This window comes from Periophthalmus magnuspinnatus, chromosome 4 (assembly GCF_009829125.3).
Source record: "Periophthalmus magnuspinnatus isolate fPerMag1 chromosome 4, fPerMag1.2.pri, whole genome shotgun sequence".
NCBI lineage: Eukaryota > Metazoa > Chordata > Actinopteri > Gobiiformes > Gobiidae > Periophthalmus > Periophthalmus magnuspinnatus.
In genome coordinates this window covers 32,198,723-32,270,811 of record NC_047129.1, presented here as the reverse complement: position 1 = coordinate 32,270,811, position 72,089 = coordinate 32,198,723, and the positions used below count along the sequence as shown (strand labels likewise).

At 42.2% G+C, this 72,089-nt stretch overlaps 2 protein-coding genes across 5 annotated transcripts in view; both read left to right on the top strand.

The window, feature by feature from the left end:
- Positions 1-15,394: 15,394 nt before the first annotated feature.
- On the top strand, positions 15,395-28,524 carry lhx9 (LIM homeobox 9). Of its 4 annotated transcripts, none has more exons than XM_055221073.1 (5): positions 15,395-15,964; positions 16,690-16,892; positions 17,864-18,219; positions 24,763-24,962; positions 28,256-28,524. In XM_055221073.1, exons 1-5 carry the CDS (start codon positions 15,782-15,784, stop codon positions 28,313-28,315), a joined length of 1,002 nt encoding a protein of 333 aa, XP_055077048.1. In that variant the 5' UTR covers positions 15,395-15,781; the 3' UTR covers positions 28,316-28,524. The 4 variants fall into 4 exon arrangements, with proteins under 4 accessions (XP_055077048.1, XP_033821471.1, XP_033821468.1 ...); XM_033965580.2 differs by having other exon boundaries at positions 17,861-18,219; XM_033965577.2 differs by lacking the exon at positions 28,256-28,524 and adding an exon at positions 25,782-26,112 and having other exon boundaries at positions 15,606-15,964; positions 17,861-18,219.
- A 22,937-nt stretch (positions 28,525-51,461) lies between these two features.
- nek7 (NIMA-related kinase 7) overlaps positions 51,462-72,089 on the top strand; it is a 189,574-nt gene continuing 168,946 nt past the window's right edge. Inside the window, exon 1 of the mRNA XM_033965147.2 lies at positions 51,462-51,844. The gene's annotated coding sequence lies outside the window, so the exon portion shown is untranslated. The remainder of the gene's footprint in view (positions 51,845-72,089) is intronic.

Below are 72,089 nucleotides of genomic sequence, written 5' to 3'. Positions count from 1 at the left end.
ACAACCCCAAACACAAGAAAATACAAGTAAACACGACCAAACACAACCCCAAACACAAGAAAATACAAGTAAACACGACCAAACACAACCCCAAACACAAGAAAATACAAGTAAACACGACCAAACACAACCCCAAACACAAGCAAAAACGACCAAACACAACCCCAAACACAACAAAATACAACCAAACACGACCAGACACAACCCAAAACACAATCAAACACAAGCAAACATGGCTAAACATGATTAAACACAACCCAAAACACAACCAAAAACAACCAAATACAAGCAAACACAACCAAACACAACCAAACTGAACCAAACACAACCCCAAACACAACCCCAAACACGACCAAACACAACAAAACATGACCAAATATGACCTAACACAACCCCAAACACTGGCAAACATGACCAAACACAACAAAGCACAAGCAAACACAACCCCAAACACAAGCAAACACAAAAAAACACGATGAAACACAACCCCAAACACAAGAAAATACAAGTAAACACGACCAAACACAAACCAAAACACAAGAAAACATGACCAAACACAACCCCAAACACAAGCAAACACAACCCCAACATACTTTTTTACTCTTACTTGGATCATTTCTTGGATCACTTCTTCGTACTTCTACTTGAGTAACATTATTTTGAAGTAAAGTTACTCTTAAGTATAATTTTTGGCTTCTTTACCTCTGCTCTGACACTCACCCAGTACCAGCCCAGCCCACTGACCGCACAAACTGCAACCACACGACACATGAACCACACACAACACGGCTGAACGATTAATCATAATTGAATCGAAATCACAATTTGAACGGACGGAATAGACAAAACGCAAAGGCTGCAGTTTTTGAAGTACCATCATTTCAAAATCTCTCGTGTTTTTCTGTATAAAAGCTGCTAAACCTGTTGCTTAAATCTGCACAAACATGTTCTAAAATGTCCCTGTGTCAGATGCCCTCCCCGTGTCTCCATCAAATCTTATAGTACGTAAAAGCTGCCGACCTTGTAGCTTAAATCTGTAAAAACATGTTAATCTGTCAGTTCATGTTTCAGTCTTTTGTCAATTCATCTGGGCGTGTTTAAAATATGAACTTTGAACAAATCATTCAGCCCTAACACACAACCGCACACACACAACCAGACCCACCAACCCGACCCACCCCGCGGCACTGCCTTCTGCGCGGCCACTTACCCAGCTCCGCCGCAGCCAAACCCTGACACCGGCTGGCACTGGCACAGAGTGAAAATAAACCCAAGTGTCAGGACTACAATGGCCCAAAGGAACGACAGTCCTCCTTTGTACATTTGTGTGTGCGTGTGTGTGTGTGCGGGGGGATTTATCACACTGTGGGGACCGGACGCAAACACAGGTTCATGTGATTTAAGTCGTTTATTATCAAGTCTGTGGTATTTAAAGTGGGAATAAAAACAAAAACTCCACCCACAACTGTGTTTCAAACAGAGATGGTGAAGTGGGCGGGGTCTGGAGGAGTAAAGAGGAGAGGGAGGGGGGAGGAGGAGAAGAGGTCTGGAGGAGTAAAGAGGAGAGGGAGGGGGGAGGAGGCGAAGAGGCAGGGTCTGGAGGAGTAAAAGGGAGAGTGAGGAGAGGAGGAGAAGAGGCGGGGTCTGGAGGAGTAAAAGGGAGAGAGTGAGGAGAGGAGGAGAAGAGGCGGGGTCTGGAGGAGTAAAGAGGAGAGGGAGGGGGGAGGAGGAGAAGAGGCGGGGTCTGGAGGAGTAAAGAGGAGATCGAGGGGGGAGGAGGAGAAGAGGCGGAGTCTGGAGGAGTAAAAGGGAGAGTGAAGTGGGAAGGAGGAGGAGCGGAGTCTGGAGGACTAAAGGAAAGAGGGAATGGGGGAGGAGGACAAGGGGCGAGGTCTGGAGGACTATAGGAGAGAGGGAAGGGGGGGAAAGAAGAACAAGGGTCTGGAGGAATAAAGGGGAGAGTGAGGAGGAGGAGGAGGGGCGGGGCGTGGAGGACTAAAGGGGAGCGTAAGGAGGAGGGAGGAGGAGGACCGGGTCTGGATGAATAAAGGGGAGGATGACAAGGGAGGAGGAGGGGCGGGGTCTGGAGGACTAAAAGGGAGAGTGAGGAGGAGGAGGAAGGGGCGGGGTCTGGCTCACAAATGTTTAACCTATTTCTATTATTTATTTATTTATTCATTTATTTATTTATTCATTTATTCAGGGGAACCCAATAAAAGCACTTTCTCTTTTTCATGGGCCTGTTTAAGATACAACACAAACACAAACACAAACACAAACAAAACAAACAGTAAACAACTCCATATAAACATTAAAAACAGGAGCAGGTGTGTAAAAGTTTGTCATCAGATTATTAAATTCTGATTGCGTCACAAACGACTCCACTTCTGCTTTTCATTGAAGTGTTTTCCATTTTTTTTTATCAAATCAGCTAAAAGCCTCTTTCTCGTCTCAGTTCTCGTCTTTAGACTTTTACCGTCGTGTGATTAAATGTTCCAGTATCAGTGATTTACAAACAGATTCTTACAGATTTTGAAGTTGTCCTTTGTAAATAAACTTCACACAGGCCCGTTCTCTTCTAATGAACACACTTTTTCACCGAGAAACAGGGATGACTTTCAAATCCATCACATTTTCTGTGTTTTATTGAGATACTATTTTTTTTTTTCTGTAATAATATGATCATTTAGATTTTAAACTATTACATAATTCTGAGATACGTTTAGTGACGAGACCCAAGAACTCACTGTATTAGAACAAAACTCTGCATTTAAATATTAATTTTAGCTGCTCGCATTTGCATTAAAAGCCTATAAAACGTTAGCAAAGGACGAAGTTTAAATCTGTCAACCGGACAAATCTTCGCAGGAGTGAAGACGTTTAAGGAAATATTGTCTTTCCTAACAAAAAATCTCTTCTTTAACTCCTCTGTCAAACCATTTCCTTTTTTCTCTGGCTCAGATCTGAACGTCTCTCCGTTTAAAGGTGTTTTTTTTGTGTTTGAACATCAGACTGTGGTCCTGAGCTGCTCTTGTGACGTGTCGGTTTGTTCTTTTACGTTTCTCCAGTTTAAAACGCTCACTGCACTGAATGGAGGAGACACTTTACTTTATTTATGGCTCAAAAACATCCTGTGGGTGAAGCCGGTTTTGTCTTAAAGTGTTTGTAGGTTTGAAAAAGACAGGAATCTCATTTTTTTTTAGCTCTCTTAGTTCCACCGAAGGCCCATTTTGGATATCCACAAGTCGAGAACAGCACAGTGTGGCCCAAAAGTCATTGACACTTTTAAATCTTCAGTCGCTCCGATAATTCTTAGTAGATAAACTGAACCTTCTGAGATTTTTGGCGATTTATACGGTTATAATTGTCACTTACACTTGAACTTATCACGACTTTAACAAGAGGAAGTAACATTTTTAGCATTTCCGGGTTCATGTCTCTTATTTGATCCTCGATTTTACGTTTTAAGTCATGTATTAAGTCGTCTGAGGTTTATTCACAAACACTTTTTCTTTAAGATCAACCCCACAGGAAGGAATCGGGACTAGTCAGGTCTGTGGAGATCACACACTGCCCCCTGTCTTTGAAAAACACTTATTATTCCTTTAATGTCGACGTTAACAGCGCTGGGTTTGTGAATTTGACCCGCGTGACTCAAAGTCCCACTGTACACTGAGGGTTCGTTCCTCGGTGCTGTATTTGCTCAGGTTAATGTCGGAAAGGTCGTTCTAAATGCTCTGGAAAAATAAACGAGAAATATTTAGAAACGAAAGAGTTACGCATTTTGTTGTGACGTCATCTGAAAAAAACAAAAATATGGAGGTCAATACAGTCAGAGCACGGACGATGCACTGTCTCTTTAAAGTTCTGCTCTGAAAATGACAGAAAAGTCTCGACACAGTCCCCGCGCGACGCACAAACCCGGCGTGCGTTTGTGCAGCAGCGTCTGAGCAGCTCGTCCATCACTGTCTCCTCCGCCTGTCCGTTGGCCTCGGGCGGCGGCTGCGCTGTGGTCATATGGACAACACCTCCCTGTGGTGAAATTAGCCCGAACACACCGTGAGTGACAAGAACCCGCTCCGTCGCTTCAGACAGGGCCGGAAATAAACCGCGGCCTCTTCGTCCTCCTTTCGTCGCGACTGGTGGTCCGCCCCATGCCACGCGGTGCAGATGTGAGCGGACGGAGAGGGAGGGGGCAGGCGGGCAGTGCGGTCAGCAGCAGCAGCAGCGGCGGCGGCGGAAGTGCAGTGATGTACATATCGTGGCGGTTTAACCTTTGACTTTGTGTTGGGTTTGATCTCAGACAACGAGAGAACGGGAGAGAGTAAAAACAGGAAAAAGACACCTGCTGATGCTGCTGAGAGAATATATTTATATCATTTCTCTAAAATATAAGCGGAGAAATGTTTAGGCTACGGCGGGAAGGTGATATAGGGTTTAAAGGTTTTATATGATGCAAAATTGACTCCTGTGAGCTTTAAGACGTGTTAAAATGCTGTTACGTCTTCAAAAACAGACCTGGAGTTGTGTTTTGTTTCCTTTATTATTAGTCTGCGACATCTCCAAAGCTCCAAACGCTCCGTTCCACCTTGTGATGTCATCAAGTGGTAGTTTTCAAGTTAATCGCTACGTTTTACCTTTAGTTCAGCAGAAATCGGTAATTCCAGGGCTGAAATCATCCAAATGATTCAAGAAATGAAGGTGCGTGGAGTTTAAAAACACAGCGGAGCACTTCCTGTATCACCACACGATGACATCACAAGGTGGGACAGAGTGTTTTCAGTTTGAGAGAAGAGCTCAGCCTAAATCTACAGGTGTTTGACACTTCTGCAGAGTCAAACTGAGAATTCTCACAGTGCCCACCTCATTTTATACACGTAGATTCTCTAGAACGTTAAGACATGACAAGAAAACAACCTATCCATGGGTTTCAGAATGAATAGGAACGTCGCCATGGTGATTAACAACTTAAAACAAAATACACTATCTTTTAAATGGTGGAAAGTCTTCAAAATGTTGCCTACTGATGGGCTGCAGGTTTCTGTTACGTGCAACATTTTGAGGACTTTTTCCTGCTCAAAAGACATGGGCCTATTTTGTTGAGTTTAAAAACACAGTGGAGCACTTCCTGTATCACCACTTGATGACATCACGAGGTGGAACAGAGTGTTTTCAGTTTGAGAGAAGAGCTCAGAAGCCTAAATATGCAGCGTTTGTGTGTTAAACATGTGTGAATGAAACAAAAAAACACAATTCCAGGTCTGTTTGTGACGAGGAAACGACATTAGAACAAAGAAAACAGCGTAATATGTCCTCTTTAAGGTGAAATCAGTGAGGTTAAAGGTTAAAGGTTGAATAAGTAATAGGATAGTGAAGCATGTTTGGATGTACGTCTAAGTCTGTTGCGTCTCAAGCCCGGCCAAGCGTGATCGTCCAATGAGATTTGTTTATTTCAGCGACGAAGTGAAACAAAGGAGAAGGAGCTCATCATTTACAAACAAAATTCTTCCCACCTCAGATTAACGTATGATATTTTTTCATTTTCTTTTTGTTCTGGAATGCCGCCATCTTTGTTCCTGACCTTGCATGTCCCTGATTGGTCCACCCACCTGCCTTCCCTCGACACCGAGCTTCACAAAACCATAGACTGAAACCCACCTGTATCTAATCGTGCTTTAGTACAGCGGACATTTATCAGGAGGTACGAGTTCTCTGGGTTGCGCCGTTTCGCGTATCCCACTTCTGACACCAATCGCAATCGCCCGGTTAGCAACTTTAACGGTTTAATAAGAAACAGAACAGAGCTGAGACTGTTTGTCCAGTGCAGACGCAAGTGCATTTATTCTCTGACACCAAAAATATTCACAAAAACAGAACATTTTAAAGGATCTTCAAGAACAGCACCCTCACTTTGGCAGATTGAGGGTTTGCGCCTTTTATGGAGCACTTCCCTGATTGGTTGAGCCCACTTTGCAGCACAGGTACGTTTACACAAATCCAATAATCTTGTTAAAAATCAGCTCGAATAAAACAGTGTAAATATTTACTCAATCAAATTTGTTGTTATAAGTAGAGCTCTACATTAAATTTATCTGTTTTAACTGTGAACATGAATTAAATACACAAAAAGCTAAAATACCTGACCCCTCCTTATGAGCACACACTGCCCTGGAACTTTCTTAACCTCCTGAGACCCGGCGTCCTCATCTGTGGACAACACATTTTGGGTTGTTTAGGCCACAGTGCAAATTTTTAGAAGAACAGCAACAAGAACATGTTCAGTTTTGAATATTTCTAAGAGTTTAGAATATTTATTTATTTTTTTTTTATTTAATTTATTATTATTGTATTTTAATTAATTAATTTTATTTATTTATTTATTTATTTTTTATTCAATTTTTATTTTTATTTAAAGGCATATGTCTTCCTGCACCTGTCAGCAGCACAAATGAGACACATTGTTCCTAGAGGCACGATTGTTTCTCTATACAAATAAAGTTTAATTGATTTTGTTTTTTTTGCACAAAGTGTATGTGTTCAAGCGCTTAATAGTTTTTGCAAATGAAGTCCTGCAAGGGCTCGGGTCTCAGGAGGTTATGGTGCTCTGGCTCTCCGTGGACTCATTTAGCTGAAACTTGTAAGATGGACAACATGGATAAGCTGATACACAACCACTTTAATCAATAAAACATTTAAAATTTCATTGTGTATTGTCATTTTTTTTCCTGTTAGCTTCAAGGACTAGCGACATTACACACTCCCATCTGAGCTCACCGGTGACCAGACTCTCATCTCTGTAAAGCGTCGGAGTGTTCAGTGTGTGTTTTGGATCCCAGGCAAGAAAAACCGGAGAACCCAGATCCAGCCACACACACGGGGAGAACACGCAGACTGGGGTTTTACTCACAAACGCCCTGAAACCCCAGACCGGCCGTGTCCAAACAGCCCCGCGTTATAAAACTTATTTTGAGCCGAGGACCACAGAGCAGTTAATGCAGTGAGTCAGACGTTCACACAGTCGCTGGATCTTTAATATGGAACAGGGGACATTATTTCGAGGCTTGTGTCGTACGGTTTTTATAAGTGATGAGTTTAAAGACGTGGAGTTACACATTTGTAGTAAAAAAGTGTTGGTTGTGATCGTTTGGGACAGTTTAGAAATACGTCTCCTCCTCTTTTTGTCCGTCTTTTTATCAGTTTGACCTCTCAGGAGCCCAGAATTATCAGTTCTGATACTGATTTTGATACTGTAACTTTAAATATCTGATACCTGATTCAACCGATACAAGTGAAAAGACTGAAAACAGCATTTATTTCCTTAAAACTAAAAGAAAAATAGGATAAAACTGATCCAAATGTGTTATATAGCTGCAGCTGTTCGTTATAACGCTGTTTCCTCCTCAAAAACACACCTGGAGTTGCGTTTTGTCGACATCTCCAAACCTCAAAAACGCTCCGTTACACCTTGTGATGTCATCAAGTGGTAGTTTTCAAGTCAACAGCTCCTTTTTACCGTTTAATTCAGAAGAGATCGGCAATTCCAGAGCGGAAATGATCCGAACGATTCTATAAATGGTGGGAAAAGGTGTGCGGGGTTTAAAAACGCAGCGGAGCACTTCCTGTATCACCACATGATGACATCACAAGGTGGAACAGAGCGTTTTCAGTTTGAGAGAAGAACTCAGAACTCAAATATGCAGGTTTGTTTGTGCGTTAAACGTGTGCGAATGAACCAAAAAACACAACTCCGTGTTTGTTTGTGACGAGAAAACAACATTAATAAACTGTATTTCCAATGAAGAAATGAAGAAATGTCCCAGAATGAAGCGCGCCAAGGCAACACATGTGCTACTACAACCAATTTTTATCCAATTTCTGTGTTCGAAAACTTTAATAACTCTACTCCAATCTTTTTTTTTTTCATTTTCCACTGTGCTAAAATCAGTAGTGAACTTTTTATTCTTCAAATTTCCAAACCGCGCTCCTCGTTCCTCCCCTTTCCACGTTTATCTTGTCGCGTTTTTATCTGCCTCTGATTGAAGCTTCCTTTTTCGTTTGACAGCTCTGACACCGGCCCATGTAAACCAAACCTCCCCCCCACGCTCCCACCCCACCTCCTCCTCCTCCTCCTCCTCCACCACCCAAATCCTGCTACACCATCTCACCTCCATCTATTATGTTTTCCCTTGTCCCTTCTCTCTACCGCGGCCAGATTTGGACAAATATTCATTCCCCTAGAGGGTGCGCGGGTCCCTGGTGGAGGTGTGGAAGGGGAGGGAAGAGGGGGGGGGGGGGGGGGGGGGGGGTTAAGGGGAAGAAGAAGAAGGAGGAGGAGGAGGAGGAGGAGGGGGGAGCGGCAGCAGCAGTTGGCGTGCACGGAGCAGAGGCGCAGGCTGGCTAGTTAAGGACTCCTCTCTCCTATCCTCCATCTGCCAGGGAGCGGGGCTGTGATTTGGGCTCCAGCAGAGCAGCAGAGCAGGGAGGAGACGGAGGGAGGGAGGAGGGATGGGGGTGGTGGGAGGAGGAGGAGGAGGAGGGGAAGACTGGAAAGAGAGAAAGCGTGGATAGAAATATTGCTGGGTCTAGGCACAAGTCGTATTAAAGGTGCGTAATGTGCTCTCTCCATGAGTCTACAGTTTATCCATAAGGTTTGCAATATCAGATACGAATCGATGCCAGGACTAGTATCGAAACTAGATATCGAAACTCAATTGAACAAGTATCGATGCAAAAAAAACAACAAAAAACCCAGGCCTACTTAAACAGAACAAGTGATCTTTTACCAGCCTTATCTAAACTATACTAAGACCACGTTGTAACTACTATTTTGTGTTAAAAACGCCATTTTATTGTCTAAAAAAAAGAGGTTTAATATTATTATGGTATCGAAATCTAGTTTGAAATATTAGTATCGACAGCTCTAAGTATTTACAACCAAAACTCATCGATATTCCCAATGTCAAATCTCATAATCTCCATCTATAGCACATGTGTCAAACTCAAGGCCTGTGGGCCAAATGCGGCCCGCCATGTCATTTTATGTGGCCCGCGACAAAGTGAATTAAAAGGTATGACTGTTTTAAAATAGCATTTTATCAGGAGATACACAGTTACACAGCCATTTTTTATATCTATGCAAATCCATATGCAATATTTGTAACTTGAATAAGTAACAAAAATATAGAAACGGAAAATATAGATTAAAAAGTATTTGCATTTACTTTACATTTGGTTACATTTATCTTACATCTGGACTTTTGAGAGTAACTATTTTGTGACAATGAGTTTGACACCCCTGATCTATAGCATCAAAAAGCATTTTTATTAAAGCTATAACATGTAAAGTTCCTGAAGAAGGGTCCACCATCTGCTCGTCTCCATGGAGATTTACTGCTTTGCTTGAGACACTGCACAGTTTGGGATTAAAACTGATCAATCTTGCATTTATTTTAGTTATTTAGGTGTTGGTTTTTTTTGTGGTACCTTAAAAACATATGTTCTTAGTGCGTGCGGGCTCGCCTCTCCACAGTTCTGACCTGTAACTTGACCTGATGGTGTGACTCTTTTCTTTAATTAGTAACGTAACACTTTATAATCACAAAACATGAACAGACACTTAACTCTTAATGAACAAACGGTTTATTAAAAAAGTGTCTGACTCAGATACTCTTTATTTAACACTCAAACTCTAATCCCAATCCTTTAATTACAGAGTTTCTAACCTTGAACCTTTATTATCAAGACATTTGCTCATTAATAATTAACCGTTTGTGCTTTATTAACATTACGGAACATTACATTACGGACGCAGCAGTGACACAGTGAAGCGAGCTCAGTTTAGACTAAAATATCTTCACCTTTTTGAATCAAACGACAGCTAAAATAAACCAAACGTTACATCATTTTACTCTTTTTTATCACGTGTCTCGTCTTGTTTTGAGGCGTTTCCCAAAACCACACCCTCTTTGACGACTATTTATTTAAATGTCGTGTTATTTTACCTCCTGTTTCTCACTACTGCCCCTGCAGGACGGGAGGACTTCCATCAGTCACTCCTTAAACACTTTTAATCCAGCGCGTGAGCTCAAACGTCCGCGCTCTCCGCTTCACAGATCCGTTTGGTGACACCGGTGGAGTATTTGCGTCGCACCGATCCGAAGGTTTGCGGTTCGAATCCCGTTGGGTCCTTGGGCAAGACACGTACCCCTCTGTGTGCTCCGGAGTGTGAAGCGTGCGACGGTTTCCTTGATGCAATTTGACTGAAAAATGGAAAAACGCAACGTAAAAACATGACCATTTACCTTTTTCTCAACAAATGTACGAGTCTAACCTTCTTTTTTTTGTCTTTTTACTTCTAAATTAATAATGTCAAAGTCCAAAAATGCAAAAGTAAACATTTATTATATCCCAGCGCAGTATCTTTTGGCACTATTTCATTCCGGTAGCTGCTTATCTCATCCGCCAAAGCAAGAAAAGATAGAGCGCTGATGTTTGTAAATATTTCCCGGATGCCTCCCTCTCCTCTCCTCTCTTCTCTTTTCCTCTCCTCCTCCTCCTCTCCTTCTCTGCACCACGTGACCACCACCACCACCATCCAGCCCCCTCCCTCCCTCCTCTACCTTCTCTCCTTTCCTTTCCTTTCCTCCTTTCCTTCTCTCCACCACGTGACCACCACCATTCAGCACCCTCCCTCCTCTCCTCTCCTTCCCTCCCTCCCTCCATCCATCCCTCCCTCCCTGCGCTCTCCTTCATCCTGTCAGCGTTTAAGCCGAGATTCCCTCCCTGCTCCACGCTGGATCCAGGAGACTTTTATTCCCACCTTCCCTCTCTCTCTCTCTCTCTCTCTCCTTCTCCCCTCCTCCCTCCCTCCCTCTCTCTTTCTCTCTCTCCTCTTCTCCTCTTCCGGGCCGCGCTTTGGGGACTTCTCCCGCCTTAAACGATCCCTCCACATGAACCCTGGATGTGTGGTAATCTAACCAGGAGTGGCCTACATGGTTGCGCAGGCGGCCGGGCAGAGGAGGCACAGACCCGGGTTGTTTCCAGGCTGCGCCGCGGTGCTGCTGCTGCTGCTTGTCGGAGGTGGAGGAGGAGACAGCAGCCCCGGTATCATGCTCTGCGCGTGTACAGCACAAACCTCGGAGCCTCTGCATTATTGATGAGACACATTGTGATGTCAACCCAAGCGGAAGAGCACAGCAAAGTGACTGTTAGCACCAAGCACCGCCGTGGCACGGGATCATTTACGCACACGGGACGCGCGCTTCTAATTAATTATCACTATTCCCTCCACGCGCACGGGCTTTCCACGTCCACCTAATGCTCAAATTATACTTAAATGAATTAGTCTCTGCTGTAAGTGACAATATAAGCCTTTTCCATGATGAGTTTTACTGTAAATATGGATAAAAAAATAAAAAAACAAACACCAAAAAGCGTTCGTTGGTTTCCTGTTGCTTTGTGATTAAATCCAACACAAATTCCCCCCTTTAACACTTTATACACATCGATTTAAATTGCCAATCCGTGTCCTTAATGCATCTGCAGAGTTAATTCTCCTAATGAGATGTTATGAACCAAACATAAACAGTATTTCCATGCGCATTCAACATTTACAATCACAAATCCAGGTTTTTACGCATAAGGCTGATGCAGCAGGACTGGAGGTGTGTTTGATGTGTGCGTAAAAAAAAAAAAATAACACGTTGAATATGGATGACGTTTCGATTCCAGGTGAGACTGGACGCAGCGTCGAACTTCACCAAATATTAACCCGTGGGATCGATGCGCGTGGGCCTCACATTTGCATAATTCTGACCGCGCGTTTGGCTCATGCGCGGGCCACAAGGAACCAGCGCGCTTCATTTGGGTAATATGTGTTTCTGCGCGTAAAAATCACCAGAAGAAGTGAGCTGCTCTGGTTTGACTTCGTACAAATTAATAACTAAAGTAACTACAGTTTTAAAAAAGCACAAAAAGACTGAAATCATAAAGAACAAACCGGTTTTTAAGAATCATTTGGCTTTAATCAAAAGGTTAGAGTCAGAACAAACCTGACTGTTTCTTAATTAACAATTTCTCCATTATGAAATCAGAGCTTGTTCATGCTTAATTAATTATTTATTAATTAAAGTAGATTTTATAAAGCATTGTACGAGCATTTCCATTTTATTTTTCAGTGAAGGGGATTTTTATTGCGTTATTATTCCGAGTTTTACAATGATTTATTCACAAAGGCCAGAGCTCACCAAGCGATCCTCCTGGGAGCCGGTGGTAGCCATTTGCCTCTTGTAAACAACAAATCCACGGTTTACACTCTATAGAGGTTCCTTTAAGGTTTGGAGGAGCCTCTTTTATCAACAATGTTCAGTGGTTCAGGCGGATTTTGGGTTTAAAATGACAGAATTATTTGAAAAACGCTCGGTCAGATCGTGCGTTTTTTTTTTCTTAATTACCTTTAGGGAAGAGGAGCATCAGTGAGAATTGAACCCACAACTTGTTTGGTTGGCTTGGGTGGCTTGGTTTTCAGGGGCTGTGTGCGCGCGGAGAGGAAGAGGAGAGACGTGGTGCGCTTAAATGTGTTGTGTTTTAATTGACGCTGTGGGTGGAAGTGGAGCTGGGGGAACGTGGAAGAGCCAGCCCCTCATCCACAGCCAGACTCCTCATCCACGGGCTGCTCCTCATCCAGCGCGCGCAGTCTGCTCACGGATCTGCCTCGCACTGCCGCAGGTAAGACCGCTCTATACGCACCTTTACGCAGCTATAGGAGAGGGCTGTTTGAGAAATAGTTTACGAAAAAAAAAAAAAACCCACACACACACACACGCAAGGTAAGAGCGCGTGTGATTGAGCGCGCCGTGCGTCTTGCATCACACACCCAAACGTGTTCATTTATTTGGCACGGATGGAACGTGATTCAACTTAATGTTAAACGCATCATGGGAGCGTTTGTGCAGTGTTAAAAAAAAGGTGAAAATATTCCTCTGTATGTATAGGTTTGTTTTGGTTTGGCTAATGCGTAAAAACAAAACAAAAACCAGAACCAAAATGTGTGGAAAATTAAAAAAAACGTGGCATTTCTTAAAAAACAAAACGATTTTTATTTAGATTTTTAGCAAACAAAATTACACTGATTTAATTATTGCTCAAAAATATCACCCCAGCTGTGAAAATATGAGCAAACGTGATTTTTTTTTTTTACATACAGTTGAATTTGGCCTATTTAAATCCCTGCGTAATGAGGCCGTGCGTAAAACTCACTCTGTTACCAATATCTGACATCAATTATTAATAAGACACTGATAAAATTAGCAGGACGTAAACTCCATTTGACCATTACAGAACAGAAAATTACCCAAAACAATCCTCTCAACAAAAAAAAATCCAAACTCTACCTTCATGTTGTGCAATATTAGCGGATTAAATGTTGCGTGTTTTGTTCGCTCCTCATGTCTTAATTGGAGCCCGGTAAAAGGGAATCGAAACAACTGCAACACAAAGCGCGTGTCCCCTGAGCCCCCCGCGCGCGCACTGACACATTGTTAAGCCTCTTCAGTCAGATGAAGTGTCACTGCTGCGGGCTACAGCTCCACACACCCTTCGTTACGCGCATTACGCACCGATGTCTTCATACAAACACCGAGATATCCACACTTTTAATTACGCATAAATGTAAAAAATGAATCTTTGGATAAGGAGTAGGGTTTGTTTTTTTGTTTTTTTTTTGGCACAGGTAAAGCAGAGTGTTGTTGGCACGTCTTTGGTGACACACAATTGACCCCAGCGCATTGGATCGTGATTTTGGCACCGCGGTAACCTCCGACACGTCCACACAGCTTATGTCCGAGACGCAGCATCCATTCCCTCCCTCCCTCCCTCCCTCCCTCCGCTCTCCTCTCACACCCTCGCCGCTGCTGGCTGCTATCATGGGGCCTCCAATTAAAACAACACAAGTTCGCGGTGGGGGCGGGAGGGGAGACGGGGAGAAGGGAGAGGAGATGGAGGGAGAGAGGAGAGGAGAGGAGAGGAGAGGGGGGCTCACCGGGTAATGTAACACGTCTTGAGATGAAGTGTCCACACACCTGCACTTCTCCCCCCCCTCCTCCTCCTCCTCCTCCTCCTCGAGCCTTCGTAAATCTATTAATAATGGTGGAACAAACCAGCACCTCCCGTTAGAGCCCATCGCGCTATTGTTTTAGTCCACTTCGCCTCGTGAGGACGGGTGATGTCCGTGGAAAAGGAAAAAAAAAAAAAACCCAAAACAAAAAAAAAAACGCCGGACGCGAGGCTCCTCTCCCGGGTTTGCTGTCACACCACACTCCGGACACAGGGCTCCGGGGCTGCCCTTTTACTGGCAGTGTGTTTTCCGTGGCCCTTAGACCTCGCTGGCTTCTTGAATGCAACTTCACATTATAATAAGACGACAGCTTGGTTTTGCTGGAGTGCAGAATTTTCACGCGTAAAACAAAACAATTGCTTTTTTACGCATAGAGTACGCACGATGGATTCGAAGTAAAAGTGCAAAAAAAAATAAATAAAAAAAATGTATCTGAGACGAATTTAAAATATTTCCAATTGGTTTTTATAGTGTCTGGATTTAACTGTGGCACGGTTTTGAGTTTGGTTAGCTTGTGCGTAAAACCGTGCGTAATTTTGCAATATTTGAGTTTGCGTCTAAATGCGTAAAAGTGTATTTCTTATTTTTAATCCTCAACCTGGACTGAATATTCCGCATTAGTTCACTTTCATTTAAACCCATTAACAGTTGGGAATCTCTAGTCAAAGCAGACGTTGCAATTAGCTTCCAGAAGAAAAAAAAAAAAGATTAGAACTTCTACCGTGTCGTGAAATTTTAATCTAACTTTTACGCACGCCTTCTAACCAATCACTGATCACCTCTCCCCCCCCCAAACAATGTTCATACACGTGGTTCACCGTTTTAGAATAACTGTATTTGAATGAAAAACAAATGAAACCCGTATTGAAATCGCGCCTGTTAACTCACAAACCTCAGGCCCAAATTGAACAAATAAACTGGTCTTAAAACGAGCTGTGACAGAGATTACATTTCTATTTCAGACCGTACCCATAAAAGCGCTTCTTATTAAACATGGAAAGTATTGTCTGCGTCTGTCCCTCGCCATAAATGTGGGAATAAAACTAATGAAAACGTCAATAGCGTAAGGCAGTAGTCCAGTTTTCGAAGGGGCAGAGTGACAGTTCTTTGTTGCCGAACAGAAAGCAGCGGTGATGGAGTGAGAGCGGGCATGACACAGGCGGAGGAGAAGGAGAGAGAGGGAGAGAGAGAGAAAGGGAACTCCTCCTACCGAAATTATTCAGACTGGGCCGAGCTCCCTTCTTCACAAATAGGACACGGATCTCCAGTGCAGCCAGTCCCAATCTGACCTCCGAGCACCGCGGAACTTGGCTGCGGGAAACCGGGAAGAGAGCGCTCCCCCCTCCCCAGAAAACTAACTTCGCGTCGGTATCAGCGGCCACGGGCAGCCCCCTCCTCCTCCTCCTTCTCCTGCTCTCTCCATCTCCCCGGCCTCTTCCTCTCGTTTTCGGACTACCGCGGCTGTGTGTGTGTTGTTTTTTTCTTCTTCCCCAGAAGGAGGTGGACTGTTACACGGGAAGCAGGGGGGACGCTGGTGTAAATTTACTTCCATGTTGTATAGCGCGTCGCTTCTGTTTGCAGCGCGGAGGTGAAGCAGAAGAGCAGTTTTGGGGCTCGTCTCTTGCCGCGCTGACGGGGAGAAGGGGCGCAGTCTGCAGTGACAGTTATATGGAAGTTGTGGGCTGCAAAACAGAGCCTGGCAGTTGCACTTTGAGCACAGGAGCGGACAGGGCCATGCTTTTCCACGGGATCTCCGGGGACCACATCCAGGGGATCATGGAGGAGATGGAGAGGAGATCCAAAAGCGAGGCGCGGCTCACTAAGGGCATGCAGATCAACGGCAGGGAGACGGTAAGCAGCGCCGACACAGGCCGCACTGATGCGCTCGGATCCAGGGTGGGGGAAAAGGCGTGAGCAGCCCCGCGCTTTGCTCCAACACAACCACGTTTTATCATCCACTGTTACCCTCAGACATATTTACAAAACAACCAGCTCATTGATAAAGCTTTTATTGTGTTTACATGGTGTAGTTTGAGTTTTAAAATAGGCCAGATCATTTTGGAAATAATTTTCAAAAAGACAATTAGGCCTCTTTCTAAATGTTTAAATATTTACACCATCAATTCTATTTGTTATTTGTGTTGTCACTACCAGAATAATTACCTGGACAATTGTAGTATTTAGTAGAGGCTGTGCGTAATTAATACTTTATAATATCACAGTTTAAATGCGTTTTAATAATAACAACAACAGTGGACGTTTGTAAATGAGGTTATGTATTTTTATCTTATTATTTGCTGTTTTACGTGTGAACAACATTATAATTTCTGAGCTATTATTTTTAAACTAAACTGCACGCTGGTCTACGTGGTTCCAGTTTGATTTTCTTGTCACAGTCCTCCACGTTTAGCCAAATCCGTTTATTCCAGAGTCAATCCCGTGTCGACCGTTTTGATTAAAAGTCGTGCAGTTATAGATTAGCACGTTGGTTGGATGTTGGTGGCCTCTCGCTGTGGTGGTGGTGGTGGTGGTGGTGGTGGTCTTTGCTCCTGCTCTCACTCGTGTCTCTGGCGCAGACCATGCCCTCCATGAGCCCGGAGAAGCCCGCTCTGTGCGCCGGCTGCGGGGGCAAGATCTCGGACCGATACTACCTCCTGGCCGTGGACAAGCAGTGGCACCTCCGCTGTCTCAAGTGCTGTGAATGTAAACTGGCCCTCGAGTCTGAGCTCACGTGCTTCGCCAAGGACGGGAGTATCTACTGCAAAGAGGACTACTACAGGTAAGAAAAATCACAGTGCAACCACGGGTGTATGAGGCAGTTCGTTATTAGAAACCATGGAACATTTGGAATAACGTTCGTGCGTAAAAGAGGCCTATGGTTTTACGCACGCTGTTAATTTAATTTGGTTCCATTTTTTTTTAAATAAAGAACACGGAGTACCTGGTTTACAGTTTCTAAAAATGGATATGGAGTGACTGGGAATTAGAATTAAATAAATAACAGGAACACACATGATGCTGAGGCGTGAAAACACACTGAAATAACCCGTACTATTCAATATTTCACAACAGGGTTTGTTTTAAATATGGCACAATTATTAAGCAGCTGGTTCTTTTTGGATACATTTTTTTTTTCTGCCATGAAAATATAAAAACCTTCTCATAGTCAGAGTTGGGTTAGTGTTGAAATTACGCATTGGTCCAGGGTGGTTCCATATCAGGAGACGTGAGGGTCAGGGGAGCACGCGGGTTTACGCACGGTACCGCGCCCGTTTAAAGGTATTTGGACACAAAACATACGACACACGTGTTAATGGGTTGTGAATTGGAGCTTTGGACGTAAACATTTAACACCACGCCTTCCACTGCCTCCAAACCCATCTGCGCGCGGTCCCGTTTTGGCATAAAAAATGTTTTGTATTTTCTCAATTAAAAAGATGTGAGAAAGGCTGAGGGTGGCGTGTCGGAGCAGGGCGTGTGGCTGAGGCTGTGTCCAATTCTGGGTCTTGATTTAAAAAATGATCCCATGTCCAAAACGTCAAACTAAATACGTTAAAACTGTTCTAAACAAGTAAAACGTACAGGTCTGCTGGTAATAATAAAAAAAAACACTAAGAGCAAATGTGAGGCCGTGTGTGCTGTGTCCTGCCTTGTTTCTATTACGCAGAATAATTGAAGTGGACATGTTAGGATGTTTATAGGCCTATAGTTTGGCTGTGTCCTGTCCTGACTGTGCCTCTGTTCCAGAAGGTTCTCCGTGCAGAGGTGCGCGCGCTGCCACCTCGGGATCTCGGCCTCGGAGATGGTGATGCGCGCGCGGGACTCGGTGTACCACCTGAGCTGCTTCACGTGCACCACCTGCAACAAGACCCTGACCACGGGAGACCACTTCGGCATGAAGGACAGCCTGGTGTACTGCCGCCTGCACTTCGAGACGCTGGTGCAGGGCGCGGACTACCACCAGCAGATCAACTTCGCGGAGCTGGCGGCCAAAAGCGGCGGGTTGGCGCTGCCCTACTTCAACGGCACCGGGACGGCACAGAAAGGCCGACCGCGCAAGAGGAAGAGCCCCGCGATGGGAATAGACATCTCCAGCTACAACACAGGTGAGGGCGGAGGAGATTCCACATGGATACGACTGAAGGAGAACGCGTAAAACTAATCCATGCATTTGAATAATCCTATCTACACGCCAGGTTTAAAACTGCAAAGAAAAAAAAAAAACACAATTACGCATCATCCAGGCCCTTCATTTTACAGGACATGAGTCAATTAGAGGCGCTGGTGATGGTGATAATGCTGTGATATTTTTAAAAATGTAGCCTGTAAAATATTGAGCAGCGACTTACTGAAAACACCACCTTAAAACATCCAAAACTCACTGCGTAAAAAAGGAAAAAAAAAAACATTTTTTTAGTAAGATGATGGCCGCGCGTAATTACGCATTTAATCAGAGTTGTGTTTAATGCCCTGCTCCCTCACGCTAATTATTCAAATATGACCTAAGCCTGCGCACACGTGATAATTAACTCTAATTTGGATCATAATAATTGTATAGAAAGAGTGTAAAGCGAGTAAATGTGATATGGGGCTAATGCGTAAAAGGCGCATTTAACTAAACGTGAAATCCCGTTTGGCGTGACTGTGGCTTTGATTCGGAGCAAGAAACACGTGGATTTTCGGCTAAATTAGGTTCGTGTTAAATGTAGCTTTCACCTAAAAACGAGAAGCCGGGGTGTGTGGCTGCTCTGACGCGACCCCAGCCCCCTCCCGCGGCGCCCTCATTCTGCTGTCCGCTTTGTGCGAATCAGACCACGGCCCAGAAAGTTGGTCATTGTGCCCCGTTTCCTGCGGGAGGAATAGGGGTAATCTGCGCGTTAATTGTTCTTAGTTAATTGAAGTTGACGTTGGAATCTCTGGCCCCTGGAGCTGCCGCGGTCAGTTCACATGTGAGACCGGGGAGAGAGGGGCCTTGTGCGGGGGGACGAGGCGAACCAAAAGCCCCACTGGCTCCGAGCAGCGCGCGGCTGGAGACTCGGAGCAGCCAGCCGGCTCGTTCGTGGCGTAAACACAATTCAGAGACATTATGCAAATACGGCCGTTCTCATGCTGCTCCCGGTAGAAAAATACCAGGAAAATACGTGGCTGCAGTGAGACGTGTCTGACAGAAAAAGCTTAAAATAGCGTCATATGGTTAGTAGCGAGAATATTAATTCATGGAGGATTTGAAAGACATGGCTAGTTGAAATGTAAACTGATTATTACGCATATCACAGCTGTGTCCCGTGGGGGTTTTGACAGGCTCCGGGTTTACTATAGAACAATATGTTTCCTATACCCAACAGACACCACTATACCACTATGCACCGCTGGAATTACGCACACGATTTACAAGAACAAACTGTCAAAGTTTAAACCGGATTCTGATGTAACCAACTAGAAAACGTAATATATATTAGAAAAAGCATCAGTTAAAACTAAATACATGAATAAATACGGACTCTTTTGTGTTGTGCAGTGCGTATTGGCGGTGCAAAGTGGTGCCAAAATGAGTCCAAACGCACAGAGCCCTGCCCATGTAAATGCATCCACACAGATATGCATTTGATAGCGGTTTGCCTCGTGCTTGGTGAGTCTGGCCCCGTTTGTTTTCACACACTGGGTCCCAGGGGAGAAGGCGCAGCACTTATGGCGTCTGCTTGGATACAGAGACCCCTAGTGGGTACTATCTAGTCAAACAAATCTCTCCCAGTCACCGGAGAGCTGCTGCTGCTGCTGCTGCTTATGATACTGTAGAAATCCTGAGGTGTGGTCATGTGTTTAAAGAACTGCACGAAATGAGACAAAAGTGTGTTTTTTTTCAATAGTAATGGTTATGTTTTTAACCGTGAGCTTGGTATCTGTGTGTTAGGGAGCGTTGTCATAGCGTTTAACAATTTAAAACGAAATATTACAGCTTTGGAGTGGGGAAAAAGTTGCCAAAATGACGCAAAAGTCAGAACAGGAAGCGGAAATCCAGCCATTTTAATGTCGCAAAACCCCCCACGTTGACCAGCGTTTTGTTTTGTGAAAGGCTCAGCTGCAAAAAAATCAAACCTAAACTTAAAACGAAAATGTAAAAAAAATCAGCTATAAAAATCCCAAACACACCGCGGTTAAAGCCTTCCTGGTGTTTATGGTGTGTTAGCTCGAGCGGCGGCAACATTTTGTAAAGTAAAATTCAAAATTTTGCTCCGTAAAAACCATGTCAATCCAAACAATAGAATAAAAAAATGAAAGAAAACATTTTAAATTTGCGTTACAGCTGGTGTCGGTATCGCAAAAGATCCTCGCTGTAAAACTGTCCCTACACTTCATGCACGCGTCGGTTTGGTGAGTTATTTCCCCATCGCTCGTACTTAGCGTCTCGGGTCGTGTTTGTCCTGCGTTCTTCGCGTGTAAAATGCTGAGTAAATGTTTTGATATCGGAGAAAATGAGGTCGTGGTCAGCAGTTTGGCACAAAAGGGACAAAGAAATCAATGGAAGCTTTGGACTCCCCCTCCTCGCTGTATCACTTTTGGTCCAGAATGTGCCTTTTTTTTAATCATTATTAGACATTTGCGAGCGGCGTGTGGCGTTTAACCAAACACGTATTTAATCAAAGGAAGCGTTTTGTGTCGGTTTTGTAATGTTTTTAAAAGGAGCTCGTTTATAATCTAAAATACGGGAGCGGTTTAGTAACGTTCCGCCGTGATGAATGAGACGACTCGGGCCTGCGGTCTGTGCAAACTCGACACGTATTAACTCGCCGTGAAGACCTGCGTTTCGGGAGCTAATGATGACGTTTTCGCTCGTGCTTTCTCCAGCGAAATAGCGGTTTCGCCGGACGCGTTTGTGTGTTTTTAAATCGGAGAAACGTCACAACACGAAGCCGGATGTTTAAGTTTTACGGCGACGTTTTTTGAAATTGAAATGACTTGAAATTTGCAAGATTCTGAGGGAATTTTACGTTTTGTGCCGTGTCAAAATGCGAAATCAAGTGTAACGTTTTCCAGAATATTATTACAGACATGAGCTGAGAAATTTAATCTGAATTATTCAAATAAAAAGTGAATCCAAATCGCAATTTTACACACAGGAATCACACAGCACTGAGCAAACTGCAAATCTTTTAAAAGAAAATTATAAAAAATGCTTTGTTTAAATGAGATTTGCCTGATTATTTGTGTAGTATTCGTCATAATTCTTTCATTTTTTTCCAATTTTAACATTTTTAATTGAACGTTTCTATCGTTTGGGAGCGGCGTTTCGGAAATGAACCGACAAACCTGCGTCTTTAAATGATCCAGAGGTGTTTTCAGTCCACGATTTACCCCAGAGAAATCACACAGCGTTGTCCAAATCGCAAATCGTAAAAAAAATAGTAAGTCGTTTAGTCGTTTTAAGGTGAAATTCACTGAGAGGTTTAGCGGAATTAGCTCCAGCGCTTCATTTTAAACAAGCTAACTGACTTTATACTTAAAATGCAGTTTAAAATGTTACTTTACTGCAGAAAATCGTGAAAAAAATGGATTAAATTCACATAAAACGCGTAAATATTTTGCACATTGTTGCTAACGGCTCATTCACTCGCAGGTTTAGCAGAATTAGCTCCAGCGCTTTACTTTAAACAAGCTAACTGACTTTATACTTAAAATGCAGTTTAAAATGTCACTTTACAGCAGAAAATCGTGAAAAAAATGGATTAAATTCACATAAAACGCGTAAATATTTTGCACATTGTTGCTAACGGCTCATTCACTCACAGGTTTAGCAGAATTAGCTTTGTTGTTTGCGTTAGCGCTTTATTTTAAACCTGGAACTTGCTAACCGCTATCCAAAATTTGACTTTACGCTAAACTAAATCTGATCAAATAGTCGTAAATATTGTGAGTTGTTGGTGTCAGCTCGTTTCTCCCCGGCGATTAGTGATGCCGCGGTTTATACGGGGCGTTTCGAAAGGCCCGTCCCGCCTCCCGCGAGCTCGTTTGGGCGTCTAGACCATCGGGTTTTGTTCACGCGGTGTCATAACTTCTCGCGCTGGTGGAGTAATTATAAAAGTGAGAATACAGATGTTTGACCCACTTCTTCATTAATGCGTCTGTAATTAAATGGTCTGTGGAAAAAAACAGTGACAAGGAAAAAAAAACAAAAAAAACAAAGAAAAACTGGGAGATTTGTGGAGTTTTGGGAGAGATTCTTTTAAAATATTGTCTAAATATCGACTTTAAATAAAAAAATATGGAAGGAAAAAAAAAGAAGAAGCGCCAACCGAGGCTGTGTGCAGTTTATAAAGGACTAAACCAGGACTGAACCAGGACTAAACCAGGACTAAACCAGGACTAAACCAGGACTGAACCAGGACTGAACCAGGACTGAACCAGGACTAAACCAGGATTAACTAGGACTAAACCAGGACTAAACCAGGATTAACTAGGACTAAATTTGGAACTAAACCAAGGACTAAAACAGGACTAAACCAAGACTAAATTAGGATTAAACCTGGAACACAACTAAGAACTAAAACAGGACTAGAACAGGACTAAACCTGGACTAAACCTGGACTAAACCAGGACTAAACCAGGACTGAACCAGGACTGAACCAGGACTGAACCAGGACTGAACCAGGACTAAACCAGGATTAACTAGGACTAAACTTGGAACTCAACCAAGGACTAAAACAGGATTAAATCTGAACTAAACCACAACTAAACAAGGATTAAATTTGGAACTCAACCAAGCACTAAACCAGGACTGAACCAGGACTAAACCAGGACTGAACCAGGACTAAACCAGGACAAAACCAGGACTAAACCAGGATTAACTAGGACTAAATTTGGAACTAAACCAAGGACTAAAACAGGACTAAACCAAGACTAAATTAGGATTAAACCTGGAACACAACTAAGATCTAAAACAGGACTAGAACAGGACTAAACCTGGACTAAACCAGGACTAAACAAAGACTAAATTAGGACTAATCCCGGAACTCAACCAAGAACTAAACCAGGACTTAACCAGGATTTAACCAGGACTAAACCAGGACTATAACAGGACTAAAATAGGATTAACCCACGACTAAACTCGGAACTCAACCAGGAACTAAAACAGGATTAAATCTGAACTAAACCAGAACTAAACAAGGATTAAATTTGGAACTCAACCAAGCACTAAACCAGGACTGAACCAGGACTGAACCAGGACTGAACCAGGACTGAACCAGGACTGAACCAGGACTAAACCAGGACTAAACCAGGACCAAACCAGGACCAAACCAGGACAAAACCAGGACAAAACCAGGACAAAACCAGGACAAATCCAGGACAAAACCAGGACAAAACCAGGACAAAACCAGGACAAAACCAGGACTAAACCAGGACTAAACCAGGACTAAACTAGCAGAGGTCCAAACCAGATCTATTTCATGACAAACCTTCATGACCTTTGAACCGTGTTCTAACATCGTCCCCTCGTCTTTAACTCAAAGCTGTGCTCTGATGCTCTGATGTTCTGATTCTGATCGGTTCCTGCATGTTTGAATCCTCCTGTATCGTCCACATCTGAGGCTCGAGTGCTCAGAAAATGTCCATTTCCCCCTACCCCCTGTCCCCTCCCACCGCTCTGTATTCAGCTGCAATTATCCTAAAAATCCAGACACTCCAGGTCATAAAAGTTGAGTTCAAATGTCACAAATCGGCTGCGTTTTATGGTGAAATTCTACCGTGAAGCGTTTGGGCCAGTTCTACGATTTTAAACAGGAAGTAGCTTTATTATTTAGCATTTTTTTCAGCGTAAACAACGATATTGATCTAAAACAAGTTAATAATACAAACATCAACATTGACTTTCTGTTTAAAACTGTAAAACTGACAGGCCTCAACCTCTTCAGAGCGGAATTTTATCACTGCATTTTAATTTTCTTGTTTTAAACCAAAATTCAGATGCTAATCGATACTATAACTAGCATAAAAACTCAAAACTCATTTTTCACAGGTATCGATACTAAAAAAGTCACATTCACAGCACAAAAATGAAGCTTTCCTGAAGAGATTTAGATGTTTAAAATCACATTTAAATTCACAATGGGCCAAAATTTAAAAAAAAAAAAAGAAAAATTCACACGCCAAACTCAAAATTTATCGAAAAACTGACGGCGCCTGATGTGTAACGTTTAACCTTTTCATTCAGAAACAAACTTTGGTTAGTTAAATTTGAAATAAAAGACACATCAGTAGCGTTAATTTCTCATTTAAATAAATAAAATAAACTATGTGTCACTCTGTAGCGATTAATTTAGCCGCGGTGACACGTAGCTTGGTCGCTAACAAGCGTCAACAAAAGGAGGGACGCTCGCCGGTCTCGACTGCAGCGTACTAGCAAAGCATTCTGGGATTTGTAGGATTACTGGTGCGTGCGGGCCAGCTCTAACGCACATTTGACACATTTGATCACGCGGCCAAATACGATTACACCGCGGGCCAGATTTTGCCCGTGGGCCCGAGATTGACACACGCGTTTTTAAACAATCAAATCTCAACGTCTGATCCAGTTTTGTTTTGTTTTTTCCCCTAAGCGTCGAAATGGAGTTTTTTGAAACGTCGAGCGTAACCCCGTTTCCGTTCCTCCGCAGGCTGCAACGAGAACGACGGCGAGCACCTGGACCGCGAGCAGGCCTACCCGCCCACGCAGAAGACCAAACGCATGCGCACCTCCTTCAAACACCACCAGCTACGCACCATGAAATCCTACTTCGCCATCAACCACAACCCCGACGCCAAGGACCTCAAGCAGCTGGCCCAGAAAACCGGCCTGACCAAAAGAGTTCTACAGGTAAGACGCTAACCACTCTGCTACTCCCTCCCACTGCCCCGCATGCACGTCCATCACCAGCCATTTCAGACCATCATACTTTTGTTTTTTGCTTCACTCGGTCCATTTAAATGTCATCTTGGTTCTAGATTTGGAAGTTTTAGTTGAGAAAAAGTGGTGTAAATTGATTTTTTTTTTTAAAGTGAAGTTTTCTTTTGGGGATTTGCTACTCAAATCCGTAACTTTTGTCGGGCTCTAAATGTTTAAATGTGTAGAAATACTTCATTTTGTACTTGAAATTTAGCCGTAATGACGATTTTCATGAAGTTAAATGACAGATTTGGTAAAGCAATACACAAAGAATTGGTTTTTGCTAAACGAATTCATGTTTTGTCGATTTGTACGCTAGCTAGCTGCCCCTGAATTAGCGAAAAATTTAGAGCGATTAGGCCTGTCACGATAACACGTTTTGAACTACGAGGCATAACGCAACACGATATGGAGCTAAAACGATGATACGGAAACGATTTTACGCCAACGCCAAAGCGGGATCGAACCAGAAACGATTCATTAAAACTTGAAAAACGGATTTATTCAACTTTTTTCTTATCGTAAAAGTCCAAAAATGCTCCCCCAGTACTGTAAAAAAATCAAAACCAACCCCCAAAAATACTCGTTCCATGTCATTTATTGAAGTTAACGTAGTATTTATCATGACAGGCCTAGTAGCAGTTGCAGTAGCAGTAGTAGTAGTAGTAAAAGTACTCGTGATTTGTACTTGTTGTCGACGATTTGAAATTTCCAAAAAGAGTAAAAGCCCACATTGGGATTGGTTTGCAGGTTTGGTTCCAAAACGCACGAGCCAAATTCAGAAGGAACGTTTTGCGACAGGAGAATGGCGTTGATAAGGCGGATGGCTCCTCCCTAGCTCCGCCCTCCTCCGACAGCGGGGCCCTAACTCCGCCCACCAGCGCTGCCACACTAACAGACCTGACCAATCCCTCTATCACTGTAGTCACCTCCGTCACCTCTAGTTTGGACAGCCACGATTCGGGGAGCCCATCACAGACTACGCTCACCAACCTATTCTAACCAGCTCCAAACCAGTTATTTTTATTCATTTTTGTTTTTTTTTAAAGGTCCTATATTACACGAAACGGACTCTTGTGAGCTTTAAGACGTGTTTTGACGCCGTTACGTCCTCAAAAACAAACCCGGAGTTGTGTTTTGTTCCATTCACGCACGTCTGAGCAGCTTTTTCATCCTCGTTCTGTCTCTCAAAACGCTCCGTTGCACCTCGTGATGTCACCGAGTGGTAGTTTTCACATTTTAGCTCGAAGGAATGAGCTGAAACGATCCGAACGATTGTAGAAATGAAGGCGTTTGGAGTTTAAAAACGCGCTTCCTGTGTGACATCGCGAGGTGGAAACGCGGCGTTTTCGGCTTCGGGAGACAAAAAACTCGGCGTAAATCTGCGTTTTTTGCGCGTCGGACGTGCGTAAATGAAACAAAAAACACAACTCCGGGTCTGTTTGCGACGCGTAAACGACATTATAACGCAGAAACGGTGTAATATGAGCCCTTTAAACGACTTTTTGTTTTTAATTTTCTGAAGTCCAGCCGAGACAGAGACAGAGCTGTTCTGCGCACGAGGACGCAGCCACATTGGAATACTTTTAAAAAAACTGTGTAGCATTTTTTGGAAGCGCACGGCAGCCATCTTTGTAGTTTTTTTTGTTTTTTTGTTTTTTTATTACTTTATTACTCCCATTTCCAGACAGATGGACAGTTTAATCATCGACATGGACTCACGCTAAACTTGAAGCCTGTTTGGGGAAAAATTAAAATATTTTAGCTGGCTTTATTTGTACAGAGCCCTTTTTAATTTATGGTTTAAAAATCGAGAAATCTTATGAAATTATTATGAATATTTTTAAAAATCTGTTCTTGTATGCACTGTGTTAGCACTATAAACTGAAGGGTTTTGTTCTGTTTTGGAATCATTTAGGGAAACTTCTGTAGAATGTGCTGTAAAACTCAACTTTGAATCATTCTGAATGTTTTTAGTCAAGAGCGATATGTGAAAATCTCTATATACGCAACTGTGAGCAAAATTTGTCACTGCAGTCAAAAAAAATTATTGGAATTTTTTTGGAAATTTTTTTTGATCCGATCTGGGGACTGTTTGAACCGATTGCACTTTTCCCAAAAAAAAACAAAAACCCATCAAACCGATTTACATTTTTCATAGCTGCACGACATCCTACCCAGAATATTCTTCGTTTCGTTTTGACTTTTTTGGAATTTTTTGATATTTTTTTGCTCAGGGTAACAATGTGAAACCAGACGGGACTTAGTGCTGCGAGGGTTTTGAGCTGGAAAACTAACCTCAGAAAAAAAAAAATCATTTTCGTTTTACATTTTTTATTGTTTTTGCCACTAAACAAAACCAAAAAAAAACAAAAAACGTTATATTTTGGCTGGAAAATTGTAAATTCTCGACTGGACGATGTTGCCTATCTCACTTCTACCATGTGCCTTAATCTGCTTAACCTTGGGAGAAAGTTCAGGATTCTATGTTCTTTGTTACGACATATTTTCGCCTCACTAGAATTGTATTTTTCTTTTGCAATTTAAATTTTCCAGACGTTTTTTTTTCCTTTTTTTTTTCCCTGGTGTGATGCTGTTACGAGAGTGGCCACCGGGGGCAGTGTTGTAGGTCGCACTCTTTCAAAAACAGCCCAAATTCTATGGAGTTTTCATGTTAATAGTTGGGTACAGTGTTTATCAAGATTGTCCATGTTTTTTCCCTGTTTCTTGATAAAAAAAAAAAAAATATGGTGTATAAAAAAAAAAAAAAAAAAAAAATCCCCCCGTAAATATTTATGGACCAAACGGTTGTTATATATAAAAATTTGTGTGAATAAAAATAATTTGCTTTTAACAAAATCCCAAGGCTTTACTTCCTCATTGCCATTATTCTGTGTAATTTTATTTATTTATTTTTTTACCATCAACAAACAAAAAAACACTCATATTTTTTAATTTCTCTTTCCTATTTTTGACGATGTTTATGGTTTTTTGAATGTAATGCCCCATGAATCTGCATTTATAATCCCTGTAGTCAGAAACCTTTTAATGCATGGCTTTACAAATTTTGAAATTGAAACGAAAGCATTTATACATAGACTATTGATAATTTGAATATTTTAAATGCTTTACCGTTAAAAAAACACAGTTAAATTTGATGCAAGAGCCAGTAAAACCAGGTTCTATCTGTAGTTAATATATTCTTACTCTATCGTTTCTTTCAGGGAGAACAATTCTTGGGGCATTACAGCAATACCACATCCCGAAGTTTGAAAATTCCCTAAACTATTAAGACAAAGGATGGGAATTCCTCACCATTGAAGACAAAGACAATATCACATTAGCTTAAGCTTAAGAATTTTCTGACTTTTAACCATATTTGAACCCATCGCTGGCAAAGAACTCCATGTATTCTCACGATGCCGCCACTTGTCCGCTCTCTGTTGTATATTAACGATGGTCGGACGCGTCTAAACACATGTAAAATACTCACAAAAAAACAAAAAAACGACAATTTGTACCACACGCAAAACAACACGACACGACACGACACCTGCCTGCTGAAGTACTGAAGTAGGGATTTCTTTCTGAGTATCATTTTTCCAAGTTGTCCGGCCTTGTTTCCTCGGAGAAATCTGGAGGAGAAGAAGAAGGAGGAGGAGAAGAAGGAGAAGAGGAGCCGCAGTCAGCCGTGCCATCTGGAGGAAAAAAAAGTGTGGGGGGGGGGGAAATATGAAAAAATAATAAAAAAAAAAAAGATAAAAGATTGTCATTCTGCATGCAACTCACGGCGCTTGTTCACATTTTCCTGGAAATGTGTGCGATTTGCTTTTGATTTATTGTACCAGTCATTGTCAGATGCCAAATAAAGTGTGAAAAATGGGGTCTCTCGTGAACAGTTAGTGCCTTCGAAATGCCACGGAGAGAAAAGAGAGAGGGACTGCGGCCTTATTTATGCTCCGACATTCACGACGCGGCGCCGACGACACGAGAGAGAGCGACTACACGGAAACTCCGCGGCCTGTAAAATAATGTTACGGCGCGGAACTTTATACGGTTTGGGTTTGGGTTCACGTGACGGCGGAGGGTTTTGTAGGAAATAAAATCAGCAGACAGGGTTAAAGTTCCACGCGCTTTTGTTTTCTGATCTGTTTTTGTTTCGTCCGCGCATGTTTAATACAGAAACGAAGGGAAAACGCGCCGTTCCACCTCGTGATGTCATCGTGTGGCGGTACAGGAAGTGCTCCGCCGTGTTCTAAAGCAGGACTGAACCAGGACTAAAGCAGGACTAAACCAGGGCTAAAGCAGGACTAAAGCAGGACTAAACCAGGACTAAAGAAGGACTAAACCAGGACTAAAGAAGGACTAAAGCAGGACTAAACCAGGACTAAAGAAGGACTAAACCAGGACTAAACCAGGACTAAAGAAGGACTAAAGCAGGACTAAAGCAGGACTGAACCAGGACTGAACCAGGACTAAAGCAGGACTAAAGAAGGACTAAACCAGGACTAAAGCAGGACTAAAGAAGGACTAAAGCAGGACTAAAGCAGGACTAAAGCAGGACTAAAGCAGGACTGAACCAGGACTGAACCAGGACTAAAGCAGGACTAAAGCAGGCCTGAACCAGGACTAAAGCAGGACTAAAGCAGGACTGAACCAGGACTAAAGCAGGACTAAAGCAGGACTAAAGCAGGACTAAAGCAGGACTAAAGCAGGACTGAACCAGGACTAAACCAGGACTAAAGCAGGACTAAACCAGGACTGAACCAGGACTGAACCAGGACTGAACCAGGACTGAACCAGGACTAAACCAGGAATGAACCAGGACTGAACCAGGACTAAAGCAGGACTAAAGCAGGACTTTTTAAACTCCACACACCTTCATTTCTAGAATTATTTAGCTGATTTCAGACCTGGATTTGTCAAACTGCGCGGAGTTTAAAGGTAAAACGTAGCGGTTAACTTGAAAAAAATAACACTTGATGACGTCACAAGGTGGAACGGAGCATTTTGAGAGACAGAATAATAACAAACAGTTGGTCAGACATGTGTGAATGAAACAAAACACGACTCCAGGTCTGTTTTTTGAGGACGTACACGACTTTAAAGCTAAAAAGAGTCAGTTTGTGTAATACAGCACCTTTAAACGTCACAATGCAGATTTATTGATGTGTTTTATGGTTAATATTTATGTAATTACTGGGTCTATCCACATGAAACAAAAACTACAGCAAAGTTCAACGTCTAAATCAGCAAAAAATTACTTGTTTTTTAATTCCAAGTTTAATCGTTCTCAGTTAAAGCCACATCCAGTCACTTTTCTACGTTTCATAACCAGTGCATTGTCCTATAGAGTTACACGGGACACGCAGAAAACACACGTGTACGATACTTTACGGAGATGTGCGTCTGGTCAGCGGTGAGTCTCCCCGAGGTCAGATGGGCGTGATTGACAGGTGGGTCAGCCAATCAGAGACGAGCGTGGTCCGGCTGTGTGTTGAAACAAACATGGCCGCCGACGAGGGAGAAGGAAAAGGGGGAAAATGCGACGAGGGACTGATCTCGCTCTGCAGAAAACACAGAAATGGAATTATAAAAAGGTCCGTGGGATCTGGAAGTATATGGAATTTTAACGATAATGCATCCGACTGAGAAATACACAACTTTATTATAATATTAAGTAGATTCAGGACGTCTTTGTATAAAACACGTGTTCATTTGTGTAAAGATCTACTGCGTTTGAGCTGCTGGGTAACATGTAGTCACTGCATACATGTTTCAGTACTACTTATACAGTATAGAAATTATGTTAAAAAAAAATATATATATAATAATAATTATAATATAATCAAATACAGAAAATAATAATATAAAAAAATAAAATAATAATAATATGCATTTTATTTATTTCAATACTATAGAAATTATGGTTAAAAAAATAAAATATAATCTAACACAGAAAATAATATAAAAAAATAAAAAATAAAATAATAATAATATGCATTTTATTTATTTCAGTACTATAGAAATTATGCTTAAAATTTTTTTTTTCTAATACAGAAAATAATAATATAAAAAGATAAAAATAAAATAATATGTATTTTATTTTTTTCAGTACTATAGAAATTATGCTTAAAAAAATAAAATATAATCTAATACAGAACATAATAATATAAAAAAATAAAAATAATAATACTATGCATTTTATTTATTTCAGTACTATAGAAATTATGCTTAAAAAATATAAATATTCTAATACAGAAAATAATATGAAAATAATGAAAACAAAATTTTAAAAAAGGAAAAAATAATTAATAATAATAGTATAATATGAACGAAAAAAATATGTATTTTATTTATATTTATTTTGAGCAGATTAATGAACAGAACAAGTCAGTTTACACGTATTTAATTTCACATATTTTTCTAATTTAAACTAAAACAGGAGCCATAAGAAAAGAGTTTATTTAATCCTGATCTGTATTTATATCACACCTTTGAAAACGCTGAGTTTACAAAGTGCGTCACAAAAAAAAAAAAAAAAAAACACACAGTGAGAAGAAAAAATACAAAATACAAAACACAGAAAGACTAAGAAAAGAAGCAGATATAAAAAGGCCTGACAAGGTTTGAAGAAGTGACTTAAACGTGACTGTGACGGAGTGAGGCGCGTCTCCTCAGGCAGGTCACAAAGAGGAGGTGTCCAGAGGGAGGAGGTGTCCAGAGGGAGGAGGTGTCCAGAGGGAGGAGGTGTCCAGAGGGAGGAGGAGTCCAGAGGGAGGACGTGTCCAGAGGGAAGAGGAGTCCAGAGGGAGAAGGTGTCCGGACGGAGGAGGTGTCCAGAGGGAGAACGTGTCCAGAGGGAAGAGGAGTCCAGAGGGAGAAGGTGTCCGGACGGAGGAGGTGTCCAGAGGGAGAACGTGTCCAGAAGGAGGAGGAGGTGTCCAGAAGGAGGAGGACGTGTCCAGAGGGAGGGCGTGTCCAGAGGAAGGACGTGTCCAGAGGGAGGAGGAGTCCAGAGGGAGGAGGTGTCCACACAGAGGAGGTGTCCACACAGAGGAGGTGTCCAGACGGAGGAGGTGTCCAGACGGAGGAGGAGTCCAGAGGGAGGAGGTGTCCAGAGGGAGGACGTGTCCAGAGAGAGGAGGTGTCCAGAGGGAGGAGGAGTCCAGAGGGAGGAGGTGTCCAGAGGGAGAAGGTGTCCAGACGGAGGAGGAGTCCAGAGGGAGGAGGTGTCCAGACGGAGGAGGTGTCCAGATGGAGGAGGTGTCCAGACGGAGGAGGTGTCCAGAGGGAGAAGGTGTCCGGACGGAGGAGGTGTCCAGAGGGAGGACGTGTCCAGAGGGAGGACGTGTCCAGAGGGAGGAGGTGTCCAGAGGGAGGAGGTGTCCAGAGGGAGGACGTGTCCAGAGGGAGGACGTGTCCAGAGGGAGGACGTGTCCAGAGGGAGGACGTGTCCAGAGGGAGGAGGTGTCCAGAGGGAGGACGTGTCCAGAGGGAGGAGGTGTCCAGAGGGAGGAGGTGTCCAGGAGGAGGAGGTGTCCAGAGGGAGGAGCTTTAAAAGTGATCAGTAAAATCTTAACATCCGTTCTATGTGTAAATTGTTTTAGTAGATTCACAATAATAATAATAATAATAATAAATAATAATAATAAATAAATAAAACTAATTTAATAAATAATTTTTCCTATTTATTGAAAGCATTCTATGATGTGGTGGCAAAAATACAAAAATATTAAGTAAAAATGAATAATTAAAGGTAAAACTTGATAGATTTGACATTAATAGTGTCTGTGTTTGGATGTGATCAATTTAATGAGAAAATGGGACTAAAGACGAAACTAAACCAGGACTAGACCAGGACTAGACCAGGACTAGACCAGGACTAGACCAGGACTAGACCAGGACTAAACCAGGACTAAACCAGGACTAAACCAGGACTAAACCAGGACTAGACCAGGACTAAACCAGGACTAAACCAGGACTAAACCAGGACTAAACCAGGACTAAACCAGGACTAAATGCGTCTGTGAAGTTCAGTCTGGTCTTTTTTCAGATCACGGGGCCAGAGGATTTTCTTGGGTCCAGTCACTGATACAAATGATCAGGTTCAGCATTTGTGGATTTACCTTTTGGATTTTACATGACAAAGTGAATGTGATCAACGCAGAAATGTGACGTCATCAACGCAGAAATGTGATGTCATCAACGCAGAAATGTGATGTCATCAACGCAGAAATGTGATGTCATCAACGCAGAAATGTGATGTCATCAACGTAGAAATGTGATGTCATCAATGCAGAGATGTGATGTCATCCCTCCGTCTGTGCGAATGACATCATCACGTCCATATAAAGGTCTGGACTGTACGGAAAAAACAGCATCGCTCAAACGCTTAAGTGATCTGAGTTTAGCTTTTTGTTCGTACGAGGCAGCACGAAAACAAAGTGTGAAAAAAGGAGAAGAAAAGATGGAGGGAGAAAGAGGGAGGGAGAGAGTAGAGACTGAAAGAGAAGACGGAGTAATGAGGAGAGAAGAGAGAAAAGTGAGGAAAGAGGAACGAGAGAAGGAGGAGAGAGAAGGAAAGGGCAGAGAGAAAGAGAGAAGAGAGAGAAGGGGCAGTGAGAAGAGAGAAAGAGAGAGAGGGAGAAAGTAGAGAGACTGAAAGAAGAGAGAGTAAAAAGGAGAAAAGAGAAAAGTGAGGAAAGAGGAACGAGAGAGGGAGGAGAGAGAGAAGGAAAGGGCAGAGAGAAAGAAGGGGCAGTGAAAAGAGAGAAAGAGAGAGAGGGAGAGAGTCGACAGACTTAAAGAGGAGAGAGAGTAACAAGGAGAGAAGAGAGCAAAGTGAGGAAAATAGGAACGAGAGAGGGAGGAGAGAGAGGGAAAAAGCAGAGAGAGACAGGAGAGAGAAGGCAGAATGAAAAGAGAGTGAGAGAAAGAGGGGGGAGGAGAGAGAGAGGGGCCAGTGGGGCGCTGTAAACAGACTGGTGCTGAATTCCAAATATGTGGGAAACTGCAACCACTGGACTTCTAGATCATGCCCTCCTCCTCCTCCCTCTCCTCCTCCTCCCCCTCTCCTTCTCTACACCTGACCCCCTCCCCCGCTCCATCTCCCCCCCTCCCTCCCTCCACGGGGCTGTGACAGGGCGCAGTGGGCGGGGTCAAAACACCACACAACAGGAAGTAACATGGAACGTAAACAAACGCAGCAAGACACAAGAGCTGTGTTTGTGGAGATACAAAGAAAGGAGGGAGAGAGGGATGGAGGAGAGGAAGGGAGGGGAGGAAGGGGAGGAAGGGGAGGAAGGGGAGGAGGAGAGGAAGAGAGGAAGGTGGAGGAGGAGAGGAGGAAGGGAAGAGGAGGGAGGAGAGGAGAAGGATGAGGAGAGAAGGCAGGGAGGGAGGAGGAGAGGAAGGGGAGGAGGGAGGGAGCAAGAGAAGGATGTGGGAGGAGGAAAAGAGGAGAGAGAAAGAGGGAGGAAAGAGGGAAGAGGAAAGGAGGAGAGGAAAAAGGTAAGAGGAAAGAAGGAAGGGAGAGAAAGAGAATAGAGGAAGGGGAGGAAAGAAGAGGAAGGGCGGGATAGAGGGAGAAAGAAGATGAAGGGAGAGGAGAAGGAGAGAGAGAGGGAGGAAAGGAGAGGAAGAAAGCAGGAGAAGAAGGGGAGAGGAGAGGAAGGGGGAAAGACAGGAGAAGAAGGGGAGAGGTGAAAAGGAGAGGAGAGGAGAGAGACAGAGGGAGGACAGGAGAGGAAGAGGGAGAAAGCAGGGGAAGAATGGGAGGGGAGAGGAGGGGAAGAGAAGGAGCAGGAGGTTAGAGATAGAGGAAGAGAGGAGGAGGAGAGGAGAAGACAGGGAGGAGAGGAAAGAGGATGCATTCTGTACAACATCACTTCTGTGTCGACAAGAATTCCAGGGGCTGCGCCGTGGAGCTGCTGCCTCTGACCGGATCACTCTTATCACTCTCATCCCTGTTTTCACTCTCATCCCTGTTTTCACTCTCATCCCTGTTTTCACTCTCATCCCTGTTTTCACTCTTATCCCTATAACGTGTTGGGACAAGAGGAGCTTCTTCTTCAGCCACTTCTGTTCTGTAAATGTGACAGAAGAAATGACAAAAACCACGACAGAATCATTAAACACAGACTTTATCTCCTCCTCTAACTTAAATATGGGTTATGTTAAAGCTGCATTACGAAACTTTTCCTAGTGAAGGGTCCGCTACCGACTCGTCTTCGCCTTTAATGTTCCACAGTGTAGCTTTAAACGATCAATCTTGCGTACGTACGATTGGAAGTATTTTATTGCTCAAAAAAAAAAAAAAATCATGCATTCTCACTGTGAGCGCGATCGCCTCTACTCGGATCTGACCTGTAACTTGGTCTACTGGAACACTCCAGGCAAAAAGCAGAGCAAAGCACGGAGATAGAAGATTCAGTTTTGACTTGTTAATTGCTATGGCAACGATAGTAATGTTTCTACAGTTTATTTTACCTCAGCGAAATCCTGCATTTAAGACATTGTGTATAAAATATATGGAAAATATATTTAAAAAAAGATGATATACAATCTGTCCACGAAAAGAAAAAAGCAAAGAAAGCGTCTTGCTCAATGATTGACAGGTGGATTAGCCAATCAGGGACAAGCGTGGTCCGTCCATATCGGGAATAATAAAGGAAAAATATCACATGGGGCTGAAAAACATGGTGAGAGAGAAGCTTAAAGTCTGTTAATCTGAGGTGAGAAAAGTGATTTTATTTGTAAATGATGAGTGACCAATGAGCTCCTTTGCTGCACGTGCGTCGCTGAAATAAACTAATCTGATTGGGCGATCACGTTTGACCAGGTTTGAGACACAACAGAGGACGTGACTGAGAGAGACCAGTCAGTTTATACTCACACCTGCTCCCGTTTTAATGTTTTAAATGGACTTTTGCACTTGTTTTGTTTTTGTTCTTTTTCTGTATTTTGAACAAGACGCCCATGAAAAAGAGTCCGAGTGTTTTCATTGGGTCTCCCTGTATAAACAAAGATAAATAATACATCTAAAATAAACTAGCAACCTGTGGATAACTGGACAAGCACTGGGCAGAAAACCATGTAGCACACGTGTGTCAAAGTCAAGGCCCATGGGCGAAATGTGGCCCTGCAAATCATTTTATGTGGCCCTCGACAGGGTAAATTACACAGCCATATTTTTACATCCAGGAAAATGCATATACAATATTTCTTCAATAAGTAATAAACACAGAAAGTTAACTAATAAGTTAAAAAAAGTAGTTATTTTACATCTGGCCCTTTGAGAGCAGCCATTTTTCTGACGTGGCCCTCGGTGAAAAAGTGTTAAAAATAAAATTTCTTAGCAACAGGACGATGTGTAAAACTGGTCGACAAATGTATTTACTATGAACACGCCCCTTTACGTCGACAGGACTAATAAAGCACATTTAATATTCCGTGTGTGGCGTTTGCTCTGCCGTCTTCTGTTTTATCGTATCCAAGTAAAGAGTGATTACACGCAAAGGTGAAGACGAGAAAATATAACCGCTGTGTGTCAGGAAATATCCCGTAATGGGGCTTTAAGTGCACGTGACAGGTTAGATGCCAATTTCACTTAAACATGTTTATTTTGGTGAAGTTTATAATATTACTTCCTGGTTGGACACAGGCAGCACATGAGACGTATGTAAGGGATAATTAATAACTGTTACCTAGCAACTGTAGTGTAAACAAAGCCCAAAATTAGTATAAAGTACACAATAGTTATGATTAGACTGATAAAAACGATAACACCTTTATTTTAGTTAAATGAAGGTGTAAACTGTCAGAAAAACACCTTTGTTGTGCGTAAATAGGCTCCGTGCACAACATGTTAGCTAGCTCACTGTGTCTCAAAGCTAACAGTCACTCATATTAAAATCGGAAAATATAAAATAAACAACCTATTAAAAGTAATTAAAATAAAGACTATACAAATGTTTTTATATGCGGAATACTTTAGTTTGTTGTGTTGTTTTAATACTTATTACCATTAGCGTTAGCATTGAGACACAAACATGTCTCTTTCTCTGGTGAAATATTCATTTTATTTGTGTAGATTTTAACATTTGACAGTGACATCCCTCCGCACGCCCCTGTCCACTGTCTGACCCTGACCCCATGACCTCTGACCCCTAACCCACCTGCAGCGCCGCGTCCGCTGTCTGACCCTTAAATATTTATTAATTTTATCGTGACTCAACAAAAAACTTGAGCTAAAACTGGACAGGAAGTAGTGACGCTAACAGTGCGGTTGCCGGGCGCTAACGTGAGTCTATTGTCTTTGATTTTTCACTGGAAATTTCCGTGTTGATGACAAAGGTATGACAGAACTATTCCGCTTCAGAACTCAGCGCTACTTCCGGTATTTCTGCACTTTTCTTCTCGACCTTTTCCCACAAACAGCCACGCAACCGATGTAAAACTACGATAAACATTTACCGCAGATACTTTACGATCCACCCGACCCACGTATTTATTAGAAAAACATGAAAACCTGTCATTTTAAAATAATCCCGGACTCTGAGCAGATGAGCGGCAGAGGCTTTTATTCAGAGGAGAGACTTAAAAACAGTGGTATCTGCATCAAAGCGCCGCTGTGTAAAGAATGGCTCCCCGCTGAGCTGATCACAGTTACACCGGAGCAGAGTCTGTGGACATATACATGCATTATTACCATGAAACAGAACACATACAGCGAGGCTAAGCTATGGGGGGGGGGCTTATGATTTTAAAGTGTATAGGAACAGAGAAATCTACCTCTCTCTGCTGTCATTTAAAAGGACAATATTACTGTTTTCTGATCTGTGTTTTAATGTTTCGTCATCAAAAACTGACCTGGAGTTGTGTTTTGTTTCATTCACGCACGTTTAACACACAAACCCTGCATATTTAAGCCGAGTTCTTCTCTCAAACTGAAAACACTCCGTTTGACCTTGTGATGTCATCATGTGGCCATACAGGAAGTGCTCCGCTGTGTTTTTAAACGCAATACAACTTCACGAGAATCCTTCAAAACACAAGTCCAGGTCTGTTTTTGAGGAGGGAACAGCATTATAACGTGACTTAAAGTTCATGTTATAAGAGTTAAGTTTGCATAATATACGACATTTAATAATCACAAGTCAGTGCAGAGCTGTGGGCGGAGATAGGGGGTAGGTGAAAACAGATTTTATTTTTGAGCACTCAAGCTTTCCAATGCAGGACAATACAGGATTACTCAAACATGCATAAATCCATCAACATACAGTACTATCGGTGGAACGAGATTCTTCAAGGGCTGCAGCTGAATAAAGACATTTTTGTTGGGCTAAACGAGTGGTTCTCAAATAGTGGGGGGGCGCGGTGAGATGCCGGGGGGGAGGGGCATATGGCTCCACGTATGACACTGTAGTACTGTAGATACTGTAGACAGCGCGTACGCAGCAAAGAGCAGGAGAGAGCGAACAGGTCATGACACAGGACAGTGAACAAGAGACACTTTTGCTAAAGAGACACTATGGAAAACATTTTAAAAGGGATGAAAAGAAAGGCGGAGATAGACGGAGGTAATGAGACGCACGAAAGTCACACAAAAAGTAAGACGAGGAAGTCTGATGAAGAGTATGGAGCACTGGGCTTCACCGTGACTCCGGTGGGACACGAGGACAGACCGGTGACAGTATGAAGACAAATAAGTTAAGGCGCCTCATTACACCTCAGTCACGCTGATAAGACGCTGGAGTTTTTTCAGCGTAAACGTGTCAAATATTAACAACAATCATCCGCTTTGTGAATGTCACTTAAACCAGCGAGCACTGAGCATCATATAAGGTGGCGTACCAAATTGCTTGTTTTAATTTGATATTTATTTAATTTGAATGTATTATTTTGATATTTATTTCATTTAAATTTATTCATTTGATGTTTATTTAATTTTAATTGGGGGGGGGGGGGGGGGGCATGATAGAAAATAACTGAGAAGCACTGGGTTAAAGACAAGTGCTGCTGAGCCATTGGTCGACTAAAAAAGGGGCGTGGCAAAAACGCTCAAAACTATGGAGCTCAACAGTGAACGGGAACTGATATTCCCATTCATTTTTCCCAAAGAAACTCTGCATTATGGATATTAATTAGCACATAGCTGGTTAGCACGTCGCTCGTTAGCCTCCACGCTGCCTTTGAACTCTTAATATTTAAATTTTTTCGAAAACTATGGGAAAAATTAATGGAAAATTTACTTCTTCAACCTGAGCGAGTGGTTACTGTTGAGTTCTGTGACGTATCTCTATGTATCTGACCCAAACTGCACTCACAAGGTGACACCTGCAGAGGGAGTTTATGCAAAAAACACTATTTATGCAGAAAAGTGTACTGTATTTTCCGGAGTATAAGTCGCACCAGACAAAAAAATGCATAATAATGAAGACAAACACATTTCACATATAAGTCACATCTGAATATAAGTCACACCGCTGGCCAAAATATGAAAAAAGTGCGTCTTAAAGTCCGTAAAATACAGTATTATTATTATTATTATTATTATTATATGATCATTATTATCGTATTTTCCGTGTAAGTCACACTGTAGCATAAGTCGCACCAGCCAAATGCTGCAAAATAATAAAAGAAAAAAAACTTGCATCTTGCATCTGAGTATAAGCCGCACCCCCGGCCAAACTATGAAAAAAGTGCGACTTTAATCCTGAAAATACGGTACTAGGAAAGAACGCCTTTATATAAACACAGATTAAACTTGTGAATCATGAGTTTAATCTGACTTTTTACATATAAATACCAAAAAATACCAAATCTTCAGCTCACTCAGTCACTCCTCTTTTCTGCTGTCGTCCCAGATAAATCCTTATAATCTAAAAAAAAAAAAACACAGTCCACTAATGCACATTTTGATTGGCTAAAACTCCGTCAACCAATTCATGGACTCCAGACTAACGCAAACCCGCCCTAGCTGGTTTGAGAGAGCCGTAGCATCCCACACTCCCGCCGCTCCTCGCTCCTCTGCACAACGACAGGGGCCATGACAGGGACCGTGACAGGGGCAGTGACAGGGACAACACCCAAACAAACTACGACTGATCACTGAAGCCGAGGCCGCACCTGACGCTCCGATGGCTCCGCGGGCCGCTGTACACGCCCCGGGACGACGAGGGACGCCGCCGCCTGCCAATCACGGCCGAGGATGTCCACGCTCCACTGGCGCCGCGCGCTAGCTTAACCTGCGCTCACAAGCTAGCCACCCTGCTAACACTGTACACGCGTGAGGAAGGGGGACGGGTGAGAGGGGGGGGCTAAGAGGGGCAGGTGTCATGGGGCGACACCGCTCCGCTGTTGCATGCTGGGACACATGTGAGACAGGGTGGATGCGGGTGGATGCTTGGATGATGTCATAATTCAGAGATATACAACCAGGAAGGCCAAAAGGTGGAACGGGGGAAGAGAATGTGATGCTACGCTACGATAAACACAAGAAAGAAAAGAAATACAAGGGCCACGGCTTAAATCAGACATACTGAGCTTGTGTCTGCGCTAAAGTTATAATCTGCGACACCCGTGGATCATTACGTTGTAGTTTGGACATTTTAAATCGCAATATTAATCTAAAACGACTTAATAAAAGAAGCAAATCCGCTGTAATAATGTTATATATTTCATTAAATGGCCAGTACTTAATTTTTCCCATGTATTTGCGCTAAATTTGTCTTGTCCCAGTACAAATTTTGCATAAGCAGCAAAAATCAGTAAGTGCGAGGTTAGTGTACTAGTTGCTGCTGGGAAAACTCTGCTCTGGCTTCTGAAAGTTGTGAAAAAAACGCTTGCAAACTCATCTTGGTGAATAATTAGGATGTTCAGAATGGGTAAGGTAAGTGGGGGATAACTATGGACCAAATTGCAAACTGTTTAAAATGAACTAGTTGTGTTTTTTTTTTTTTACGTTTGAAGATGGTAAAAAATGAGGTAAGAGCGCCTTTAATTGATTGGATGAGGTGCTGGAATGAGACGTTTTAATAAAAGCTTACGTGGCAACACATTTTAATCAAGAACACCCAAAGATTCAAGTGCGTTTTTGTTGTATATGTGCAGGTTTTGAGAGCAAAGCCTAAAAACTGAAATTTTTAGCCTGCAAATTAAAAAATAAAGGTTCAGAACAGAGCACACATTCAACTAAAACGCCAAATCACTATCTGCGGTGAAGGCGTAGTCAGGATGGTGGCTAAAACTCTCACCTCACAGCAAGAAGGTTCTGGGTTCGACTCCCCTGGCCTTTCTATCTACCATATTTTCCGGAGTATAAGTCGCACCAACAACAAAAAAATGCATAATAATGAAAAAAAAAACAAACATATTTCACATATAAATCGCATCTGAGTATAAGTCGCACCCCCGGCCAAACTATGACAAAAAGTGCGTTTTATAGTCCGGAAATTACGGTATCTTTGGATTGTCAAAAGTATCGAAAATCAGACACTAATCGATACTAAATGTGGATACTCATTTGAGCGCTTATTGATACTGAAAAGTCACATTCACAGGACAAAAATGAACGTTTCCTGAATATCTTTAGAGTGATTCTGAGCTGTATTAGAACACGTATAAGACACATAAACTAGTACACACCCACGGACCATTTAATGTTGAAAATCACATTCTATTGTCTAACATTTTTCACTAGTGGGGCCCGCCAAGATGATTCGTTCCCAGGGCCCAGGATTTGTTACTCCGCCCCTGCCAAGTGACACCATTAAAATAAACTTTCCTCACTGTAAAATCTATTATTGAAGTTCAAAATGTTGACTGTGCGCATCACTTATGTTTTAGAGAAGCCCTGTGAGCCTGGAGCGTCACTTCAGAGCCGAGCGTGACAGTTACAGTAAAACGCCTCAGTCTTTTTCACAGATTTAGCTCCTCTGCTTCTGCTCTCGCCCTGAAGGAACGGCTCCTCCATCCCCGTTTACCTGCCAGCGACACCAGCCTCGAGTCTGCGGGTGAAAAGAGCAAATCACGCTACAACTATGGGCAATTTAACAACATAACTCTGCTTTAAATAGAGAATGCAGAAATGGTGGAAAATAGCTTAACCGCTAACACACAACACATTTAGATCATCAAAAATGCTATATTCACTGAAAACAACATATTAGCGTGTTTTAGAAGTTTCTTTTCCCTTTCCTCTCCACGCTAAGTCACTCCCCCTTCAGAGCGCCACCACAACACAATCAGCTGCGTCCCGCTAATGAAACTACTGCACATCACATCAGGTTTGTGAAGTCATCGTGTACAGTTTTCTATGATGTTTTTGTATATTTATGAAGGATTGTCGTGTGGGAGCGTGGGTGGGCGGAGCCTTGTACGGAATCTTACAGCTGAGCGTAAGGAGGGTTTGAATAGGGCTAAATAGATTGCTAAATTACTCAAACACGCACGGATGACGTTTAAAAACTCTTCAGACGTGTTTTTAATGAGGAAACAACCTTATCGCATGGTGGAAAGCTAAAAATAATTGATTTTGCATGATAATCCCTCGTTAAGTTATGAATTACATTGGCGGCATCAATAAGTTCTGAGTACTTTGCAGTGACATCGTGCTGGGGTTGTTCTGCATGTGTGTCTGTGGAAGAATGTTCAGTAGTTACCATGGTGACACAATGTGCACAATGGCAAACGCCGATAAATATGTTTTTAGATTTAGTTTTTATTTAAACAGCACATTTTCATGAGTCTGTGATCAATACGAGCATTTATGGTTCTGTTTAGATGTTTGATTTTCCAAAATAAAAGGTGCGCATGACTAATTGAAAAACTGTTGGCTAACGCTAGCTAGCTTGTGACTGTAATGTTATTTGAGAGAGACTTGTTTAACAGCACAAATCAGCTCATCAGATTGTGTTAAAACAAAGCTCAGATTAAAGTCTAACTTGAGCAACAGGGCAGACAGAACGGTGCCTCTAGTTAGCACCACCCACCCAGGGAATGTTGAATGCTGTATCAATTACCTGTATCCTGTATACCATAGTTTGTTTTTTTTAGATTTTGTGTTAAAATTGGGTTAAAATAAAGCTCAGATTAAAGTCTAACTTGAATAACGGAACAGACAGAACAGTGCCTCTAGTTAGCACCACCCCCCTTTGGGAATATTGAATGTTGTAATTGGTATAACCTGTGAAACCCTTCATGCACTTCAACTTCATACTCAGCAACTCTGAGTGTTTCTCGTAGCTTTAGCATCATACGTTTACACTATTCGCCGCACCGGGTTGACCTGACCTACCTGATCCGCGTCGCTTAGCTTCCTGTTTACCTTTATGTTCTTTCTTGGTATTGTGTTAAAATTGTGTTAAAATAAAGCTCAGATTAAACCCTACCTTGAATAACAGAGCAGACAGAACAGTGCCTCTAGCTAGCTCCACCTCCCCTCGGGAATATTGAATGCCGTATCAATTACCTGCATCGCGCCCAGTAGTCATAACACCGGAGGATATACGCAGAAGACGAATGCATTAAGCGAAATAGCTGTGGAAGTCGTTATTAGACAGATAAAAAGCAGGTAGTGGAAACTAATCACATTTGAATAACATTGTCAGAAACAGTGTGAGGTTTGTCCTTCACATCTCCCTCCTGCCTCATACGCCGCCCCTCTCTGTTGTACTGTTATGCTATATTTACACGCATTTGTTATGTAGCAGCTCGCATCCAGACAACCTTGAAAAACACCATGATCAAGGCTGATAACTGCGCGCTGGCAATTGCACTTTGAAGACAAAACAAGATTAATTAACGCAATTGAATCGAAACGCCGGCATCGCTGGCTTCTTTCTTTAGCTCGTATGGCAGGGAGGAGGTGGAGAGGGTGGAGGAGGAGGTGGAGAGAGGGTGGAGAGGGCGGAGGAGACGAGGAGCGGGTACACGTTTTATACATTTATCCATCTGTATTCACGTTCGGGGTGTCTGTGATCGTCGTGCCCCGCGAAGAGCGTAAACAGGAAGCTAGGCGACGCGGATCAGGTGGGTTAGGTCAGCTCAGCGCGGGGAATAGCGTAACCTTATGATGCTAAAGCTACGAGAAACACTCAGCACCATCTGCTAGGGCCCTATGAAGTTGAAGTGCACGAAGGGTTTCACAGGTAACCCCGACAGCCACAGGAGGGAGTGAAGAAGACAGCGGAGTGTAGAGGCAGGCAGGTGAACGTATGCAGTTTTGTTTTGCGTTTCAAGTAGTAAAAAAAAAATACTTTAGCCCTCTAGCTGCAAACACAAACTCCAGGTGTGAATGTATACCGCAACCAAAACATGAGCAACGATTACAGGAACAGATATTGAAGTTTGGATGGATAAAGATAGGTAGAGATGCAGTTTTTTGTAGTACCATCGCTTCCGCCACAAACAACCACATCCTCTGTCTTTTTGTGCATAAAAAAACTACTAACCCTGTAGTTTAATGTGTGTTTGGTTTGACCATACAGATTTAATCTATAGCGGCAATGTGGTTATATCTTTTCTATAGAGACATATTTACATGTAAGAGCAAATATGAAGGAGGCGAGTGTAAAATGTAGAATATTTTCCAGAGTATAAGTCGCAACAGCCAAAAAAATGCATAATAACGAAGAAAACAAAACATTTCACATATAAGTCGTATCTGAATATAAGTCGCACCCCCGGCCAAACTATGAAAAAAGTACGTCTTATACTCTGGAAAATACGGTAATTGTCTTTGAATGGGGCCAAACTGACCAAAATAAGAGACTGTGTAAGATTTTGTATGGTGCAATTATGGGAAATGTGCAATGAGTGGAACGTGCAATGAGTGTTCTGTACAATCCACTGGTATAATCCCCACCACGCTGTGCAGTTTAGCGGCAGAAGAAACGATAGGAGGCAAGAGTAGTAGTAGTAGTAGTAGTAGTAGTAGTAGTAGTAGTAGTAGTAGTAGTAGTCTGTTGGACATTGGCAGTTCAGAACCTTGCTGTCCCGTAAGATCCAATCCAAGCAGATAGAAGAAGGAGGAGAAGAAGAAGAAGGAGGAGGAGGATGAGGAGAAGGACGAGGATGAGGAGAAGAAGGATGAGGAGGATGAGAAGAAGAAGAAGGATGAGGAGGATGAGAAGAAGGGCGAGGATGAGGAGAAGAAGGAGGATGAGGAGGAAGAAGAAGAAGGAGCATGAGGAGAAGAAGAAGAAGGATGAGAAGAAGTATAATGAGAATAATGAGAAGAATAAGAAGAGTAAGAAGAATAAGAAGGATAAGAAGAATAATAAGAAGAAGAAGGATAAGAAGAAGGATAAAAAGAAGAAGAAGAAGAATGAGAAGAAGAAGACTGGCCTGTACAACACATTCCAGTTTCAGCGTTTGACATTTCAACATCATTGCAATAAATAAATAAAATCAAACAACAAACTTTTCAAACAGTAGCAGCATTAACTACATCAAACATACTCAGGTTTCCAGTGTCCACGATTAAAACAGAGGCAGTATGAGCCAAAACACTAAAAGTAGCATTAGCCTTCACATTAGCTGATGCTAGCGCTGCTTAGCATTAGCTCCGTTTAGCATAGATCACACTCACCAGATCCTTTGATAACAGCACACGGGCCCAAACGCTGCAGTCACAGGAGCATCCGCAGATTCAAAGGCACAAACTCAGACACGTAAAACATAAACTCAAAGTTTTAGTAGTTATGGATCCACCTACAGCCTCCGCGCCCTCCGCCCATCTCCACCTGTGCGCCTCTGTTTACCCTCCACACAGGCCCCTCTACTCACACTTCCGCACGGGGCTACTCGAGGTATCGCGAGATTTCTGGTTGCTATGGTAACGGATCGCACAGAAAACATAAGATATGCCTTTATTAGTCCCACAGCAGGGAAATTCCAGTTTGTTTGTTTTTTGTTTGTTATTTTTATTTATTTATTTATTTTTATATATATATTTAGATAGATTTTTATATATTTAGATAGATATTTAGATAAAAATATTATATTAATAGATTAGATTTTACAGACTGGGTCACCACATGTGGAATGTGCAAAATGGGAAATGTGCAATTGGGAGTGTGCAATTTTTATTTTGACCATTTTGTGACCCCAGCCCTTGGGACAACGGATAGAAATGAACCTTTAACTATAACCCAGTGTGTTTACGTTCATGTTGAATCATGTCTGTTCATTAACATACATTGTCCCAAAATAAATAAATAAGTATGTTCTGAAATGTCACTCCATGAGGTCTTATTGTGCATAAAAAATGCTAACCGTGTAGCTTAGATCTGTAAAAACATGTTCTGAAATGCCCCTGTGTGTCAGATGCCCTTCCTTTAGTCAGTTCTTTAAAATGTTCACTCAAACAGAATATTGTCAAAACATAAACTGCAAATCTAACTGGATATTTTTCGCAAATTGTTTAGCACAAGTGCAGTGTGAGAGTGTAGCCGGTGGTCGAACAGGTCAATCGTGCGGATTGACAGCTTCACTTCTGTCAGTCTGCCCCAGGGCAACTACGGCGCACGTATCTTACCACCAATAAATCATGAATTGCAAAGTTCTCCGACCTTGTACCTTGGCAAGATGAATATTCATATAAAGATAAGCATGAATGGAGTGTGGTTATTGCAAAAGGACTTTAAAAACACGACGGAAAACTTTTACTATGGATGGACAATATATCGGGTCCAATATCGGTATCGGCCAGAAAAAGTGCTGCCCCAGAGTCTATGTAAGGATGAGTAAAAATGGAAATAGAAGAGAAATTAGCCAAAACATGCGTCTGTATTTGACTTCTGTTATTACTGTGCAGCTTTAGCCAAACACGCACTGGTTAAACAATCTAGATGTGATTTATTTTTGTTTGTTTGTTAACGTCACTACTTCCTGTCCAGTTTTTTCTTTTTCCGGACCATAAGTCACACTTTTTTTCATATTTTGTTCAGGGTGCGACTTACACTCAGATGTGACTTATATGTGAAATTATTAAAATATATCTTGTCACATCTTCGTTATTGTCATGTTTAAAATTTCAATATTACAGTAATTTAAAAGAGAAAGACAATAAGACAATAAAAAAATTTCCCCCAAAAATGCGACTTATATATGTTTTTTGTCATTTTTGTGCATTTTTTTTGGCTGGTGCGACTTATACTCCAGAGCAACTACAGATAAAAGCAGCTCTGGAGGTCAAAATAAGTCCGCTGTGTGCTGTCTGTCTGCATCCAATTAGAAAGCATTTTATTGTCCGGTAATCAGGAAGTGGACAGGGAGCTGCAGGTGGATGTCATATTAAAACAACAAGACAAACTGAAGTATCCCACATATAAAAATAATCGGGTCATTTTTATTTAAATAAGTTTGAATTTTAATCGGTTGTTTATTTCATGTTTTCTGATTTTAATAAAAGTGACTATTAGCTTTCAGACACAGTGAGCTAGCTAGCGTTCTACTGTGCACAGATGCTATTGTAAAACGTTTCAACGAATTGTAAAACTGGGTGAGTCTTATAGACGCGCAGTGAGCTCATACACATGTTCATTTACCGCTTCAGAGCCGAGCGTGAAAGTTACAGTAAAACGCCTCAGTCTTTTTCACAGATTTAGCTCCTCTGCTTCTGCTCTCGCCCTGAAGGAACGGCTCCTCCATCCCCGTTTACCTGCCAGCGACACCAGCCTCGAGTCTGCGGGTGAAAAGAGCAAAATAGATCACGACTGTCGCACCTTACGCTAACAAAATAAACCACCAATCAAACGTGAACGCTCAGGTAAATCAGCGATACGGAACAAAAGGAACAGAAAGTGGCACGGTATGTCATTTTGTGGAGGTGAAATGTCGCCAGTAAGTTAAAAAGATACTTCGGAACATTCTGCATGGAGACAATGTAATGGACAGTGGAACCGGCTCTCCTCCGGGCCAAGTAAGAGTCAGGTTTGTGGAGATGCAAGCAGCCCACGGTACGTTTTTCAGTGAAGTAAACATTACCAAAATGAAAAAAAACAAAAACAAAAACCTTTCTTTTACCCATCCATCCATTTGAAACCGGGTCATGGGGGCACTCATATACTTCCCTCACCCCAGACACTTCCCCTAGCTTCTCCGGTGGAACCCTAAGGCGTTCCCGGGCCAGTCCTAGTCCCTCCAGCGTGTCCTGGGTCTTCCTTGGGGCCTCCTTCCAGTGGGACATGCCCGGAACACCTCCCTAGTGGGGCGTCCAGGAGGCTCTCAATGTGGAGGAGCATCGACTCTACTCCGAGCTCCTCCTGTGTGACCGGGCTCCTCACCCTGTCTCTGAGGGAGCGTCCAGCCATCCTGCGGAGGAAACACATTTTAGCCGCTTGTATCTGCAATCTTGTCCTGTCGGTCATTACTCAAAGCTCATGACTATAGGCTTCCATATTTTTTTGTATATTTTTTGGCTAAAATGTTACATACTGTGGCTTTAAAGGCCCTGTACCAGACTTTTCCCCATGTATTTGAGCTCAATTTGCCTTGTCCTTGTACAGATATACTGTTTAAGCAGCTCTTGAGGTCAAAATAAGTCCACTGTGTGCTGCTAGTAACAAAAACCTCCACTCTCATCTTCGAAAGCTGAGACACGTGCTTATAAACTCATCACGGTGAGTAATTAGGACGTTCTGGATGCGTAAATTAAGTGAGGAATAACGTCGGACCGCAGCAAAAATGGTTTAAAATGAGCCACTTCTGTTTTTTTTCCACAATTAAAATCAGACACAGCGCCTTTAAAAGCAAGAATCCGCTTTTAGAACAATGGAGTGTATTTATTAACAGGTTTTTTTTTTCTTTTCTTTTTTTTTTTTTGCAGCGCGCAGACACAGAGGCAAACTGCAGGATCTTGGGTGCACCCTCCCTGCATTACATCTCATCCACCCATCTAATTATTCCCTCAGAAAGCAGAAATTTGAAGTTACAAAAGACCGTCCCTATCTGTCATCTGCGCGCCATTGATGTTATTGAGAGGAGATTGTGGGCGTAGAGTAGTAGACCCAATATAACTGCATTATTCACACGCGCGGAATTGACAGATTTCAGCACGACGGTTCTTTTAATCTTGTTTGGAAGAAAAAAGCGGAGGGGAATCCTAGCACTCCAGGCATCGCTCCCTCTCTCTTGTTGTCTCTTCTTTCCGTATTTGCAGTGAGGTTAACAAAAAGGCGATTGAAGTGGAGGCGCCGGGAAAAAGAAAGAGAAATACAACCCTGCCTAACTTGTTGATTATTAACAATGGGAATCGGGGAGACGGTGCTTGTTTGAATTGTCAGTTTCGAATCGGGCCCAAAAAAGCGCGTGTGAAAGTGACGTTAGCTGATCAAATCCAGATGCTACGGCTGTCCGCGCGAGTCGATGTGGCATTTTTGTTGATAGATTCCCATAATTTTCCCAATTAAAGTGAATAATGTCAGGAGATGTGTGCTCAGTTCCGCATGCGACAAATGGGAGAAGAGGAAAGATAGAATGCTGCAGACGACAATATTATTCCCTCCATAATATAATACAAAAGTTGATGTGAGATCTGACACAAACACATTTTATTTAAAGCAGACATACTGGGCTTGTTTTTGCTCTATAGTTATAATCTATGACACCTGTGGATCGTTATGTTATAATTTACACATTTTAAATCACGATATTAATCTAAAATGACTTAATAAAAGTCAAAAAGCCCCCTGACTTCTCCATAAAAAAAGTGCAGGGTCCAATAGGAGCTGACGTCGCCGTAAACGTCATCACGACAAAGCGCCGCACGCTGTCGCCGCCCCCTGTGGACACTAGCAAGCAGTGGATTTATTTTATTTTTTTTCATTTGTGCCAAAATGACTTCAAGATGGTGATGAATTCTACATGTATAATCGATTAAGAAAATGAAATCAAGTGAATAATAAAGTAAAATCCTCAGGGTCGGCCAATAGCTGAGTTTAACAACAGGCCTTCACTGAACACTGAATGAACACCTAATTAATTTGTATGTATTTATTTATTAATTAATTATTATTATTATTATTATTATTATTATTATTATTATTATTATTATTTTATTATTATTATTATTTATTTATTTATTTATTTATTGTTATTTTTTTCTCCATCTATTTTCTCTATACCTTCCTATATCACTTACAGTTTACTTGTACTAGCACTCTACTCTGCCGTCTCCACCTTAACCCCCTTCAAAGTCACGGAAATGTCAAACACAACACACATGTACACACACACACACACACACACACACACACACACACACAACACAGACTTGTCACATATAAATTTGTTGTTACGTCTACAAACCATGTTATATCTTGTTATATCTTGTTATATCTTGTATGTCTTGCCTCTACTCTTCACTATTGTATATGTACAGTCACTGTGTTTGTATGTCTTGCATTAAATGAATAACATTTAAATAAATAAAAATAAATAAAATCAAACTAATTGGAGAACGGATTAAGTAGTGAGCAGTGGATGTGTACCAGTGGAAGGGGAAATGGGGGTAGATTGGAGCAGTGACGTCTTAAATGCAGGAGACTAAAGATTATTTAAACATGAATCACTCCAAAAACAACTTTGAGACGGGAAATGAGAAGGAAACAACTATGACGTGGTTAAAAACGCTGATAAAAAGTTTGAATTTCTGCATTTCTGCATTCTTATGTAATACTTTGTCTGTTCTGACTTTTAATTGTGGAACTGTTCTATTATGCCACAAATGTTGTATACCATTATTATTAATTTAAAAAAAACAAAAAAAAAACAAAGTTGGAGTTTCCTTGTTGAATCTTGCGATATTTGACAGCTCCTCTCCACTAAAGGGTTGAGTTTATTATTTTTTTTTCTGCATAATACTTTGTCTGTTCTGACAGACAAATATTCTATACCTTTATTATTGTTTTTAATTAAAAAAAAAAAAAAAGTTGGAGTTTCCCTGTTGAGTCTCGCGATATTTGACAGCTCCTCTGGTTGGAGTTTATTTATTTTCATTTATTTATTTTTCTGCATTCCTATGTAATACTTTTATTTTTACATTTATTTTTATAATACCTTCATAATTATTATATATATATAAAAAAGTTGGAATTTAATTGTTGAATGTCGCGATATTTGACAACTCTTCTGGACCAAAGATTTAAGTTGGAGTCTCCTTGTGTAATCTCGCGATAATTGACAACTCTCCACTAAAGGGTTAAGTTGGAGTTTATTTATTTTTCTGCATTCCTATGTAATACTTTTATTTTTACATTTATTTTTATATTACCTTTATTATTATTATCAATAAAAAATAAATAAATAAAAAGTTGGAGTTTAATTGTTGAATCTCGCGATATTTGATATCTCCTCTCCACTATAGGGTTAAGTTGGAGTCTCCCTGTTGAATCTCGCGTTATTTGACAGCTCCTCTCCACTCTTTGACACTGGCCCCGCCTCGGTCTGGGGGAATGCGGCCGTGTTTACATTCGCGTCTCTCGGGTCAGCACCCTCCATCCATCCAGGAGAACCACCCGCGGTACTGTCGGAGCTCCAGCGGCGGAGAGACGGGCTGCTGCTGACGGGAAACACGCTCTGATCCCCGGGCACTGCCTCTGTCGACACCGCGCTGCTCTCCACTCCACTTTCTCCAAAAGTTTCTGCGCAGAGGAGGAGGAGAAGAGGCCCCTGTGTTACCCTGACTCAGACGCCATAGTTTTTCACATTTACAGACAGAAACAAGGAGGAAAAGTCAAAATAAACCACCATCACCAGCGCGGAGGAAAAAGAGGACTAGCTTTAGCATCAGCTCGACACTTCCGGTAAGACACAAACCGCGCTAGCTTATTTTAAACTTGTAAAACTGCAATTAACGTGTAATTAATCCCGTAAAAAGTTATAAATTAACTTAGTTTTATTTATTTCCACTGACACTTTCATGAGATACCTGTACGTTTCTATTTATTTCAACGAACTTGCTTAAAAAGTTAAACTCTTAACTTTAGCATGATGTTAGCAAGTTAGCCAACCTGTTGCTAACTTTCACTGCACTGATTTGCAAATGACACCTTCTGTTTGACAACTTTTCTGTTAAGTTTTAGGTCATTTTACTTATGGCAAGGCTTGGAATGTGTCAGAACAAGTTCATAAAGGCGTATTAAGGGTAAAATTAATACGTTTGTGTTTGAAAAGTTCATTTATAAACCTTTTTTCCACGTATGATTCATATTGTTGGCACATCTTTCCTCTGTAATTGTGTTGCAGACGTGTACTGAGACGTGTTGTGTTGTAGATAATAATTAAAATGAGGTATTTTTACTGTGAAGTTTCTTGAAAGTGAATTGTTGCTATTGTATTCCAGTGTTGTGTGAACAATCTTAAGTAGACAAGTGAAATTGGTTGGTGTTTGTAGTGGGCATTGTGTGTAAAATCTCCCCATGCACTTGTTTTTACAGTAGAAATTCTTATTCTGTCAGAAGAGTAGTTAAAATGTCATGATAATGCACATATTGTCTGCATTACAACCATTTTTAAGCTGTTTCGGTCATGTTTTATAGATTTTACAGCTGATTTCACATGTAAATTACAGCCAAAGCACGTACAGGAATTGCATGTATAGCGTTACATTTACTTGAATAATGTTTTGATTAAAAAGCGCTTTTCAGAGTTGCGTACTTTTACTCCTACTTCAGTAATATTTTATTTTAAGGAATGAACAGTCCTCTTTTGGTGAGTAAGTCTACAAGTGACACAAGGTTTATGTTGACTATATGAAATGATTTGAACGTTTGTGTTTCTTGCAGCGCTCCTTCGGATATGATTTAGTTTGTCTCATTTTTGTGTGTCTTTGAAAATACCAAATTTTGAGTGTTATTTCATGTTTCGTCCCTCAAATTACATTGATAAATCAGATGTTACCTCCTCACGGTTACTCTTTTCCGAGTAGAAGTTTCCCTAAATACTTTTTAAGTCATACTGGAGTACATTTTTTGGCTGCTCTACACACCTCAGATGGTTATGCTATTAAGCTCAAAATATGTTGCTGAGTGAATGTGTGAAATGCTGTAGGTGTGTATGTGTGTGCAGTACGTGACTTAAATGTGTTTTAAATGAGCTGAGATTGTCGTACAGATTGTTTGTTTTATTGAATTCATTGGTCAAGCAGTCGACCTGTTCCTTAAGTAATGTGTTGTAATTTGCAACATAAACCTTTCTCGCATTTTACCAAAACCTTGCATATCACGTAGAGTTTTTTTTAAACCCTCATCAACTGAATGAATTGTATTTTTTGTCAGGCAAGAAATATGTTTGAAAACAATATCTAAACGTACAGTATGTAACTTTCTGGAGGTGTCACGTCAGCTGCACGATTCCATACGAATAGAAAGTTTTAAAAAGTTACTGCAGAACGTTGATTTTTATGCCATACTGTTGAATATTAGTATAACATATCAACATATCAACATTGAAACTGAAAACTTGGCTGGATCAGATATCGACTTCCAAATATTTTTAGTTTTGTCGATTCTAGTTGGACTTATAAATAGATAAAATAAGATTATTTACAAGTTTAATTGGCTCAGAAAGTCTCATAATGTCTGGACTTTTATTCATACAAAGCTGTTCTGTTGTTACTTGAGGGATAAATATCAGCTACATAACACATTTAGATCAGTTTTATTTTATTTTATTTTATTTTTGTTTAAAGGAAATTACTGCTGTTTTCAGTTTTTGCCCTGGTATCGGTTCATATCAGTATCAGCAGAGTCATAGTTTCAAAATTGGTACCGGTTTGGATTATTTGTTTTTCAGTTCAATAAACACAACTAAAATGAAACAAACAAACAAGCTTATAATTTAGTGTGTTTTTTTGGCTAAAAAGTTACATACTGTGGCTTTAGTGGAGCTTGTGATGTGCATGTAAATGATCCTGGGACAAGTGAAATCAGCGGATGTTTCTCTAGTTTTACAGTGGTGGACAGAACAGTAGTTTTATTATTTGCAGTTATATTGCGTCACATTGCAGCGTTCAGTTTTGGTGGTTGGGAAATATGTTCTGAACAGTGTGTTTTCTGTACAAGAGGAACAGGTATGAGTAAAGACGTTTGTGAATGAGGCGAAAGGGAGGGCCCGTTGTGACCGTGCGGCGGATGATTCACTCGAGATTACAACAGTCCTGTCTGCAGGAGCCGTGACCCTCCTGTGGAACCGACCTGAGTCCTGTGTGTGTTTGTGGAGCCGTGACCCTCCTGTGGAACCGACCTGAGTCCTGTTTGTGTTTGTGGAGCCGTGACCCTCCTGTGGAACCGACCTGAGTCCTGTGTGTGTTTGTGGAGCTGTGACCCTCCTGTGGAACCGACCTGAGTCCTGTGTGTGTTTGTGGAGCCGTGACCCTCCTGTGGAACCGACCTGAGTCCTGTGTGTGTTTAGGAGCGGCCTCGTCTCAAGTTCAGCTTTAGAACGACTTCTCTGTCTCTGTCTCTGTCTCCGTCTCCGTCTCCGTCTCCGTCTCCGTCTCCGTCTCCGTCTCCGTCTCCGTCTTCGTCTCCGTCTCCGTCTCTGTCTCCGTCTCTGCACAATCTGCTTACAGCCTCTGTTTATGTGTGTGCTCTTTCCCTGTACACATTCTACCACCATAACTCCTCTCCTCCTCCTGCTCCTTCTCCTCCTCTTTAACCTTTCTTTTCCTGTTTCTCACTGTATTTCTAAAGTCTTCTTCTCCTCTCCTCCTCCTCTCCTCTTCCTTTTCTTTCTCCTGCTCCTCTCCTCCTCTCTTCCTCTACTTGTCTCCTATCTCCTCCTCCTCCTCTTTAACCATTACTGTTTATTAGAGTGAACCTAAAGTCTCCATCTCCTCTCCTCCTCCTCTCCTCTTCTTCCTCTTTCTCCTCTTTCTCCTCCTCCTTCTCCTCTGCTCCTCTCTTTCTCCACTTGTCTCCTCTCTCCCCCTTCTCCTCCTCCTCTCCTCCTCTTTAACCGTTTCTGTTTATAAGAGTAAACCTAAAGTCTCCACGTCTCCTCCTGCTGCCCCTTCTCCTGCCCCTTCTCCTCTCCTCTCTTCCGCTCCTCGTCTCCTCCTCTCCTCTCCTCCTCTCCTCCTCCTCCTCCTATTTAACCCCTTCTGTTCCTGTTTCTCAGAGTGGCCCTAAAGTCTCCTTCTTCTCCTCCTCCTCCTCCTCCTCCTCCTCCTCCTCCTCTTTAACCATTTCTGTTTATAAGAGTGAACCTAAAGTCTCCATCCCTCCTACTGCTCCTTCTCCTCTCCTCTCTTTTGTTCCTCATCTCTTTTCCTCCTCTCCTCCTCCTCCTCCTATTTAACCCGTTCTGTTCCTGTTTCTCAGAGTGGATCTAAAGTCTCCTCCTCCTCTCCTCTTCCTCCTCCTTCTCCTCCTTATTCTCCTCTCACCATAAATAACTTGTTCCATGTTTCAGTCGATTTAGTGATTATCAGAACAATTTTGGCTGATGCAATTATCAGCATCACAAGAAAATAAATATATTGCAACGACACAAAGTTCTCCATTTACAGAAGTGTTTTTGGGGAAGTAAAATCGCCAACAAGACACTTATTAAGTCCTTAAGTTTTTATTCTGACAGTACAGTGTTTGTCCACCCGTCAGAAGGTTGGCGGTTCGAATCCCGCTCTCGACATACACATCGTTGACTGAGCGGTCACGTCCACAGACTCACAGGTCGTCGGTGCGATTCCAGCTCCCACAGACACATGCTGTCGTCGTGTCCTTGGGCAAGACGCTTAACCCACTTCGCCCCAGTGTCCTGTTTACCATTGACACAAATGTTATTCCAATACAAAATATAGTTACAGAATATTGCATGTTTTTCTCCAATAATAACCTTATTTATTTAGTTAGTTTAAGTCATTAGAATTCTATTTTTTTCCAATTTTTTTCCATTTCCAAAACATGGCTATTTTAATAACATGATGGTTTATAAAGTTTCAGAAACAGATTTTAAATTAAATGTATATGTCTCGTTGTTGTTACCACGGAGCTGATTGAAACGGAGCTTCCAAATTTTTAATATATATATTTTTTTCAGAAAGTCTACGGGAAAAATGAATGAGAAATACAGTTCTTCTAAAAACAAAGGCTGTGGGTGAATTTAAATTACAACATTTGAGGAAAAATAAAAAATATCGGCCTAACGTATCGGCGGGTTTTATCTCCCATCAGTTTGTGTGGATTTTAAACAGTCGTACGTTTAGGGATGGAGGAAGAGAGAGAGAGAAAAGGGAAAGAGATTGATTTGACTGTTCACAGACGGCTAAAATCAAAAGGGAGAAAGAGAGTGAGAGAGAGTAGGGGGCGGGGAGAGGGGAGGAAAGGGAGAGACAGAGAAAGAGACAGACACAGAGACACAGGGAGACAGACAGAGAGAGAGAGATGGGAGGAGAGAGACACAGAGGGAGAGAGGGAGAAACAGAGAGAGGGTAGAGGGGAGGAAAGAGACACAGAGAGAGAGAGAGATGGGAGGAGAGAGACACAGAGGGAGAGAGGGAGAAACAGAGAGAGGGTAGAGGGGAGGAAAGAGACACACACACAGAGAGAGAGATGGGAGGAGAGAGACACAGAGGGAGAGAGAAACAGAGAGAGGGGAGAGGGGAGGAAAGAGACACACAGAGAGAGAGAGAGAGATGGGAGGAGAGAGACACAGAGAGAGGGGAGAGGGGAGGAAAGAGACACACACAGAGAAAGAGAGAGAGATGGGAGGAGAGAGACAGAGAGAGGGGAGAGGGGAGGAAAGAGACACACACAGAGAAAGAGAGAGAGATGGGAGGAGAGAGACACAGAGAGAGGGGAGAGGGGAGGAAAGAGACACACACACAGAGAGAGAGAGAGATGGGAGGAGAGAGACACAGAGAGAGGGGAGAGGGGAGGAAAGAGACACTGAGGGAGAGAGGGAGAAACAGAGAGAGGGTAGAGGGGAGGAAAGAGACACACACACACAGAGAGAGATGGGAGGAGAGAGACACAGAGGGAGAGAGAAACAGAGAGAGGGGAGAGGGGAGGAAAGAGACACACACAGAGAGAGAGAGAGATGGGAGGAGAGAGACACAGAGGGAGGGGAGAGGGGAGGAAAGAGACACACACAGAGAAAGAGAGAGAGATGGGAGGAGAGAGACAGAGAGGGGAGAGGGGAGGAAAGAGACACAGAGGGAGAGAGGGAGAAACAGAGAGAGGGTAGAGGGGAGGAAAGAGACACACACACAGAGAGAGAGATGGGAGGAGAGAGACACAGAGGGAGAGAGAGACAGAGAGAGGGGAGGAAAGAGACACACACAGAGAGAGAGAGAGATGGGAGGAGAGAGACACAGAGAGAGGGGAGAGGGGAGGAAAGAGACACACACAGAGAAAGAGAGAGAGATGGGAGGAGAGAGACACAGAGAGAGGGGAGAGGGGAGGAAAGAGACACACAGAGAGAGAGAGATGGAAGGAGAGAGACACAGAGGGAGAGAGAAACAGAGAGGGGAGAGGGGAGGAAAGAGACACAGAGAGAGAGAGAGATGGGAGGAGAGAGACACAGAGAGAGGGGAGAGGGGAGGAAAGAGACACAGAGAGAGAGAGAGATGGGAGGAGAGAGACACACAGGGAGAGAGAAACAGTGGACAGTAGTGTGTGGCTCTTGTGTGGATTTTATCATATCAGCCATTTAAAAACCAACATCGTTCAGATCTTGGCATCATTTTAACTCCTGACATGACATAATGACGACATAATGATGACATAATGACGACATAATGATGACATAATGATGACATAATGACGACATAATGATGACATAATGACGACATAATGGTAAACACAGCAGAGATGGTTTATCTGTGACTCTATTCACCAGGTGTGTTTCCCGTCGGCTCTTCTAACGACCGCACTGCCTCCCTCTGTCTCTTACATTAGCTCTTTATCATGAAAGAATCAAATCAACAGACTGTAATAAGTGTTTGGCCAATCACAGAGCAGAGCCTCCGTCAGAGCTCAGACTACTGGCCCCGCCTCCCTCCGTCAGAGCTCAGACTACTGGCCCCGCCTCCCTCCGTCAGAGCTCGCACTACTGGCCCCGCCTCCCTCCGTCAGAGCTCGCACTGTTGGCCCCGCCTCCCCCCGTCAGAGCTCGCACTGTTGGCCCCGCCTCCCCCCGTCAGAGCTCGCACTGTTGGCCCCGCCTCCCCCCGTCAGAGCTCGCACTGTTGGCCCCGCCTCCCCCCGTCAGAGCTCGCACTGTTGGCCCCGCCTCCCTCCATGACTCACTATTTGTGGGAAACGGTGAACCTTGTTGACCCAATTCTTACTCACCTCTCGTGTTGCCACATTCAATAGTCCTCAGAGAGATAGAGAGAGAAGGAGAGATAGAGGAGAGGAGAGAGGGAAGGAGAGATAGAGGAGAGAGATAGAGAGAGGAGAGAGAGGGAAGGAGAGATAGAGAGAGGAGAGATAGAGAGAGAGGAGAGAGATAGACAGAGAGGAGAGAGGGAAGGAGAGATAGAGGAGAGAGATGGAGAGATAGAGAGGAGAGAGGGATAGAGGGAGAGAAAGACAGGGAAGGAGAGAGATAAAGGAAAGGAGAGGTAGAGGGAAAGAGGGAGACAGAGGAGGAGAAAGATAGACGGAGAGATAGAGGGAAGGAGGAGGACATAGAGGAAGAGAGATAGAGGGAGAAAGGGATAGAGAGAAGGAGGAAGAGAGATAGGGGGAGGGGGAGAGAGAAATAGAAGAAGAGAGGGAGATAGAAAGATAGAGGAAAAGGAAGATAGAGGGAGAAAAGGGAAAGAGATTGAAAGAGATATTGAGTTGACTGTTCACAGACGGCTAAAATCAAGAGGGAGAAAGAGAGAGAGAGAGGGGGGAGAGAAAGAAAGGGAGAGAGAGAAGGGGAGAGATTGATTTTGATTTTATTTTTAATAGAACTTTATTGTCAAAAACAGGAGAAATAGAGAAAGAGGGAGAGATGTGGGAGAGAAAAAGTTGGAGAGGGAGAAAGAGGGAAAAAAAAAGAAAGAGCGTGAGAAACAGAGAGAGGACAGTAGCGTGCGTTTTTATTTTTGGGCGGAGGAGACGTGTCACAAACCCGAGCGTCCGACGGCGTGCGCCAGACGCTCGTGTGCCGGCTGCACCTTTGAGGGAGCGGTGCCAACGACGCCACTTTGAACACGGAATATGAACATGTAAAGGAAGTGCAGTTATGTAATCACTATGAAGGTCATGTGATCACGAGCGCGTACGGAGCTGTTAAGACCACGGGTATAACCATTTGGTAAACTGTTTTCAACCAGAACGTTTATATCGCAACTGAATCAAAACCTGAATTCATGTCAGATCAAAAACTGGTAATGAATATCGTCCGGAAATAACAAAATATTCAGAGTTTTTATGTTGAAAAACGTGATAACCCTGTAGTTTAAATCTCAACAAATATTCATAGAAATCTGGTACAAGTTTTATCGTATTTTGAGCCTGTCTCCGGTCACTTTTACTGTTGCCATCACCCTAAACTTTTTAAAGATACCGTTTAATTTAATCGCTTCTATAAATTTAACTTTCTGAACTGCAGTTTCAATCTCACAGTGATAATTTGTACTTGTACTCATCAGAAACAGACCTGGAGTTTTGTGTTTTTGTTTTCATTTCACACATGTTTAACGCACAAATTCTCCATATTTGCGCTCAGTTCTCCTCTGAAACGGAACGAAACGCTCCGCTCCACCTTGTGACGTCATCGTGTGGTGAAACGGGAAGCGCTCCGCCGTGTTTTTAAACTCCGCGCACCTTCGTTTCTAGAATCATTTGGATCATTTCAGCTCGAGAATTGACCATTTTTGCTGAAGAAAACTACCACTTGATGACGTCACAATGTGGAACAGAGCATTTTGAGGTTTGGACATGTACGGACTAGTAATAAAGTGTAACAAAACACAATTCCAGGTCTGTTTTTGAGGAAGGAACGGCATTAGAACATGACTTAAAGCTCGTAAAAGTCAATCTATGGTCACGTTTTTATACACCAGTGCACACAGACACCGGGGGAGAAGTGGGTTTAAGCGTCTTGCCAAAGGACACAACAGCGGCATTGATCAGTTCAGATCAGTGGACGAACGCTCTACCAACTGAGCCGCTGTCGTCCCTTCCCGAGTCTCATTCTCACCGTGTTTTTTCTCCTGTTTCTCCCTTTCACTTTTGTATTTGTTTAAGCAGGACACAGTTATTTGACATAAAAAGGGCTGGACTTACCGTAAAACACTTTGAGTTGTTTTTGTTGGTTTAGATAATGAGCTCTATTGTGTGTTTTAGTTTAACCTGTTGCTTTCGAACCGGGCGACGCCTTCATCCGTCAGGTCAATGTCTGACTTTGGAACAGTGGCATTTTTGTGTGGTATGGATGAATGGAAAGCTCCACGACGGGTTTAAACACGTATTTGAACGTATTTAAGCTCTAACAAGCCCTTCATTTTATACATACTTTTTTGTACCGAGTCGACCAAAAATATGTTTACCTTTTTGTTAGTTTGATCATTTGAATTCACGCGAATCTTTCTAAACTGTCTAGAGTTTAAAGCACATGTGTCAAACTCAAGGCCCGTGGGCCAAATGCGGCCCGCCATGTCATTTTACGTGGCCCGCGACAAAGTAAATTAAAAGGTATGACTGTTTTAATATGTCAGTTTATCATTAGATACAGTTAAACAGCAATTTTTTCATATCTATGCAAATCCATCTGCACTATTTGTAACTTGAATAAGTAATAAATATAGAAACGGTTAATTAACAAGATTCAAAAGTAGCTGCATGTATTTTACATTAAATTTGGTTGCTTTTAGTGACATTTATCTTACAGTTAGTTTGAGAGCGGCCATTTTGTTGATGTGGCCCTTTGTGAAAATGAGTTTGACGCCCCTGGTCCATTTTACGCTGTTTTCTGATCTATATTCTAATGTTTCCTCATCACAAACAGACCTGGAGTTGTGTTTTGTCTCATGCACAAACAGATGCAGATTTAGACCTTACTTCCTCGTTCTTCTCCGTTCCACCTTGTGATGTCATCATGTGGTGATACAGGAAGTGCTCCAATGTGTTTTTAAACTCCACACACCTCCTAAACTGTAAAGACGTGCCCATTTTCATCGGTTAAAACTTGATGAACTAGATAAAGCTTTCTGCGGCTTTCAGAATGATGCAAAAGGACCGTTGCCATAGCGATTAACAATTTAAAACTAAATATTATATCCTTTTTTTTTTTTTTTTAACTTTTTATTACGTTTTTGAAATATGGAACAAACAAAAAAAGAAAAAAAATGCTTATAATGATAATAATAATATATAAAACATAAATTAAATTAAAAATAAAAAAAATAAAATTATAATAATACAAATTAAAAAAATAAAATAAATAATAAAAATAAATAAATACATAAATTAAATAAATAAATAAAAATTAAATAAAAAATAAATAAATACATGAAACAAATACAAATAAAAATTAAAGAAATGACAGAACTGAATACCTGCACATACACATATACATACACATATACATACACACATATTTATATTTATACACATAGAACTGTCTTATATCTTTGGATTGTGGTTCTTAAATGTTGCATGTATTGGCCCAACAGAAAAATGAAAAATCCATGAGATTAACGTGACAAGTTTGTGGTCCCAATAATAAATAACAGTTAGTTTCAACATTAGTAATTTTAATTTAGATTTAGTTCCTTCGTATGTGAATCAGATTTGAAACTTTAGCATCGTAACATACCTGTGCACAACACTTTCGCCCACTGACCAGAGCGCCACAGAGTTCAAGCTCAAAGTTATTACAGATTAAGAAAATAAAAATAAAAGCTCAAAAAACTATTTACCCAGATTTTCAGTTTATGAAATAACATGCATTCCTGAAGGCCATATGCAGCATTAGCCTTACTCCGTTAGCTTTGATCTCGTCTCGTCTCGCATGTATAAATATATCCACCAAGGACGGACGCTTTTTCTGTCCGATTTAATGCCGGGACCTAAAATGGCATTCAGGGATCGTGAGGTGGAATCCAAGCGCCTCCAAGAATTCGCCAAAAAACTCTGTAAACGTCTCTGCAACTTGAGCGATTTGGGTAAAATAAAAATGTTTTAATAATGTGATTCTGCTCAAAGTTCACATTTTAAACCCGGAACAATACTTTTTTAAGGGTCCGTGTTTATCGTGTGTGTGTTTTCTTTTCATTAATGGGACATTTTTGGTTATTTTTTGGCTGTACCATAAAATTTAACCTCTAAAACTTTGAATTAATAACGTCTATAACTCCTTACAGACGCAAACTAACGACTAAAATGTTTCTTTCTGCTGTTTATTTATTGCAAGATTTTTTAACAATATTATAGTTTTTGTGGTTTAATCTCTGGGTTTTTGTGTCAGTGGCATAAATTAGTTTCAATATTATCGTTTATCTATATTTACTTAAGCGATATATTCAAACTGTGTTATCGTAAGAGGCCTAAGCGGCTCTGGAGGTCAAAATACAAAGCGTTTTTACTGTCCAGAGACTCCGTAAGCGCGCCGTTAGCATGCTAGTTGTCGTTAGCACCGCTCTGGTCGCTGAAAGTTGTCTAAAAGTGCTTATAAACTCATCTTTGTGAATAATTAGGATGTTCGGAATGGATAAAGTCAATGAGGAATAACTTTGTATCACTGCAATTTGTTTAAAATGAACTAGTTTTGTTTTTTATAATAAAAAAAACTGCGTCTTTAAAGTTGTTTTGTCCGCACAGATCTGAACTACATACAGGGTTAACAGTTTTTACGCAGAATGAGACGGGATATTTTTGTAGTTTAAAAAAAAAATGGTGTTTTTCGATTCGATCTCAAACCCATTCACAATCAGACGTTTTTTTTTCCGTGTGGCCGCTTAAGCCGTCCGAGCGCCTTTGGCTTCTCTCCAGATACAGAAATGAGCTTTTTCTACGCCGCGTATTTGAAGAAAACGCTTCCTCGGGCCATTTTTGTGCTACATTAAACACTGTCTCTCACATGATGTCAAGGACCACAGCCAAGTTCTCCACCGCCGAGCTAACGCGGCGGAGAAGATCTTTATGCTAATGATAGTAAGTCCAGTAAGTGATGTTTTTGGTTTAAATACTGTTGTCCTACTTTTTTAGTTTTTTTTAAAGATTTAGACCGTATTAAAAACGTCTAGACACAGTTTGAAGTGCGATATAATGTGTATCGCACTTCAAACTGTGATATTTAAACTACTTTACAGCACTGACACAACAACAATAACGCATTTTAAAATAGGCAGTGATTAAAATGAACCAGAAATTATCGCAACAACAGGTCGATATTTTGTTTTTGGCCAACCTCCTGCCCAAAAATACGTGTACAAATCTATTTAAAAACTTAAATGTGAAGAGGTAAACGCACAAAACATGACTACACAGCTCTTTTATTTGTTTTTTTTGGTTAAATAAAAGGCTGTAAGTGAGTTTGTAGTCGATTTAAAATACAAAATTTGGGTAAAATAATCCAAATTAGCCCCACGTATCGGTCCAAAATATATCGTTAGATCTTATCAATCATCGGGTTACGTGGATTTTAAATGAAAAAATAAAAAAATATCGGCTGATTTCTACATAAACGTCACTTCGTTCAATCCTCTACTGCTCAAATTCTTTTGTAATCAAACAAAAAAAACACCAGATCTCTCCATTTTTACGAAGAAAATGTTCACACAAGCCCCAAAATATATCTGTTTCCATCTTTCACGTATTGAACGATAAGTTAAATAGTGATTTTCGTCGTTATCGTCTGTAAAAAACCGAGTGAGTTTGGCAGAGACCGTGGTTAATCGTGAAGACTATTTGCATATCTGACTTTACTTTATAAATACGGCTGGAGTTGAGTTGTGGGTTTGGTCAAAAGTCGTTTAAACCTGGTGTTGTTTAACTGGTAGAAAATTCCGAGCTGTTGGCGTTCCCGGAGGAGTTTGAAACGGACCGTCCTTCTGCGGCTAAAGTTTACGCCGAGGTCTTTGGCAGAGCGAGCGCACGTCTCTGCAGCTCAGGGTGATTCCAACAACTTGTCAATATTTCTGCTCTCTCTCCCGCGCTGTTTTTTTCACTCTCTCTTCTCTCTTTTCTTTCACTCTTCCCTCTTTTTATTTTTCTTCTTTTTATATTCCTTCCTCCCTTTTTTTCCTTTCTTTTCTCTCATTTTCTCTCCCTCCTCTCCCTTTCGTTCTGTTTCTGTCTTCTCTACCTCCTCCTCCTCCTCACACTCTCCTTCTCTCTCTCTTTCTCCCAACTCCTCTTCCTCCTCCTCTTTCTGTCTTTCCTTTTCTTTTCTTTTCTTTTCTTTCACGGTCTTCTTCACCTCATCCTCCTTGTCCTCAGCCTCTCCTCTCTCTTTCTCACCCCCCCACCCTTCTCCTTGCCCTCTTTCTCATTCCCTTCTCCTCTCCCTCTCTCCTCCCCCCTCCTCCTCACCCCCTTCTCTTCCTCTCTTTCCCCCCTCTTCCTCTACCTTTCTTTGTCTCCCCCTCCCTATCTCTCTTCGTCCTCCTCCTCCTCTTTCTCTCTCCCCCCTCCTCCCCATACTCTCTCGCTTTCTCTCCCTCCTCCTTCTCTTTTCTCCTCCCCCCCTCTACCCCCATCTCTCTCTCTCTCTCTGTCCACTTCCTCCTCCTCCTTCTCTCTCTCCCTCCTCCTTCTCTCTCCTCTTCTTCCTCCCCCTCCCCCTCTCTCCTCCCTCTTCCTCCTCCTCTTCTCTCTCCTCCTCTCTCCTCCTCTTCTTCCTCCTCCTCTCTCCTTCCCTCTCTCCTTCCCTCTCTCTCCTCATCCTTCCACCCTCCCTCCTCCTCCTCTCTCCCTCCGCTCCCTCTCCCCTCCCCCTCTCTCCTCCTCCTCCCCCTCTCTCCTCCTCCTCCCCCTCCCTCCTCCCTCCCTCCCTCCCTCCCCCTCCCTCTCCTCCCCCTCTCTCCTCTCTCCTCCTCCCTCTCTCCTCTCTCCCCCTCTCCTCTCTCCTCCCTCCTCTCTCCTCCTCCCCCCTCCCCTCCCTCCCCTCCCTCCCCCCTCTCCCCTCTCCTCCTCCTCTCCTCCTCCTCCTCCTCCTCTCTCCTCTTCCTCCTCCTCCCCCTCCCTCTCTCCTCCCCCTCTCTCCTCCTCCTCCCCCTCTCTCCTCCTTCTCCTCTCTCCCTCCCCCTCTCCTCCTCCTCCTCCTCAGGGTCACTGTAGTTCCAGACTCGTTCCTGGGAGGATGCCCGTCGGCTCCGAGCGTCACGTGCAAACTCCAATTTTGCGTTTGCCATTGAAGCTGTTTCTCGAGGGAAGACTCAGTACAAAGACATGCAAACTCAAAATTACTGACCTCTGACCCCGCGCCGAGCGTCTCAAACGCTCGCACAGGCCCGGGGTCACCTGATCCTCGACCACACAATCTCACAACTCGGCTCCGTGCGCCGCCGCGGGGGAGGGAACGCTGGAGCTCGATTATCTTTTCTCTCTTTTCTTGTCTTAAAGTTGCTATATGTGTGATTTTTACTCTTAAAAACATGAAAACAAGTTCATTTTAAACAGTTTGTAGTCGTCCAAAGTCACTCCTCACTCACCTTATGCATTCAGAACATCCTAATTACTCACCGCAATGAGTTTATAAGCTCATTTTACAGCTTTCAGAGCTCAAAGCGGTAATGCTAACAACAACTAGCATGCTAACTGCACAGTTCACGAGTCTCAGATAAGAAAACACTTCATAATTAGCAGCAACAACAACACGCAGCGGATTCATTTTGACCCTATAAAGCTGCTGATATCCCTGCTTTACTCTACAAAAGTATGAAAAAAACAACACTTTATATAAACAAAACCAACATTGACATAATAAAATGAAAAACGATTTAGAGATCTGAAACACTTAAAGAATTAACTGTTCCATAAAAAGCCTGTAGCGGCTAACGGAGGAAGCATTTATAGAAGCGAATAGACCTGCTGGGGAAATGTTATGATATAATGTCTCTGTGAATATGAATGTTCAGTTATTTTGTTTTTTAAAAGCTTTTATCTTATTCTGGCGTTTTAATATCTTGAGTGTTTAATCTAAAAGCACAGGCAAAGATTATTAATATGCTCAAATACGATATCTGGATTATGATGCTAATTCTGTCCGTTTGTGCTTTTTGTAAACAGAAGTTAAATCAGCCGATGAGCATCTCTTTCATTCACACGTTTAACACACAAACTTCTGTCAAACTGAAAAACGCTGTGTTCCACCTTGTGATGTCATCGTGTGGTGATACAGGAAGTGCTCCGCTGTGTTTTTAAACTCCACACACCCTCATTTCTAGAATCATTTGGATCGTTTCGGCTCCTGGAGTTGCCGATTTCCGCCGAACAAAAGGTAAAACGTAGCGATTTAACTTGGAAAACTACCACTTTGTGACATCACGAGGCGGAACGGAGCATTTTGAGCTTTGGAAATCTAGACAGACGAATAATAAAGCGTTACTAAAACATGTGCGAATGAACGAAAACGCAACTCCAGGTCTGTTTTTTCTTTTCATTAATGGGACATTTTTGGTTATTTTTTGGCTGTACGATAAGATTTAACCTCTAAAACTTTGAATTGATAACATCTATATCTCCTTACAGACGCAAACTAACGACTAAAATGTTTCTTTCTGCTATTTATTGCAAGATTTTTTAACAATATTATAGATTTAGAATAGTTTTTGTGGTTTAATCTCTGGGTTTTTGTGTCAGTGGCATAAATTAGTTTCAATATAATCGTTTATCTATATTTACTTAAGCGATATATTCAAACTGTGTTATCGTAAGAGGCCTAAGCGGCTCTGGAGGTCAAAATACAAAGCGTTTTTACTGTCCGGAGACTCCGTAAGCGCGCCGTTAGCATGCTAGTTGTCGTTAGCACCGCTCTGGTTGCTGAAAGTTGTGTAAAAGTGCTTATAAACTCATCTTTGTGAGCAGGTAACAGCATTAGAACACGACTTAAAGCTCCCAAGAGTCAATTTTGCGTGATACAGCACCTTTAAGACCCACAAATCTCCGTCTCATAAACTTTGCGTACAGCTGACATATAAAATAATTGCTGTTGTTGGGCGTTCCGCTGAAACCTCCTCTGTATGATTAGTCTTTCTCTTCTGATTAGCCGCACACACAAATCCCCGTCCCCCCCACCCCAAGGATACGGAATCACTTTGAGGGAATAATTACAAGATGCAGAATGCCAGGATGAACAGGCATCAGCGACGGAGACGAGAGCGTTTATCATAAGACGAGACCCTGGAGGAGAGGCGAATACGGAGGAACCATTTGGAAAAAAAAATATCGAATGCAGTTTTTTTTTTTTTCTCCGACGAGCGCTGGGATTGCGGTTAGATTTGCGGTTTTGTGTTTTTAATTGGAAGATTCTGTTCAAAGTTCACGTCGTAAACACGGAAGATATTCGTAGTAGCTGTTGTTAAAAGCGCCGGAAATCAGATACTAATCGATTTTTCAAACTAGTATCGAAACATTTGCGCGGGTATCGATAACAGAAAAGTCACGGTTTTTATGCAGAATACGACGGAAGGTGGTGTTGTTTGCGAATGACGTGATCGTACTTCAAAAAAACGTCCGTTCAAATTGCGATTCCGACTTGATTGCGATCCGGAGGAAGGATATCTCCGAGTTGCCTGGTTACAGCTGCCCCGCAAATGAGCCAAACGCATGACGCAGGATTTGAGTGAGGGCGCATCGGTTTGAAAGCGTCTTGTTTTGACAGACTGGCTCCCTCACTCTTGTTTTGATCGCAGAAAAGCCCGGAACGACTCTTGTCTGTGATCTTGAAGTTTATAACGCTGTTTCCTTTGACTCTGCGGGTTCATGGGCAGGGTACAGGCTGGAACTGAGGCCTGACGGGTGTAAAACGGCGCACATTCTGAGTTAATACGACTCGAGCGGTGGTTTAAGTTCGTTTTAAATTCCGTTGCCTCCTCCTCTGTCATTTCTGGTGTTTTGGCGTCTGTAGAGCCAGTAAAGTTTGCGTTTTAGCGACTCTAGATAAACCTGTCGAGAGAATTACTACATTGACTATGATGGAATAATACATTTTAAAGGAGAGTATTTATCGTGAGGACTTTTTCATCGGAATAGCGGGGAATTTTTTGGTACTTTTTCTGCAATATGATGATATTTAAGATGTAGAAAGTTTAATTTTGAACTGAAATTACACAAACTAATAACTTAAGCGGTGTTCATTTACACAGCTCATTAATTTACTTTCTTGTGGATAATTTGCTTTTTGGTTTGGTTTCAATAATATCGTTTATCTTTTATGGTCTTTATTTACTGATTAAAAAAAAAATGTGTGCAGAAAAAAGCTACTTATCTAGAGGGAAGTCGACACAAAGGGGTTTGTTGTCCCGGGTCCCAGGGTTTTAGTGACCCAGAATTGGACCTTTATCCTATTCATTTATATTACAGGGGGGGCCCATGCGAGGCTTCTTGCCCTGGGCCCCCAAATTTCTGCCTACGGCCCTGCGCATCCATAATGTTCTGCACTAGATCGTAGTTGTTTTCACTTATAGCGAAGTAAAATGATGTAAAAGGGATTTAAGCATGGAAGTATTCATAACAGAACATTTTTTAAACTGTCAGTGACTTTTAATTAACGGGATTTAATAGTTAATCGCAGTTATTTTGGCCACGATAATCGCAACATAAAATTTCAATATCGTGTTAGGGCTAACTCTAGACTTTACTGTTAGCATTTAGCTGAACTCACTGCTATTCTCTCTGGAGCTTGTTTAAAATGGAACTTTACATATTTTCTAATCTGTTTAATACACTTTGCACATTATTTCTTGAGTTTTTAGTGTACTGTTAAACCCATAGTCTGTTTAAAGAAGTGGACCGAGCGAGTGTGACGTCACCCACAGCGTTCAGCTCCAGTCAAAAAGAAGCTCATCGAGGCTAGAGCAGTTATAGCGGCTAATGTGGACCAGAGTTTCATATTAGGAATTCTGACCGGGAGTATCGTCGCAGCCAAAGAGAGAGCAACTGGAGCGAGGCTGTTGGCGGTAACTTCGCCTCCCTGCTAAAAGATGTGGGCACTTAGCAACGCTGTCAATGAAACCTGTTGCTAACGCTAACTGGAGCGACCTCAGGGAAAGAAGGCGCCTGATTTGTCTGTTATTAATGTTCATATCTTGATTTACAGACACAATAGTGAAATAAAAACGCCAGGATCACGTAGAGCGGGTTAATACGAACGTTTTAAGACCAAAATGACGAGTCTGACAGCTGCAGTTAAATACAGGGGGGACATTTTTCCTATGTAAAGTGAATTGGAGCCAGAGTCGAAGGAGCTGGAAGCGTCGCCCATGCTCTCTTCCAATTTGGAACGCGGCGGCTAGCAGGTTAGCTACGTCCATTTGCATAAACAGTCTATGCGTTAAACCCCAGGATAAACGGTCACATTCGTGGTCGATGAACTCGGTTGCAGTTCAAAACGTTTTTTTCTACCGACAATATACTCAATATTCACATTTTTCATATCTCCTAAACCACAATTGCGATATGAATTTTTACTTTTTGATCACTGTGAACAAAAGACACCTAAACCACTTGTCTGTGAAATCTGTCTGTTTTTTGTTGGAACCGTTCAAACCGCCTTAAGTTCCCCCTCGGGCTCATTGGCGTCCCTTCGTTTGGACTGTTCCCTCTCTCTCTCTCTGTGTGTGTGTGTGTGTGTGTGTGAGTGTACAGTGAGTCACCATGGCTCGGTCCACGTCTCCTCTGCTCTGAGGTTTGGCCCTGAGCTCTGAGGCTGAGGTCCAGGCCTGAGGGGGACAAAGAATGCTGCCGACTCATGAGGAGAATGAGTCTCATCTGCTGCGGTCCAAGATGGCCTCAAGGGACCGTGTCTGACATGGATTCGTCTGTACACTAGCGTTGTCACGAAGCTAAAATTTCAACGCTAGGGGCTCGACTCAATACCGATGCCACGATGATAATAAAAAAACACTCTTTATTTAACGTTGAACCGTAGAACTTTCTTTTGTATTACCATGTGGCCTTATACGTGGGGCGACAGTAGCTCAGGAGGTAGTTCGATTGGTGTTTGTCCACTGATCTGAAGGTTGTGGGTTCGAATCCCGCTCTCGATGTCGACATCATTGACCGACAAGTTGACGGTGTGATTCCAGCTCCCACAGATGATTCCTGATCTCCTGATGACATCCAGTCCTTCTGAAATTACATGCCGGAGATAAATCTTACGTCATACGGCGAAATATTTCGGCCAATGGAACCGTATTTTCACGGAAACGAGCAGGAGGAGGGTCGGGTTTGTGGAGACGCAAGCCGGCTCACAGTAAGGACGCAAGTTTTTTCCAGTTTTTCAGTGAAATAAACCCATCCAAATTGCAATATGATATTTTTTTTTTAGCTGTGGAAAGTTGAATTATGAACTAAAATGACGCAAACTAATTACTCAAGTGTTGCATTCTGATGTTATTCACGCAGCTCAAGAGTAGGGTAGAAAAAACATGCTTTCACTTTAGTGTATTTTTGTTCTAAAAGTTCCACTCTGTAGCTTTAAGTCTTAAGTCTCTTTGGTACTGCATGGAGTTTGATATGACAGCTGCCCTGTTCTGTTCCCTCCACAGTCTTGCTCTAACCTGTTGTCAGTCTTGCCGCGTTACGTCATGACACTTGAACCGAGCAACATCCCCGAGTCGTGGTTTTGGAGAAGGCAGATGGTGCGGACTGGATGCTGGAACGCTGTAAAAAAAATAAAATAAATATAAAAAAAACCTTCCTGGGATGTGCCGATGAAAGGCTCTCCTGCACGCTTTGAACGATGCGTCTGTCACTGCTGCTGTCTGCGCGTGGCTCCGGGTCAAACTGTGATACACAACTCCTGGAATTTGTGCTTTTTAACTTTTTCATGTTCAAATCGACCGAGGGGAAACACCGAGGGGGGGCACAGGAAGTCTCATTAATATTAATACGCTCCGGTGTGAAGGAGGAAGAAGACCTCTCTGCTTTATCTGCTTTCAGCCCCTGTTGTGCCGCGCTCTCTCTCTCTACAATATTTATTATGTTTTTGCTTTCTGGAGAGGCAGATGGAGATTGGCATGGAACCCTAAATACCAGGCCAATAGAAAGTCCAGGCCTATCAATCTTAGGGACGCACTGGTACGATTCTGGGATTAGATATCGGCAGTGATATTGAAACACGGCTCGGATATATCGGTTCTATTTTGGTCTATAAATTGGTGAAATAAAACAATTTACTAGTCCATGTTGGGCAAAAATGTCTCATATTGAAGTTGTATTTTTTCAAAGCTGTTCTGTAGCTACTTTAATTGATCAATAACTGTTACAAAACACATTAGAATATTTTTTTTACAATACGTTTTTGTGTGACGTCATCCACAGCGTTTGGCTCCTGTCAAACGAAGCCGATCGTTGGCTCGCAGTTATAGCGGCGAATTTGGAGTCAAGTTCCATATTTGAAACTCCGATCGTGAGCATCATAGCGACCAAAGAGCCAATCCAGAGCGAGGCTGTTGAAAGTAACGCCCCTTCTCGTCCGCACGACTTGTTTAACGAGGAGCGGGCACTTGGCAGGAGTCAAACCTGTTGCTAACGCTAGTGGGAGCGAAATCAGGGAAAAGAAGGTGCCTGATTTGTCTGTTAATGTTCATATTTTGAGTTCTTGAGGTAATAGTAAAATAAAAAAACACCAGGATCATGTAGAGCGGGTTAATACGAACATTTAAGACCAAAACGATGAAGCTCACTGAACCAGTTACATGGACCCGATGGACCCGGAAGCGCAGCCATGAGCAAGTCCTATTTGGAGCGTGGCGGCTAACACGTTAGCTGTGTCCATTTATATATACAGTCTATTGTTTAAGGGAAATAAATGACATTTTCAGTCTTTGCCCTTGTATTGGTTGATATTGACTATCAGCAGATACTTAAAGCTAAAGTATCGACATCGGTATCGGAGCGAAAAAAGCTGCATCAGTGCGTCCCTAATTAATCTAAAATA

Excerpts from the sequence above, each read along its gene's own strand:
- lhx9 (XM_033965577.2), top strand. The coding sequence starts at position 15,782 with ATGGAAGTTGTGGGCTGCAAAACAGAGCCTGGCAGTTGCACTTTGAGC. Across the intron at positions 16,893-17,860 it reads TGCAAAGAGGACTACTACAG|AAGGTTCTCCGTGCAGAGGT; the intron begins GTAAGAAAAATC and ends CCTCTGTTCCAG. Across the intron at positions 24,963-25,781 it reads TGACCAAAAGAGTTCTACAG|GTTTGGTTCCAAAACGCACG; the intron begins GTAAGACGCTAA and ends ATTGGTTTGCAG.